Source organism: Lissotriton vulgaris, chromosome 1_1, assembly GCF_964263255.1.
Source record: "Lissotriton vulgaris chromosome 1_1, aLisVul1.2, whole genome shotgun sequence".
NCBI classification, from domain to species: Eukaryota; Metazoa; Chordata; class Amphibia; order Caudata; family Salamandridae; genus Lissotriton; species Lissotriton vulgaris.
In genome coordinates this window covers 842370382-842442470 of record NC_141685.1, presented here as the reverse complement: position 1 = coordinate 842442470, position 72089 = coordinate 842370382, and the positions used below count along the sequence as shown (strand labels likewise).

Here is a 72089-nt window from a genome sequence, read left to right as displayed (position 1 = left end):
GCATTACCTTTTCTTGGGTAACTATAGAAATTCCGACAGCGTAAATAATAAGTCTTTTATTTACCACATTATTTGGCGCCCGAACAGGAACGCTCCCTCTTCCCTACGCGCCGGCGATGTAAGTCGGGTCCTTGTCCCTTCCATACTTTCGACGGACTTCAAGTGCACAACAGCGGGGTGTTCCCGCTAAACTCCCTCGAGGCGAGGAGGAGACAGACTGCGACTGATCATCCACAGGAGGCGGTGAAGAAGATAGCGGAGCGTCCCAACCCAGAACCCGACCAGTGAGAGCACCGAGTCCGAGGTCTTTGGAGCCCCGAATATTCCTGCGCAAGCGTCAAGAGTCAGATGACCAGGTCTTCAAGTTTTGCTTCTTGGTGAGTACCACTGGGAAAGTATAAAGACGGGTTCCATTTTTGGAAAACGGTAAAGACGAGTCTCATTCGTGAGACCGGTATGGTTGCACTATACTCTAGTGTATAAAGTGGTTTTTTTTTGTATATTTCAAGTCTTTTTTCCGTAATTAGTTGAGTTTAAGAATGCCACTGTTTTCCAAATTACGTACAATAGGCACCAAAAAGAATCTATTAGAGAAACCAGTTAAAGTCCCGCCTAGAGATACGCCTGGACATTTCATGTATAACAAACATGGATTGGGTGCCATATTGTTCTTAGACCTTTGGGTAGACTATACCGAGAATTTAGAAATGATGTATTGGTGGCCTGCCGCGGGTACATGGGATATGGAATGTATTATGAGAGCAGAAGAAGAGTTATGGAAAAGAAAGGCGAGGCCCTCACAGACAGAAGCCATTGAGTTATGGCGTAAGGAAGCACATAGGAGGGCCCAGAAAGAACTAGGGAAAGTCGAGAAAAGTAAGAGAATGTCAGAACAGGCTAAAGAAAAGCAATTACAGGAAGAAGGCGAGAAGGTTTTAGCTGAACAGGCAGATAGAGAGAGAAGCGCCCTTGTTACTGGCATTTATCCCGTTTTGTCAGAAGAAATTTTAGAAGAACATCCCAAATCCCCAGTGAAAGTAATTCCCACTGCTCCTGACACTTTTCTCCCTGCCGATCTGTCCGAACCACCCCCCGCTTATGTTAACATGCCTAGAGCACGCTCGTCTACACTTACTCCTGAACTAGTAGCTGGTGGTTCCACCTCTGATTTAGGAGTGTCCGGGAACGGGGCTGAGGATAAAGACGATGTCCCGCCTCTTGAGTGTCCTTACGACCCCGAACCCGGTAGTGGCCCAATGGCAACGATATCAGAGAGATTAAGACAAGCCCTGGGTCAACTCCAAAAGGTCCCTGATATAACGAAGCATTTAGATAGAGTTTACGAATTTATACGAACAGGTGAAGGCCCGGATACTCTGGTCCAGGTCATGAAAAACAGAAAAGTACCCATCAGAGGACTGCTCCTGCGGTTCATCATAAATTGTCTGATCCGGGAACTAGACCCGGGTAATGGAAGCGTAGACTCTGAGTTAATAGACCTTAGTGATCAGGTGCACTAAGGGGCACACGATCTGGGACATCAGATCGACAAAATAACTAAAAGACTGGTTAGGAAAATTGTCACTATTCACTCTGAGAAAATTACACAGGAAGATGACTCAGAGGAAGATGAGGGTCCGACACCAGGTAAAATGAATTTCCTGGGTGTAGCGCGACATTGTCATGGCTCCAAGTGGCGAACCCCGCGAATGTCACAGAAAGTTAAAAGATTAGATCCTTCTTTGGAAGACCTCTTCCAGTCCACAGAAAGAGCCCTAGACGAATGGATTGACAATGAGCCTCCCCTTACCCAACAAGAAAAAGAATTGGCCCGGTCTGCCACCCATTGGATATTACAGCACCGGGTATACGGCCCAGATATAGTAGCGCAAATGTTTCTGGCTCTTCCCCGAGCAGAACAACGGCTAGCAGGTATTTATATGGTCCAACACCTGGCTACCTTATACGAAAATAACTTCCACCGACCAGATAAGCTATACAAATTGTTACAAGAAGTAGTGACAGATAGATGGAGGTCTCGGGGACCGGAATTGATCAATACCATTCTGGACCTGCGCCTCCATTACCTACAATTTACCTTAGCTACATCAGATCATGAAACTTACAGTATAGGCCAATACCCCTTACGAGAAGTCCACCCCATACCACAGCCAGATGGTACACTGCAACGAATACATGTGTACACTCCCCTCACCAAGTTAGAAATATTGGAAATGAAGAAAATGGTGCCCTCTCACGAGAAAGATCCCGGAGGATTTCATAGAGAGTTGAAGGATATCCTCCAAATGGGTAGTTTTACATATCCAGATATAATAATACTCTTAAAGTAATTCTACCTACAGGCATATTTGACAAATTAAAAGAAAAGGACTGGGAGGTGGGTGGCAAAAAGATTACGTGGACTGCCCTAGAAAAAGAAGAGACGGACAGAAAACCAGGTGAAGGTCTAGGTGAATGCGTAAAAGAATTGCCCAGTCTCCTCATACAGGTCTTGCCTCTATTATTGACAACGAAAAAGGAAGATTGGGATGCCATTTCTGCCTGTAAACAAAAGCCAGACGAGGATACGGGTGATTATTACACCAGATTGGAGAAATGTTTCTCTATAAATAGTGGACTCGCACATAGTAGCGAGGCATATCCTCATCTTTTTGTATCCAAATTGGTGGTCAATGCCTTACCCTCCATCAGAAATAGAGTGTTAAAAATTGAGAGTACCTGGCAAGCAAATAGTCCTTCTCAAATGCTACAAATGTTACAGTACCACCACAACAGAATAAGGGAAGAACAGGAACAAGAAAAGAAAAGAGTAAAAGACACAAAAATGAAGGTACTGGTTGCACAGATGGCACCAGTAAACACAGGCCCCAAAGGTAATGTGGGGGCCAATAAAGGTACTTGCAACTACTGCAAGCAGCAGACCCATTTTGTGAGGGAATGCCCAGTCCTGAAACATAACATAGCGACAGGAAAGACGAAAGAACGCCCTCACACTCCCAGACCAGGTAACACTCAGCAGCCTCAGACTATTACGCCTCCACAGGTTCAGACGCCTGCTGCCGCTGCCACACAGCTGTACCAGTACGCACAGTCAGATTACCCCGAGTTTGAACCATAAGCATGAGACAGCCTTGAGAGAGAAAGTGACTTGCCCCTTATCCCAGTTCCAGTGGATCAGAAAGGTCCATATGTACAAGCCCACTTACTGGGACAAGACAGAAAATTCCTTATAGACACGGGGGCAAGTAGGACTACCATAAGTCATAAGGAAGTCCCAGAGGTTCCTCTCTCTGGCTCACATAATATATCTCTGGGCTTTTCACGGAAAACCAATCATAAACAAAGTATCTGAACAAGTATCTTTAGGAGTGGGTCCTCTGACATGTACTACTGATCTAGTCCTTACAGAAGCGTGCCCAGAGAATTTACTAGGAATTAAGACACTTAAAGAACTAGGAGCCGTAATATGCGTTTCACCGGAAGGAATAAAATTGTTTCTACAAGACTTCAAAGGACATTTCACCGTCAAAGAATTCGACCCCAGATTAAATGACATCCCACAACACATGTCGGCAAAAAGCTCGACTGATGTCGGATACATGGACATTACCCCACACCAGGTCACACTCAAGGAGGGAGTAGTCCTACCCCAAATACGACAATATAAGATTCCACCCGAGGCTGAACAAGCCTTTCTAAAAATAATTCAAGAACTCATAGAACATGGAGTAGTGGTAGAGACAGATTCAAATGTTTGCACTTCTCCAGTTCTTCCAGTCCTCAAAAGGACTGACCCGCAGGCACCCCCGGTCTACCGACTGGTGGTTGATCTTCGAGAACTGAACAAATGTGTGATCCCACAATATCCAGTGGTCCCAGATATTTCCTCACTATTGACTGCCATAGACCCCGAAGCTGCATTTTTCACAGTCATCGACTTGAAGAATGCGTTTTTCAGCATTCCTATACATCCCGACAGTCAATATCTTTTCGGGTTCAGTTTAAAAGGACGGAGTTTCAGGTTCACTAGAGCCCCCCAAGGCTATACGGAAAGCCCAAGCATTTACAGCCAAGCACTGAAAAGACAACTTGACAGTATCAATATGCATACCAACACAGCATTGATACAGTATGTAGATGACATTCTCATCACAGCAAGGACAGATCAAGACTGTGAAAAGGCATCTCTCACAGTTCTACATTTCCTGATAGACAAAGGTCACAAGGTGTCTCCCTCAAAATTGCAGTTCTGCACACAGCAAGTGGCTTACTTAGGACATTTGCTGTCCAAGGAGGGTAGGCAACTGACACAAGAACGAATACAGTTGATTTCAACAATTTCACAGCCAAAGTCACAAAAAGAAGAACGTGCATTCATTGGTCTCACCTCATATTGCAGACAATGGATCTCTCAGTATGCCCACATAGTTAAGCCACTCATACAGTTAACTACAGTGGGAGCAGCCACTCATACAACTCTCCCTTGGAAATCAGAACACTCCCAAGCATTTGAAGCGCTAAAACTAGCTCTGTGTCAAGCACCAGTTTTAGCCACCCCAAATTACAGCAAGCATTTTACCCTGTTCGTGACAGAACGTGACGGAACAGCACTATCCGTCCTCACACAAGACCAAGCAGGAAGAAATAGACCCTGTGCTTATTTTTCTAGCACATTGGACCCCGTAGCACAAGCTTTGCCTGCATGTCTGAAATCCGTTGCGGCTAAAGCCCTGGCCATAAGACAAAGTGATTCAATAGTGCTAGGACATCCCCTGATAGTACAAGTGCCACATGCTGTGGAAGTCCTTCTAAACAGAACACAGACACAACACCTGACTGTAGCAAGATTGACAGGATACGAACTAACACTATTCCAGCCACACATAGAGATAAGACGATGCAACATATTGAATCCCGCTACCCTTCTGCCCTCAAGCTCAGATGACACGACACAACATGACTGTGTGGAGATGATCGATGTAGAGACAAAACCTAGACAAGACCTAACCGATGTTGCACTCCCAAATCCTGATGTAACACTTTATGTGGATGGATCGTGCTTGAGAACAAGCGCTGGGGAGTTAGTAGCAGCCTATGCAGTAACAACGGACTGTAATATTATAGAGACACAAAGAATAGACATCCTGTCAGCCCAAGCAGCAGAGCTCATCGCTCTGACACAGGCCTGCATATGGGCAAAACAATTGATATTAACATCTACACCGATTCCCAATATGCATTCGGTGTAGTTCATAATTTTGGAGTGTTGTGGCGAGAAAGAGGTTTCCTTACCTCACATGGGGCCAGAGTACAACATGGCCCCCTGATTCAAGCCCTACTAGATGCCATACACCTACCTACAGCCATAGCTATTCTGAAGTGCAAAGCACATACCAAAGCTACAGACACCATATCCAAAGGAAATGACTTAGCGGACCGGACTGCTAAACAGACAGCCCAGAGCCCAGTGAACACCACAGACTCTCAGGTACCAACACAGACTGTCACTATGACGGTAAGGGACCCCTTGAAAGATGTGCAAGACATACAGACACATGCTACCACAGATGAAATAAAGAAATGGACTGAACAAGGAGGGGTCCAGACTGATCAGGGTTGGATGACTAAAGACCGAACAGTGTGGTTTCTCCCTGACTCCATGGTACAAGTCATAATTGACACGGTCCATAGCCCCGCTCACCTAGGCAAGAAAGGTATGCTAGACAGTTTACGGAACATCTGGTTTAACAAACATCAGAGAGCTGCAGCCAAGCAAAAAGTGAAAACTTGCATGATATGTTGCCAATTTAATCCTGGTAAAGGAGTACCAGTAGAACAGGGTGGATTCCAGCCTCCTGATCATCCTTTCGAAGTCCTCCAAATGGATTATATCCAAATGGACAGATGTAGAGGATACAAATATGTACTAGTGGTAGTGTGTACACTGACACGATGGACTGAAGCATACCCCGTCCCAGACTATGGTGCCCAGACAACCGCTAAGCAATTAGTGAGAGAATTTTTCCCCAGGTATGGGTTGCTAAGGGTCATCTATTCAGACAATGGACAGCCTTTCTCTTCCAAACTTATGGAGGCTGTTTCTCTTCTACTGGGATATTCCTGGAGATTTCATTGTGTCCGACACCCTCAAGCAGCTGGCCTGGTAGAGCGACACAACCAAACCTTGAAAATTAAACTAGCCAAAGTATGTGCAGAAAAGGGGATAGACTGGGTCACTGCCCTCCCGGTTGCTCTCTTTTACATGCGGATGGTGGCACATTCCCGGACGGGACTGTCCCCTTTCGAAATAACGTTCGGGAGACCTCCTAATATTTGGGGTGTCCCTTCTCCTAGGAAACTAACTGAAATTGACTCTAACATGTTGACAGATTACTTGGCTTCCTTGATGTCTGCACTCCACTCTTGTGGTTCACAGGTTGCAGCAGCTTTTCCAGATTACACCACACCTGAGGAACACACCGTCAAGCCTGGTGATTGGATACTTGTGCGGAACTTCGATCGTGCCAGCCCCCTGGAGAAAAGGTGGACATCTCCCAAGTTGGTCCTCCTGACCACGAGGACGGCCGTAAAAGTGGAGGGAAGAAAAGGTTGGCTCCACGCCAGCCATTGCAAAAAAAAATTTGGACCAATACCAACAGACAATGCACCCTGTACAACGGCATTAAATGCCCCGGATGTAAATAGCATTTCACCACTTCCAGAACTCACTCCTCAACAGGAATACAGATCGCGGCTGCGATCTCACCAAAAATAGACTGAAGACATTACACCTGATCATAACGAACCGGTGACTAATTAAGCCCAGGAACAAGCTCTTGGTGAAGCGGCTGCTGGGAGGCGTTTTGATCTCGTGTACAGATAAATTTTGATATTAAATTAATAGACAATATGACGAGAAATGACATGATGCGCAAATTGAAAAGGACTAATTATGTGAAATTATTGCATAGCAGGTTCTCGTTTTTTTATTAATAATGTTACTTGTTTGCTGTTTAGCGGCCTGTCTGGGTTGGATCTTATATACAGTTTTTCCTCCACCTTCTTCCACACTTGTAAGGAATACGACTATGCATTCCCATGTTGATCTTCCCCCACACCTCGACACAGAAGAAAGGAATTTATAAATAATACATTCATTTCCACACTCCATAAACACCAACTCATAGTCAACAAGACAAACTGTTGGGTTTGTGGCTTGATGCCACATTCCGTACATAAGGGAATGCCCTTTTTCTCCCTCCCGTTCGGTTTTTCAGGGTCTGCCTATGCATTAGCCATGATATTTTCTGCCTCAGTCAGAAACATTCCCCCGACAAAATTGAAAAACAAGAGTAATTGGAACGAAACGAAGTAAAGACAAAAATAGTAAAGGCTGTTTCTAAAATGGTGGATCTTATTGTGACCTGGGGGAGGGCCGAAGATCACGAAAATATCAGTTACTCTCAGTTCCATGACATCGCTTCCTTCAGGGAAATGTTTTCCGTCAATCAAAGACAGACAGATCAAGGAGGTTAGGTAGTACCACAAAACGGCCTGTTTTGTATAAGAGGAAAAGGAAAGGGGGAAGTAATGGGGAACAGCGAGTGTGATAGGACATATACACTACCCGCTCCCAATTTTCCGACCATAGTAACTGCCCCAAACACCTATTTCATCTGTGCGCACTTGGTTGCCTCAAAGCTGGTCTGGAAAATGCTACATCGCATTCCTTTTACCACCAACTTACACAGCCCCTGCCAATTACCACCTGATTGACCCTCTGACCCAAGTTAGAAGACAACGAAGGGGGGTCATAGATGCAGAAGATACTGCAGGACAAGAAGCTGGAGATTTCTTTAAAAGTTTCCTCCCTTTCTGGGGACCTATGGCAAATAGTCGCCACATCCGGCAACTAACTCGTGTAGTTCAGGCCGCCATAGATGAAACAACTGGCGCCTTAAATAAAATTACAGCTGAAGTAGCTGCAGACAGACTCATGACACTGCAGCACCGTATAGTTTTAGATGTCCTGTTAGCCGACCGTGGTGGTGTGTGTAAGGTAATAGGGTCCAGTTGTTGTTTATTTATTCCAGACAACGCCCCATCAGTTTATTCTGCTATATCCCGCCTCCATGTACTATCCGATAAATTGGATATGGACACTGGTACATGGTCCCTGACCGGCTGGTTGTGGGACCTCCTGTCCACCTGGGGGTGGAAGGCACTAACAGTCCTGGGCCTCGTTTTGGCCACTATTTTCACCTGTTGCCTCTGTGTCCAGTGTGGCCCCGCCCTTTGTGGACTGTGTGCCACTACCTGTACTCCTCGTCCACGAAACAGAGGAAAGAAAAATTAAATGATCATGTTGCAAGAACAAGTATACGACCTAATGAATATAGAAATTGATTAAGAATTTCTGTAATAGGGTTTCTATGGGACAAGGAGGGAATGTGGAAGTTGACTAAAAACTCCCTTTTTCTTCCGGGTGTCCCATCATGCACCCTATCCACCCTAACACCAACCAGGCGAGCCGATTTTTTTTTTTTACTTCAAGCACGAATCCTGTTATACCCCCCTCTTGCCTGTTTTCGTTTTCGTTGTACTGGCACATGCATAGAATGATGGCCAGCCATCATGTATCTTACGGGTTTTCCGTCCCGTTCGATATTTTCCCTTAGATCAGAACGGAGTCAGTTAGATGGTTGCCTCGCCAAAAACCCCCCTCCCTAACTTTACCAAAGAACGAGCAGCTCTCGCTCATCAATGATCTCTCAGCTTGCGGGGACAGCCACGGGTTGGGACAACAATCAAGGGAAATCCTAAATAAGCACACAAGACAGCCACAAAGTAGAATAGTTAACCACTGCCCATTCTCCTTCTTCCCAGCTGCACACACATACCATTGTGGAACATCACTGCCCTTGTGTGGAAGCAAGGAACGCACAATGCCTCGTCCTCTTTACCTTTCCGACAGAAATGACCCTGTAACAATGCCTCGATTCTCTGTCCCCAGACACTAGTAACTCTGTAACTTGTCACCACAATCACCCTGATGCAATGTGTTTGTCTATGTCTAAATGTGATTCAAGTTATTCTTTAAACGAGAACAAGCATGCCATGTCTTCCGTATGATTACATCATAGATGATTGAATCAAAGTCCGGGGAACTCCTTCTTTTGATTGTACTCGTAAATGTATATAAGTGTTGTTATGTTCCAAGTAAATCAGACTACTCCTGAACCCGCTTGGTGAAGGAGCTCTCCCTTAACTCGAGTTCTGGAATAAAACCCTTTAAACTCGAAGACCACGGACTCTGCTCCTCATTTCATGCATTACCTTTTCTTGGGTAACTATAGAAATTCCGACAGCATAAATAATAAGTCTTTTATTTACCACAGGGTGCAACAGTAGGGAAAGCGTTGGATAGCCTAGGGGTAAAAATTACTATTCCAACTCCAGAGGCAGCAACAGTGGGGAAAGCGTTGGATAGCGTAGGGGTAAAAATTACTATTCCAACTCCAGAGGGTGCAACAGTAGGGAAAGTGTTGGATAGCGTAGAATTTACATATAACATACTTATAAATAATTTTTATATTTAAAATAATGTATAATTAAATTTTTAAATAAATCTACATCATTTACAAACAATTAATATTTATTAAAAGCAATTACAATTGAATAATTAATTAACAATAAATTAACAACAAATACCAATAAATATTAATTAATAAATAATACTCACCAAATAATAAATATTAAAAAATAAAATATTTTTATTACAAATAGTAATTATTTAAAATTAATTCACAATTAAAAATTATTAAACAATAAAATTATTTTTCATACCAAATAATAATTTTTATGAAACATTGATTACCAATTAATTAAAAATATTTTCCAATTAATAAAAAAATTACTAATTAAAAATAGTAATTGCCAATTAAGAACATGAATTACCAATTAAAAAATTAGTTAACAATTAAAAACAACAATTACCAAAACAAAAAAAAATCAATTAAAATAATTAATTGCCAATTAATAACTAATTATAAATAAAATAATTATCCATGACAAAAAAATATATAAATCATTAATTAATTACAATTAAATTACTTCCCACCCAATTCCCCTATAAACCCAAAACCCGCTACAGAAATAAAAACAAAAATGAATTACAATTAATTTATAATTCTTAAAAATTAATCATTAATTTAGTATATTTAAATTACTTCCCACCCTATTCCCCTATAAAACCACAACCCGCTTCAGTACTAAAACATAAAGGGCCCGATTCCGATTTGGTAAAATTACCGTCTGTACGATTCGCATCCGGAGCCGTCTCCGTACGACTCGTACACGCGCCGTACGACCCGACGAGTACGATCCAGACCGGGGTATCAGGACGCGAGTCGTACGGTCCACGTCAGGGAAGGGCGATTCGTACAGAAAAGCGCACAATCATATACACACCGTACGGCGCGTACCCCCCATGATCGCAGGGGTACGGCGCATACCCCTGCGATCATGGGGAGTACGCGCCGTACACCCAGCATACATGGGGTACGCACCGTACACCCTGCGTGCATGGGGCTGGGGGGGGGGCAGGCAGCTCTGGTTCAGTCGAAGACCAAGGTCTTGAGGTCCTTCCTGAAGACAAGCAGGTTCTGGGAGCATCTGATGCTGACTGGGAGCTTGTTCCAGGTCTTGGCTGTGATGTAGGAGAAAGCCCTTTCTGCTGCTCAGCTCCTGCGGATGCGGGGGATCTCTGCAAGGGCGAGATCTGCGGATCGGAGATTCCTTTTGGGTGCGTGGAAGCAGACTCGCTCGTTGAGGTATTTGGGTCCGGTGTTGTGGAGGGATTTGCAGGTGTGGGTGAGAAGCTTGAAGGTTATTCTCTTCTTGACAGGGAGCCAGTGTAGGTCGTGAAGATGTTGAGTCATTTGTTTGTGCCGAGGGGTTCCGAGAATGAGTCTGGCCGTGGCATTCTGGATGGTTTGGAGCTAGTGTAGAAGGGTCTTGTTGATACTGGCGTAGAGGGCGTTTCTGTAGTCCAGTCTGCAGGTTATGAGTGCATGGGTGACGGTTTTTCTGTGCTTGGGGGGATTCATTTGAAGATCTTTTGGAGAATGCAGAGGAAGTTCTAGCTGGTCGAGGGGACGGCGTTGATCTAGCGGGTCATGGTGAAGGAGGAGTCAATGATGATGCTGAGGTTCCGAGCATGGACTGTTGGGGTGGGAGGGCCCCCGAGGGCAGAGGGGCACCATGTGTTGTCCCAGCGGAGGTCAAGGGTCCCAGGATGAGGACCTCGGTTTTCTCTGTGTTGAGCTTCAGGCAGCTGTCCTTCATCCAGGCCGCGGCGTCCCTCATTCCTTGCTGGAAGCTGAGCCTGGTGTCTTCTGGATCTTTTGTGAGGAAGAGGATTAGCTGGGTGTCATCGGCATAAGATACTATGTTAAGCACCATAGTGCAATAGTGTCTGCATTGGAGGAATGATTGTTTTTGTGCAGGAAGGCTGCCCTTCCTGCATATAAACATTCCAGAATGGTGATTTCCAACTCCTGTGTGTGCTGCATTATGCAGCACACATAGAAGTTGCAAATTGTCATTTTTTTATTGCTTATTTATGTGCAGGAAGGCACTTCTTCCCACACATAAACAATAATTCATGGCGATTTGCTGTTTCTATGTGTGCTGCACAATGCAGTGTACATGGAAACAGCAAAAACAAAGAGAAATTAAACATTTCTCCTCATTTCACCATGTTAAGACCAGCTTTTTTTGGTCTTAATTTTGGCGCTGCCCCATATTTACCCCACCCTTGTAAATAGGGGGCAACGTCAAAATCAATGGGTGTGACAGCGGACAGCCCACTGCAAAATCTATTGCCCGCCCCTTTCACGCTAAGTGTAGCATGAAAGGCGGTAGGCTTAAGCGACTTTAAGTGCCTTAATGCCACCTTGTAAATAAAGAGATGGGATTAACGCCACCAGAATGTCTTTAAAAGCGACCTTCTGGTGACGTTAAGTCCTTGTGCATATGCTCCCAAGATCCAATTCCCACAATATCTTGCTATGTGTTTTGACCCTAGTTTGGCCGGACGCTCTTAAAAGTTTGTATATGCAGGTTGCTTTAGGGTGAGTGGAAATTGCAATCAGGGAAGAAGAGGAACTAAGATGTGGGGTATCAGGAGAGAAATGCTGTTAAGAGTGTTTTGAGCCAAGCACCAAAGTTCATAATACTTGGGGAGCATGTGAGGTGGGAGATTATATGTTAACAAAAGATCAGAAAATGGAAAAAGGGAGTCTGAATGACATATATTTGAGATAAGAATGATACCTTTGTTCATCTATGCCTTTCAACATAAGGTCCTTTCCCACTTCTTAACTAGATTGCAGTGGCGGCTGGTGGAACCCGAAACTAGTGGGGCGCAAAAGCATCCCAGGAGCCTCTCCCAAAATGGTGGCGGTAGCCTACCGCATAATCCCGACATTTGAATCACACTCAACAGCTCCCAAGTTGCCACGGTGCTGTAGTGTCCCCAAGCTGGGCCTTGCTTCAGCACCCACAAGCATGCCTCCATGAGCATCCACACAAACCCAACAAAGGGCACCACATTCGAAGCCCCGCAGAAACTAGGCACAATGCGTCTCCTATCGCACACACCCCAGTGAACCGAAGGCTGCTCCTCACATCCACCGCCAGAGACACCGTCAACATCGCGAGCACATCACTCCAAAGAGCTGACAGTCTGCTCTCAAACATAGTCCACATGACCAAAATAGCAACGTACATGACTCAAAATCAGACAGGATCAACGCAAGTAGGAAAAGAGAAAGTTCCCATTCGCTGGCAAACAAAATTAAATCTATACAATATATTCTTTCACAAAGTCACCAATGGCACAGAGCAATGCAGCCGAAAATATTGTCATTCATCACAAATCTGAAATGTACACTTGGGAATGACACTCCATGGCATCGCCAGATTAGCAAGTGGGATAGAAAATGCTGAGACCAAAACGCTCATCAATCCCAAATCAGCACAGAAGTAAAAAACAAAACCAAAACAAAATCAAAACCTACCGTCCCGAGACTCGCGACTCCTGCGCTGAATTCCTGGCTGCAGCGCCCGTCACCAGGAAGGCAGCCTCCCTCCCCTCCACCAATCACAACACTGCAATGGCAGCGTTGTGATTGGTGAGGCCGCTGCCCCACCCGGGTCATACTCCCTATATGCTGCAGCACACACAGAGAACAAGGAGAGTGGGCGGCCCTGCTCGAGGGTAGGGGGGAGTGGCTTGCCCGCCGCCATTCACACTGACTACCTGGGCGGCCTCAGGCTGCCCAAACAGTCAGCATGAACAACAGCGGGCAAGCCACTCCCTCCTGCCCTTGAGCAGGACCACCCACCCCAACCAGAAACTTCTGCTTTCTCACTCTGCAAGAAGGCAGTAACAAATGGTAGTTATTAACGTACGGTGAGAAACGATAACGGGGAAATAGAAAACCGTACAGTTCTTGGGCAGGTCGCTCCAAGGTTAATCATAGAATCACAAGATCAAAGAGAAGAGTGTGACAGGAACATCGGCCTGTTCTATAAAGTTTTCCTTCTGCCAACTTTGACCTGATTAAGAAAAGGAAGATTTATAAAACAGGAAGCCAACACCCTGATTGGAAAAAAAATCCCTTAGGATTACAAACAATTCCTGAGCAGGAAAAAGAGGGAAATAAGCATTGCTACCCTTTCTCTTTAAAGGAAATTTATAAACGATGACCCCATGAATTTTGCTGTCCTGAAGAAGGTGTTACTATATCAATGAAATAACACCGAAACGCATCGACGAATGAATAAATAGAACCCAATAAAAACCCAACGAGATAGCAGATATACCACAATTTTGGATACTGTAATTTCGAACTACTCTAAAATTATATGAGGTTATTGGGTCAGGAAAGTACGGTGGAAGGAATTTTTGTACCTACAGGTTAGGAGGGGTTGTCTATTGTGATTTACTCTGTACTTGGAAGCTGTGGAAGCTTAGTAGTAACAATTTTGTGGTTTTTATATGATTTTGTTTTTTAACATTGTATATTTTATGTAATATTGTGATCAATAGGTTCAAATGTGATAATATCATGTATGTTTTTAAATAATGCTCTTCAGAAAGTGATCTGAATTTTAAACGAAAAAAAATCAAATGAATAAAATACAGAGAGTGTAAACGTCATATTTTAGTGTTGGTTTGATACATATTTAAAAAATTGTGTTGCTCTTAAGATTTGGGTGTATGTAAGATAAGAGTGTGGAGAAAAGCATGTGTAGTCCAGGGATTCCTTTTTGACTTACGGAATCACATATAGTCCTTACTTGTAAACATTAAGTGACCGATTATGATGTCAGTCGGAGTTGCTTCCAATCGACATCATTGCGGAATTGGGTCCTACCGAACTCTGGTCGGTGGTCCCGACCACCTAATTATGATGCGACCGCACATGGTTCAGTCACATACTCACATTTTGGCCGTAGCACAAGCTCCCATAGGGAAATGAGAGGTTGTGTTCATTTTTGCACCACGTGGCAGGCGCCTCAGGGTGCCTGTAACACGGTGCAGGGATCAAAAGAGGGGCACCATAGGTGTCTCCTCTGCCCCCAACCAGAGGCCGCAAGGAGAATGGGGCCCTGCTAGGGGCACCCAAACTCACTATCTGACAGGTTTTCCATGTCAGAAAGCCCCGCATGGAAAGCGTGTCGGAAACCGAGTATCGTAATCCCAACAACAGAAATGCCATCCATTGGGATTACGGGCCAGTCTCCGACTGGCCGCCGTACTCCTTGAGCACGTCTGAATCCAGCTAGAATGACCGTCCACTTTCAATTCCGACTGCCTAGATTGTTATTATTCAAGCAAGCCGGGCCGAAGAGGCTGAAATGCCAGAAACCGGTCCCCGGTAGCTTGTCTCCTTTCTGGTAAAGAATTGGCTTGGTAGTTTAGTCTGCCCTGTTCCCATGATGCACTGGGCCAGGGACAGACTGATTTGCATATAGCCAGGTTCTGAGCTGGGATGGGGCAGTGAGATAAATAACGGTGATGGATCAAGCCCTGATCTTTGGACTGGGTAAGAGTGGTCTGCTCAATTCAGACACTCTGTTCATCACCACCCCCTTTTGTAAATAGATTGTTATTAGGCATCAGAAGTGAAAACGACAATCTCTAGATTTTTTTTTTTTTTGTAGATTAGTTTAAATCATTATAATTTGTTTAAGCCTTACACAAATGTTGAGTAAAAAAGAGATATCTTGTTAAAAAAAAAAGCATTATAAGTTAAAAAGGAATTCATATTTAAGATTTCATTACACTGAAGAAAGCAATAGACTAAAAGCGATGGACCATCAAGTGCTCAGTGTGTGATTACACCCATGGGATTTGACGACAAAGGTTTCTTTAGCAATCTTGAAGGGTAAGCGCACAGTTAGCTGGTGATTGGCAATGTCTTCACTTCAAGGGTCCCTGCCACGCAACTGCCATTATTAATCTGGGGTGACAGAGTTGCTGTTAAAAGATTGTTGACTTGAAGAAGGAACTTAACAGCCCTGCACAAGAGGTGAATTGGTTTACTGTTCAGTAATGTCAGCACTGCAGTAGGGCATGATCTTATGTTGAGCGCCCGAAAAGCGGGGAAAATTAGTTTTTGCCTTAAAAAGATGACAGTCGGGCAGATGCACAGAAAGTGTAATAAACGTTCAACAAATTTACCGCAAAGTCGGCAGAGAGAGTTCGACCATCTTTGTTCCCAGAGCTGCACCTGGGGCCTCATTTATGAAGGCCTTACGCCACCAGTGCGTCACCTTTTACCATTTTAAAAGTGACGCATAAGTGGCGCAAGACCTTCATAAATAAGGCCTGATCTTTTGAGGGGAAGACTCCCATTCACATTACTAAGGAAAAATGCTGGATGGTTTGAGAGATATAGCACGTAAGGTATGGTTGAGGCCCCCAGATGCTATAAGATTGTAAGACTGACCAGCTTTGTTTTTTGCCTGCCAATTCCGCTTTGTCTATTGACCATGATTTTAGTTTGGCGGCTTTATTGGCAATTCTTTTGAATGCTGCGTGGCTAATGTTTAGCTCCCAGGCCTCATATGAATTGAGGCATTACAATGCTTGGCTGAGCACAGTTGGCCAGCTGTTTTTAGTTGTGTGCTGACTTTTCATTTCGGACCAACACAAGGCAGCCAAAGACTCAGATATCGAAGCTCTCAACTTCCAGCACAGTTTGAGTAGGGCAATCATTCTCACCGGCTGCTAGTGCTGGAGTCCAAATGCCAGGCAGACTTGAGCTTGACACGTGTGTCTGTGGTGTGCGGTAGATGCTTTTGAACAGGATGGACTGTAGAGTATTGAGAGTTGTTACATCATTGCCCTTTAAGATTTCTGAGCCGTAGGTCAGTGATGGTAGGAATTAGGCTCTGATGATTTGCACTAAATAGGCCTGAGAGGAACTCCCCATTTTATTATTTATTAAGTTGAGGGTGAAGAACAGTTTGTTTGCTAAGGCGCTTCATTGGGCAAAATGCTTTTTGAAGTTTAATCTAGCATCCAGTCCCACCCCAAGGTATTTGTAGATGCTGGCCTGGTTAATCTTATTCCCGGCAACTCTCCATTTGAATTTCAGATTTTGCTGTCTGTTCTTTTGGCAAGAAGCTGATGACTTTGGTCTTGCTGTAATTTAGCTTTGAGCCTAAGGACTCGGTTATACAGTATCGGGTGGTTATTTGTCGCTGCAAGCCAATGGGAGTCTGGCTACACAAAACGATGCCATATCCGACCTCAGGTCGGAGGCTTTCCAAACGAGATCGTAATAGGCCCCTTTATGTTAAGAGGGAATGGTCAGGAGAAACATAAAGTCAGGTTATACAGTGTAGTACAATGATTGTGGTTGTCTGTTCTAAAAAGACTGTATTATTTCCCCAAGAATCCATTCTTTGCAATCTAAGAGTAACAACAGATTGAGTAAGAAAACAATAAGTACCAAACCCCATGACTTACAGTTTGCATGAAGCTCCTTGATGCTGGTAAATAGATCAGTGTGCTATGTTAGAAGGATTGCAACTTATGAACTGGAAATAAGAAACTGATTGCAGTGTCAAAAGTAGTCTGTACCTAGCTACATAAAATACAAATCTGTGATCTGCATGTGACACCATGTGCTTTGCAGCAGGTACATTAACCATCTACCTACTTTCAGTCGAAACTGTAACTGAAATCAAAATAAAACAATTAAAAAAAATAAAAAATAAAAAATATCTTTATTTAGATATAAACATATATCTTTAAAAGAAGATTACAAAGTTCACATTGTCGAAACTGTAACTGAAGAAAAGATTGAACTGTACAAGAACAGCATTAATCGCTAGAGTTAATTTATCACTATTACAATCTCATCAAAATTGCAGGGCACACAAAGATTTCTGCAGCAGGTGTCTTCACCTTGTAGAATATTTTAAAATGCAGCCTCTTTTAGGCCAAATAAGTAAACTAGAACAGATTTACTGTCACATATGACCATACTGTCAATTGCTTTGCAACGTTTTTTTTTATAAATGTATAGGTTGACTGTGTGATTCTGCTTTTCAAGCTCTGCCCCCGGTAACCCCAAATCCCTTTCCCTTTGCCATACCTTGATCCATGAAAAGTGCAGATGCAGATGATGAACACATAAACATTGTTTTGTGGCGGTAAAACCTCCAGGAACGTTTCACGAGCACCTCTGTACATGAACGACCACACAAAAACCAGACAACCCCCCCCCCCCCCATCCCCCTCGAGAAACAAGGGGTGACCTGAATGCACTGCTCGTGGTACTAACTAGTAAAGAACGCCCTTGTTATGTGTTCAATTCCCCCGTAGACGCGGCCTGGAGTACAGTGGGCGGGGCTTGCTGGTCCAGTGCAGTTTGGGTGAGCGCTGAACAGGCCTGTTGTTGGCACAGCAAAGGCAGTGAGATATAGGATTGTGAAACAGTATAAAAGTGTCCTCGAGACTATGTGGGGAACGCACACCTGAGAACCAAAATGACAAGTCAATCCCAGGGCATCCAGCAGCTTTTGCAAGCTGAGAAACGCGCCAAAGACAAACTAGAAGAGGCCAAAAAACGTAAGTGATATTTTTTTGAAAAAAATTCGAGCATTTGTTCTAGTTTTTCATTCACAGCTCTCCGTTGACTACCTCCACCTAACACGGCAAAGACCTCAGTTTACTGCAGTGGTTTTCTATTTCATTTCTGTGTTCCTAAAGTATCTCTAAGTGCCACGAAGTAGTGGAATGAGGACAAGCTCTACCTATATTCTATATATGAGGACAAAATGCAGACACATTGGAGGTTCTGTGCAGAGAATTGCATGCCATGTCATATATTTTATGCTGTAAGCATTATCCGGGGATTTCACCCAAAGAAACTTAAATGCACGGTTGTTTGTGGAACGGGCGCAAAATTGCTGTGAGGCAACGAGCCACAAGCCCCTTGTGTGACGAGGGTCGTACCGTGGACACGTTTTGGACCGCATGAAGGGTCGCCGCAGCTCAGGAAGGAGGTGGAAAATGTATCCCGACCCGCACGGTGGTCTGTATCCTGGGCTTTAAGTGGGCCGGGTCTCAGACCCGGTTGTAATTTACAACGGGTAGTGAAACGGGTCCCTTTTTGGCCCTGGATGCATGTCCTTAAACTTTTCATGCAAAACACTGATCACTTTCTGAACAATGAGTGTAAAAACGTGAAGGTAATCCATGTCGTTCCTGTTTGCATTACACGTGCTTTGCTAATCTTACATTCCGTATGAGTGTTTGTTTTTTACTCAGGCAGCAAATTACTCTTGTCTGCGGCATAATTTGAAATGAGGCACATCCAGGTGTTTATAAAGGGGCACAATTGTGTTGTGGCAGTGGTCACTGTGCCAGTTGCAGTTGTGATTCTGTATAAATGTGTGAATAGGGTAACACTCTGCGCGAATTTTAGCGTCTGTGTTTAATTATTTAGCCCCTCCCCCTTTTCAGGGACCCCCCACACTTTTTTCTTCCCACTTAAAACCCTGTCTATATCTGCCCCTTTCTTTCTGATACTGTGCATGTACCCACTACCAGAGTACCTGCCTGCTGGCTTTTGAGAAGTGTCAGTACTCTTCAATGTAAAGTTTTGCACCAGTGCTGTGAAGTGTATTTACTTTCCATATCAAAATCCCATCCTCTAATAGAGCATAACCTCGCATTGGCCCTCCCCACCCAACCAGAGGCCTAAACTGAAATGATAGGGCGCCTTTGCAGCCCTCTGCACAGGGACGTTTAGGATTTTGGGGGCCCTGGGCCAAACGTATTTTGGGGGCCCCGCTCAGATCAGCTTTTCATTTATGATCCAGTTTCAGCTCTTTCTTGCCCTCTTTGGCCAGGTCACTGACAGTGTACTGGCACACTGGTCCAAATTCTAAATGTGTTCACATTTAAATATTCATCATGTGTGTTTCCAATGCTGTAACATGGTAGCAGCTCACTAATGTTACTGCAGAAAACCCCTGTGACACCCTCTTATTTCTCATACTGAGATCCTGCTTGGATCTAAAAAAAACTTTTTTATGGATGTTGCATGAAAAATAAACACATTTGTCAGCAAAATGTTGGATTAGAGTCTCACACATCACCCACGTTAAAAATAAATTAAGAGAACACGCTGTTTGGAACAATCTGTTTCAAAATGATTCCATTTTGTCAGGGCAAGACTGTCTGCAGAACAGAGCTGGCTCTGTCAGGGTGGGGCCCTGAAATACTTGGGCCTTGGCAGGGTTTTAAGTGGGCCGGGTTTCATCGGGTCTGAGCACTGCCCGTTTTTTCAAGGGGGCCTCGAAACGGGTCTCTATCGGGCTCTCTTTTGTGCCCTGGCACAGGCGGCCCATGCACATCCAGGTGACGGAAGGCACATCGATGTGCGCGTGCTCACACTGCTCACTTCTCAATAGTGGAGAAGTTACGGCATGACGTCATGCCAGGTGAGCGTTGCAGGGGAAGGGAAATCCTTTAAAGAGGGTAATTTTCTCTCTGGATTTCCCTTCTCTTTTTGATACTCAGGACAGCAACATAGTCGTGGTGTCCCCAGGGCTTTAAGTGGAAGCTTTTTCAATATTATATACCAGCCATAGTTGATGCTTATTTATCGTCTGCAACTAACAACCATTGACAAAGCCAATAGTCCTGACTTGTAGGTATGATGTTACTTTGGTGTATCATATCTGGATGCAATGACAGAAACAGCAAAAGACAAGGTGGGTGGCACACAATGCTAAACACAGATTTGTTTGGCTTGTGTTTTTAAGCTATGCCCTTAATTACATTGGCCACGCCCCAATATGAGACCCCCGCAGTTTTTTCATCCTTTTTCATCCCACTTAAAGACCTGGGCCCTGGGCCAGAGTCCACTTTGACCATGCCTTAAATCGTCTTTACCCCTGCACCTGTATTCGTCCCAAAAGCAAGTCAGAAATCCGTTAGCACAAGTCCAGTAATCACAGTCAAGGGAGCAGAGCATAGCCCTGCACCATGAACACAAGTGGGAGTGAGTGGCAAACAAAGGGAACGTCGTTCCTATGCTTGATTTATTTTATATAAACACTTCCTATACTTTTTCTAAAAAGTAAAAATGCCCACGTAAACTAAATCCTTACATTGGCCTGCCCGAGGCTAAGGGGGAAAGAGGCTTGTCTCACAGCCGAGGATAGAGGATGGACCACTGAAGGAGAAACCAGGATCCCCCTTCTCAGAAAGAGGCCTTCTATCTGCTTTAATCAGTACAATTGATTAGCTCGGTGAAGACAGGCATTTAAATACCCCAACCAAGCTTTCCCCTCCTTCGTTTGGACTGGCTTGGCAGCGCAGCTCTGTGCAAGACTTTTTATTACACATTTTTTTAAAATATGTGTATGTATACTGGGCTTTGGCTCCACCCAGAGGATTATTTCTGTCCTTGAGTGGAAATGGGGACCCAAAAGCAGATGTGGCAAAAATTGTCAAACCATCTCAACTCAATTACTTCCTCGCACTCGGAACCGGCTCGAGGGCAGTGCAACTAATTCCACAGCACCGTATAGTGACTTCGAGTGGGGGCGCCTTGTTGGCAAGTATATCAATAAAGTTAAAAAAGCACCAGCTGCCATGTTCCTTGCTGCTAGCAATTATCAAGCAACTATAATAATGTCAAGATAACTCTGGTGATTAATGCTATTGAGTTTTGTCTAGTGGAAGTTTTGACTCAGTGTAAGGTAGCCCAGAGGGTTAATGTGCCTGCTGCAAAGAACGTGTACCATGCAGTTAACAAAGTGCATATTCTATAAATAGGCCAGTAGACTACTATTTTTGTCAGAGAGACCCTTTTGTTATTTTCAGTTAAAATGCTAACATAGAACAGTGAGCTATTAACTGTCATCAAAGAGCTGTAAGTAAACTGTAAGATATATATTCGAGGGTTATGATTTTCACCCCAGTCTTTCATTATCCTAATGTTAGAAAAAGGGTTTGGATAGAAATCAATTCTGATTATTAAAGAGAACCCCCAACCATGTTACTACATTTTAAATCCTGATTTTGTTATTCTCCAGACCAAGTACTCTTAACCCCTTCACTGCGGCGGCTATTCCGCCGCAGTGCTAAGGAGGCGGGGCGGAAATACGGCGAGCGCATGCTGGTGACCGAACCGCTCCGTCACCAGCATCGGTTGCTCTGTGCTTATGACGGAGCGGTTCCGTCATGGCCCCGCCCGCTCAATTGAACGCTCAGCACAGGCGCGGAATTCGCACCGCGCAGGAGCGTTGGGCGGGCCATGACGGAACCGCTCCATCATCAGCACAGCGCCACCGCAGCTGATGACGGAGCGGTTCTGTCATCAGCAGGGGAGGGGTTAAACTATCCCACCTACCAGTATGGATGACATGTGGCTCCTACACCTTGTAGTTCTCTGCCTTATGTAAATTTTCCTATATACTGATTTACACACATATGATTGATTGTCTCTGTGTAATGTGTGTGGGATGTAAAGTGCTCTGACACCCTTCACTGGTATGAGTGGTGCTATAAAACTATCAAATGCTTCAGAAAGAGAGTAGTTATGGAGACTTGAGGGGCACTGTTGAAGGGTAGTAGTGAGGGAATCTGTGACAGAGGTGGTCATTGCGGGGGCGCCAACAAAAATTGTAGCACAGGGCGCCACCAGCGCAAACACTAGCCCTGCTTGCACTATAACGCTCTTTCAATTATCCATTCTCTTTCTCTCCTGCTTTCTCTCCTTCTCCTATCTCTTTCTGCATACCTACCTCCCTCTTCTCCCTCTCCTGGAGTCCCCCACACACTGACTGCTGCAATTGACCTCAGCGAGCTGAATTAGAGGCTGCAGCCCTGGGCTTTCAAAGCCGACCTCCAATCACCCCAGTCCACCAGGGAAATGCCAATGGAAAAAAAAGGTGAGCTAGGCTCAGTTTCTCTCTCACATATTTTTGTGTAATTTCTTGATTTTACTTCTCAAAAGTACTCTTAATAACCAAACATTAAGGGCCTCATGCACAAAGATTCAAAAATAGAAATTGTAGATTGCGACTAATAATGTTTGCAATTTGCAACTTCTTATTTGGAAAGTAGTAAAATAGATTCCATAAAAGCGGTTGCGATTTGCGCACCAACTTCTACCAAATACATTGGTATTTTGCAAAACGACCTATGTACTGCTAGGCGGGTTCACAAAATACAGAATCTTTGTGGGTTGCAATTCGACCTACCTCATCAATGTAGATGAGGTAGGTTGCATATTGTGACCCGCTACGACTGGCCGAAATCACAGGAATGGTGGCCTGCTTGGGTCATTAGGCCACCATGTCTGTGATTGCTTTTAAATAAAATAATCTCTTTAATTTAATGCATCCTGTTTTCCTTAAAGGAAAACGAGACACGTTTTAAAAAAAATTAAACGTTACACACACCTATGAGTATGCCGTGGGCGATGGCCTCACTCCTAAAAAACGTTTTGTCAACATTCACAATGCTTAAAGGATCCCTGACGCCATTAACATGTTTGTTGAAAATTCAGAATCAATATGACTTCCTAAAACCATTTAATGATTCAAAAAACCTTGACTACATCGTTACGTGGTTTAGTACATTACAGAAGGTGTTTTAGAGGTCACAAGCCCTCAGATTTACCAAATAGCAATAAATATAAACAATGTTGTGAAGTGTATAAAGGTCCAAGCGGGGGGCGATTGTCCGAGGGTAAATCAGTACAGGTGACAATACTTTCCATAGCTCGGGGTTCGTCTTAGAACTCATTATCTGATCTGGTCAGTGACAATCTGATTTACTCATTGAAAACAGCAAAATGGCTTAAATTGATTGTAATCTACTCACATATTCATTCTGAATGTGAATTCCAGATTTCACATTTAATTCAACCACTAAAATGGTTTGTGGTTTGAAAGTGTGTCTTAAACAAAAAAGTTAATTGTGCCACTCATGTTTCATAAGCACTATGTGGCATGGCAGCTGGCCCAAACAATACACACTCTGCTTTCCCAATGGTCAGACTGGCCTGTAGGGCAATCCGGCAGTGCCTGAAGGGCTAGTCTGACAGATCGGTTCATGTGCGGTTTTCTGGCTGTTTGTGGGCTTCTGTTACAGTCTGGTTGCCATATTTTTTACTGTTGATTTCTCTGATATTACCACAAACATTGCCAACAGCAAGCACAAATACATACACTCTCTCAAACCTTGCAAGGCCGCTGTACAGTGTGTATTTACAAGTTTAAAATTTCCATGATTTGCAAATGTGAGCCACTTTATTATGCATCAAATACACTAATGGGGTCCACTCTTAATTGGTGCCCGGGCCTATTTTCTGTCCTAGTCTGACTCTGCCCTTCCCTAGCCGTTTGATGAGAGTGAGCAAAGGCAGCTGCTGCTGAGAAATCTTTGAAACCAAATATCACATTTTGAAACAGGGTGGGTTGTCTCAGTCTTTCACTTTTTAAAGGTTGTTGAAATGTGTACCATTGAATGAGGTAAAAAAAAAATGGGCTCACTATGTTATTAACGCACATTTAAGATAGAATGCTCCAACCCCGCCTCCAAGATCCAGAAATGTGACTAACTTTGCACCTGTGTTTCTAATACTAAATTTGCCAAATTGTTTAGTTCCATCAATGAAAATGGCAGTTTTCAAAGCTCTATACTTATCAGTCATAAAATTTAGAGCCAGTTAATGTTCTCAGCAATAACGGGATATGGAGTGAACAGTACAATTCCCTGTACGTTTCCTATGAAAAATAAATGTTTTCTTATTTTGGATTGCTTGTTAGTGATAAAAAATGAGTGAATGCCATAAATATTGCTTACAGGCAAGGGCTATGCCACTTCTCTTCAGCTGTTTGTTACATTCCCAGAACAACTTCTTCCATTTTGCTCTTCTCCAATGTCTCTAAACTCCTTGAAGTGTACACACACATGCACACCAAGGTAGGGAACCCTGCACAAACTCCACTGGAAGCCCGTATGCCAAGTTGTAGGCACCCAAGCTGAACCCACTGGCGCCTGTCACACATTTGGGCAGTCACTGACAGAGATAAGGACAGAGGCTTCTACCCATGTTCACAGCCCATCTCGAACAGATTGTGCCAAGCACCGTTTCCATGTGCACAAGGCCCTGAATCCATACTAATATAATAAAGAGAGAGCCCAAACCTTTGAGGCGGGTAATCTCAGGAACCACAGCACCAATAACAACACCCAATGCAGCGTTGGAAAGGGCAGTTGGACGGGGGTGGCAGAGCGGTCCTGATTCTACTGGACCTCTCTGCCGCCTACGATACGGTGCCCCATGCCTTGCTTATTGCAAGACTGGGAGCCATTGGCATTTCAGGGCTGTCCCTTGACTGGTTGTCATCGTTTTTGAGTGATAGAACTCAGCAGGTCTGGATGCCCCCTTACTCTTCGGCCCCGAAGAGACTGACAACTGGAGTTCCGCAGGGGTCTACGTTAAGCCCTTTATTGTTTAACGTCTATATGACCCCCTTACTCTATCTGGCGGAACAGCTGGGAGCCAAGATAATGGCCTACGCAGACGACACACAGCTGCTTTTCACCTGGCCTAAGGGTGTGTCTGATCCATCAGCAGTCCAGCATTGTTTGTCGGAAGTATTTCGGTGGCTTGCACAAGTCCAACTTAAGTGCAACGAAGACAAGTCTGAGGTTCTGTTTTTTGGCTCTTTCCCTGACAACTTCAAGGACCAGATTTGGCCCCCGGACCTGCCCTGCCCTAGTGCGATGGGAGGCCCAGCTAAGAACCTGGGGGTATGGTTCGGTCAGGACCTTAAGTTCTCGGACCATATTAAAAAATTGACTGGCATCTGCTTCGGTACCCTGCGAGCCTTGAGAAGATTTTTCCCTCTCCTTCCCAGGGCAGCCAAGGAGACTGTCCTTCGAGCCCTGATCTTGTCTCGGCTCGATTATGCTAATGCCTTATTTAGTGGCTTGCCTGGGTACATGGTTCATCGCCTTCAGGTGATACAAAACGCTGCAGTACGTCTGCTCTTCTCTCTTCCCAGGAGGTCGAGCGTGCAGAGCCATTTACGAAGCCTGCATTGGCTCCCAGTGCCACACCGAATCTTGTTTAAAATTCTCGTGTTGGCGTTTAGAGCAGCTCATGGCCAGGGACCGACGTATTTGCAGAAACGGTTCTCATTCTACACTCCCAACCGTGCCCTACGATCGGCCAACCAATGGCAATTGGCCATTCCCAAATACAAATACGCCCGACTGGGTGGCCAATCAATTTCAGTTAAGGCAGCTTCTACTTGGAATGCCCTCCCCCTGTTCCTCAGAGCCTCTACGACCATTACTGTTTTTAAGAAAGAACTTAAGACTTATCTGTTTAACGTTCCACTCTAACAGACTTGTTCTTGATCTATCACTCTTGCTGTTAAATTACTCACCGCGCCAGGATACCCCGTGGTAATAGAGCACGCTATAAAAGTTTTAATAATAATAATAATAATAATAGTTGCAGCAGAAGGACATAGGCTATGCAGATGCCCACCATATACATTTAAAAGGTAAAAGAACCGTGCCAGCAAAGTAGTCTCTTGTGGGCGTGTCTGTGTTGTGCTGTGGGCGTGTGCTGGGGGCGTGACAAACGCTGGGGGCGTGTGGTACGTTCCGTGCTTCATGCCATGTCTCATATCGTGTGCTGTGGGCATGTGCTGGGGGCGTGGGCGTGCGTGGGATTACGGAAAAAAAAACGAACGTTGTGCCCAATATTTCAATGTTTTTTCTTCCCAGGTTCTGTACATTCCAGCTCTGGGTGTCCACCCTGCTCCCTTTAAATACCCCTGCACCCCATAATCAAAACACACCCTTTCTCCTTAAAATACCCCAACACCCTTAAACACTAACCCATCTAAACCCTATAAATATACCCTGTACCCCAAAACCCAAACCCATCCCTAAACCCTTAAAATACCCCTGTACCCCAAAACCCAAACCTAGCCCTGAACCCTATAAATACCCCTGTACCTCAAAACCCAAGCCTACCCCTGAACCCTAAAAATACCCCTGTACACCAAAACCCAAACCTAGCCCTGAACCCTAAAATACCCCTGTACCCCAAAACCCAAACCTAGCCCTGAACCCTTAAAATACCCCTGTACCCCAAAACCCAAACCTACCCCTGAACCCTAAAAATACCCCTGTACCCCAAAACCCAAACCTAGCCCTCAACCATAAAAATAGCCCTGTACCCCAAAACCCAAACCTACCCCTGAATCCTAAAATACCCCTGTACCCCAAAACCCAAACCTAGCCCTGAACCCTAAAAATACCCCTGTACCCCAAAACCAAAACCTAGCCCTGAACCCTTAAAATACCCCTGTACCCCAAAACCCATACCTATCCCTAAACCCTAAAACTACCACTGTAGCCCATAACCCAAAACGATATCTGAACCCTTAAAATACCCAAACACCCCAAAACATATACCTCAGTACCCCAAAACATATACCCCTATACCCATACTTACCTTATCCAAACATTAAAAAAACATGCTTTTACCATTCATGCATTCACAACGAATTTCGTTGTAAATGTATGCGTGGTAAAAGAATATAAAAATGTAATGCCATGCGTTATAATGGCATTGCGGAGTCATGGTACTTTCGTAATGAAAGTATGCGGAGTGATGGTATGCAGAAAGAAAGTTGCAGAATAATGGGTGTTTACCCTCCCCCGGTAAGTACATTGGTGGCACGGCAGCCCACATCTCCAGCAAAATACTCATATTTTTTCACCACCGATTTGAAAAATGCACAGGTCTCTCTTATTGATGGCGAGCACCGACATACACTTTTAGACACACCTCCTGCCACAAGTTCTAAAATTGTTAACTTTAGAGCTGGGGAGCTACGTTCTAATCTCGGCATCAGCTCAACATCCTATGATTCCAGGCAAATCGCTTTGTCTCCCCGTGCCTCCCACAAATCAATGTGTTCTTCTGTAATGTAAATTGTGCTCATGCCATGTTGTCGAGTTCGTGCTATATAATATTGCAAGGAAAAATAAAGTAGGGAAACTCGAGTTCACACACTACTGAACGCGCACTCTTAAGTGCATCAGCAGTGCACTGTGAATCGGAGCGTTTCACAGGCCTGTCACAGATAAGAAATGCTATCAAAACGAAATCCTACAAAATAATATACTACTGGCCGGCAGCAATTCATACCCGGACAACGTTGGGAGGGGCTGCTAGTATATATATATATATATATATATATATATATATATATATATATATATATATATATATATATAATATATATATATATGTATATACAGCCTAGCGCTGTGAAGTGGCTCTGAGGCACCATTTGATCAGCATTACAGAAAACTGAAGTCATTGTGAATTTGATGGAGAGGAACAGGGATGGCCTTGCTTAATGGGATGATTTTTTCCCCGAGTGTAAAAGTCTGAGACCAGAAGCATGATTAACACCAAGAGAATTCTGGTGTCCATCACACTACTGGTCTCGGCGGTGGAGACCAGTTGTGGGCTGTGTTCTGGTCTATACTTGCGTTATTTTGAGGCACTTACCAAATTCATCTGCCTGTAATTGATGCAAAAATGTCATTTGGGAACTGCTCCCAAATATGTGTTGTGTTATGTTATTTCCACTATTTATACATATTGTACAATTGTAACTTTCATCTTGCTGCTAGTGCGTGGGGGGCTAGTGTTCGTGTTTTTTAAAAATTACTGATTTGCACTATTGATTTTAAAATTGTGAATGTGCGCTACCTATTTAATTGAAACGCTAACGCGGTGTCCGTCTGTCAGAGTGGGCCCGCGTGTAGGTTAGCGTTCTAGTTGTTGCGCTTCCCCCAGCCCACACTTCCTACTTAAACCGGATGCAGCATCTGCGCACCGGTAATTGTGACCTTTCATCTTGCTGCTAGTGTGTGGGTGGCTTGTGTTCGTGTTTTTTAAAAATTACTGATTTTCACTATTGATTTTAAAATTGTGAATGTGCGCTACCTATTTAATTGAAACGCTAACGCGGTGTCCGTCTGTCAGAGCGGGCCCGCCTGTAGGTTAGCGGTCCAGTTGTTGCTCTTACCCCAGCCCACACTTCCTACTTAAACCGGATGCAGCGACCACGTATGGTCCGCGCCGGCGGCGCACCAAAGGCAAGCCCGGGAGCGTCCAGCGGCAGCCATGCTGCCCGTTCCTTGCCAGAGGAGCAAGGAGGTTGGAGGGCTTTAGTAGAAAGGATTTGGTGGCGTTGGACAACGCTAAGTGCACGGGTGGGGATCAGTGGGCAGTCCTTCAGAGCCTTTCTAGGACATGCCCCACTTGCCAGTTCTCCTTTCACACCAAGGAGACAGTTTCTGTCTCTAGAATTGGGAGAGAGAGCAGAATTCGGGCTGCACTTATTAATTTGTGCTCTATGGTTAAACATGCCCTTGATATCCATGAACTCCTTTCAAATGAACACGTAGATGTGTTATTTATAACTGAAACCTGGCTTAATGAATCTTGAGCCCGGTGGTTGAGCTTGCTATCCCTTTGGGATATAAAATTACAAGAGCTGACCGCGAAACCGGGAGAGGGTGCGGGATTGTAGTGGTGTTCAGGGCCTCTTGGGTCTTTTCCAGCGAGGTTTCAGTGGGGTTAGTGGAGGGGGAGGTGCTCGACTTCTCCATTGCCATATTGCCCCACTACACACTGGGCGGCACATTGGTCTACAGGTCCCCTGGCCTCCCTGGAGCATTCCTGAAAGCCCTGGATGAAGTCATTGTTACACGGGCCCTTTGTTTTCCAAACTTCCTCCTTCTGGGTGATTTAACATTCATTTAGACTTTCTGGAGGCTACTGGTTCCAGGGAACTAATGGACCTGTTTAATCTGGCACATCTAACCCAGTGGATAAAGTCTCCCTCGCATAAGGGGGGACATATAATCGACTTGGTATGTTCCAACTTTGCCGTGCCTGCTTCTGACCCCCTTCAAGTCACCTGGTCAGATCATTATTTGGTCAAGGTTTTTTGGACCTTAGGGAAATTCCAGTCATTGATAGTCTTGGCCCAGAATAAACCAGGTCTGAAGATTGGCATTCTGGCCCTCTCCAAGGCTCTCTCAAGGAGCGGTTCATAGCTTTTCCACCTGGATCAGCCAAGGAGCTGGCTTGGTGTTAAAATCCCTTTCCATCAGGTGACCAAGACTCATTCCATCTAAACCATGGTACCCAGGCACTCTTAGAGACCTCAAACTGGGCTGTAAAACACTGGAACGGTGTTGGCGTCTGGAGTATTGTCCCTTGGACAAAAATGCTCTTTGCAAAGCCCAGAGGGACTACTATGCAGCCATTAGGAGGCGAAAAGCAGTTTCTATGTGGAGCGGATTGCTAAATCTAACAACAATGGCAAGGAGATCTTCCCCATTGTAAGAAGCTTTTTGGCACCCAGCGCTAAACAAACGGCCCTCCTTGTATCATCACAATGGTGTGAGGAGTTGTCCTCTTTCTTTGTGGAAAAAATACAGAATATCCAAGACAGTCTTGGGTCAGACTCCCTGGTACAGAGGGATTCGTTTCCTCCACCCCTTCTAGCCCCCACTCTATCTTCTCCTCCATTTATGAACTTTGTGCCCATTGCCGGATTGGATACCCTGGCCATCCTCAAATCTCTTAAGTTGGGGTCCCCAACTGACCATTGTCCGGCCAGAGTGCTGGCTAGACTCGCGGAGGTGTTTATCCAGAGGTCAATAAGATTTTCAATCTATCCTTACTGACCGCTGCTGTGACTTTGAGTTGGAAACAGGCTAAGCTCCTACCACTCTTAAAAAAACATTCCTTACACCCATCCAAACTTGCTAGCTATTGTCCAATATCTCTGTTACCAGCACTGACAAAGGTCTCGGAGAAGGTGGTCTTACGACAGCTTGAGGCCTATGTGGAAACATCTGGTCTTCTCCATCTGGCGCAATCGTGTTTTCGGGCAACACGTAGTACCAAGACCGCACTGGTGGAAATGGCTGAGGCGATTAGGGAGTGCCTGGACGCGGGCGGTAGAGCTGCCTTTATTTTACTTGACCTCTCTGCCGCCTTCGATACGGTGCTGCACCAATTACACCTTGCCCGACTCTCAAACATTGGCATTGTTGGTTCCGCCTGGGACTGGTTGAAATCCTTTTTGGAAGAGCGTACCCAGAAGGTGGGGATGCCTCCTTTTTCATTGACTGCCAAGCAAATTTCCACTGGAGTCCCTCAGGGTTCTACTTTGAGCCCGCTGCTTTTTAATATTTATCTGACTCCTCTGATTTTTCTGGCTGAGGAACTGGGTGTAAAAATAATCGTATATGCTGATGACACCCAGCTCCTATTAACCTGGAAGGACTCCGACCTGTCGACAGAAATTGCCCAGAACTGTCTTACGTCTATGTTTAAGTGGCTGGCTCATGCCCAACTGAAATGCAATGAGGACAAGTTAGAGGTTCGTCTATATGGTTAGTTTCCGCCTGCCTTCAGAGAAATTTTATGGCCTCCAGACTTCCCTCGACCTAATTCAGAGGGTGAACCAGCAAAGAACTTGGGAGTCTGGTTCGGTGAAGACCCTTCGGTGCAAATTAAGAAACTCAACGGAGTTTGCTTTGGCACCCTTAAGTCACTAAGAAGGTTCTTCCCCTTGCTTCCGAGGCCGGCCAAAGAAATGGTCATTTGTGCTCTCATTCTTTCCCGCATCGACTATGTCAATGCTGTGTAAATGGGCATCACTGGATATCTGCAGAAAAAACTTCAGACCATACAGAATGCCGCAGCTAGACTTCTGTTTAACATCTCTGGAAGGACTAGCGTAAAACAGCATCTAAGCAATCTACATTGGCTTCCTATAGCCCAGAGAGTGCAATTTAAAGCTCTTACTCTGGCACATAGAGCCCTGCATGATCTTGACCAATGTATATCAGGAAGCGTTTTTCTTTCTATGTCCCTAATACATTGTTGCGCTCAACCACCCAACGACGGATGGCGATCTCACGTTTCTGTAGAACGCAGCTGGGGGGGCCAGTCTCTTTCCGTCAAAGCAGCTATGGCATGGAACTCCCTGCTTCTCGAATTATGGAACACTCAGGACCTCAGACGTTTTGAAAAGCAACTTAAAACCTTCCTCTTTAAGCAGCCATTTTAAATTCTTCACTCCGCCAGGTCACTGTTATTTTGCGCGCCAGGACACTCTTGAGTATTTGAGCGCAGTATAAATCCATTATAAAATAACATATTGCACACCGGCAAATACCTTGTCCCTTCTCTGTTTTTGAACGAGGTAGTACGCTGCTCCATTTAGCCAATGAGTGATCTTCTGTGGAGGTGTCCATGGACCGACCTGGTAGAATATGGGACCAGTGATGAGCTTTTGGATGTTGAGTCTTTCCTTTGGTTGTCTTCAGCAGGATGTCTTCAGCTGTATCAGAATTTACTTACTAAGCTGTGATTATGCATTTTTGCACTTGTGGCATTTTCCGCATAATTGTGGATTTGCTGCATTTGCCACAATAGCCATCATGTCCAGGGGAAATTTGCTGATTTTAACAAAACAAAATGAGTTTCTATCTCAAACAGATTGAAGGTTACTAAAAGCGTGGCAACACGTATTGCTGCTTCATTGAAGGCCCTTCTTAAAGGTTCACTGGTCACCTTCCTGTTGGTTATTGCTATATTTCGCAGATAAACTGATAATAATAAGGTGAAACCTAAACCCTGCCAGAGGCTACAGAACCGTTTGAAAATACATTGAGCGCGGATCTCATACGTTTTTTGTATGCAAGGGCTTGCCTTGCACACTATTTTCATGCAGCCAACTGCTCCGGCATAATACCCACTGGAACTCTAAAATCTTTCACTCTGGTGGGGTTTTAGAATATTGAGAAGGAACAATGCAGGCCACACAATAGCATTACCAGGATATCCAAAATGTCAACCGGTAAGTATATATTTTTTATAGTTTACTCCACATTTACATACCATGATGATATACAAATCTTCAAGGTACGTAGATGTGGAGTTAAGAATAGTAAATCCATACCTCCCTCTGTGCACTTATCTTCTCGACTTTTTGGTCCTCAAATATTTGGTCACAATGTTGAGTGACCTTGATGTTCCCTCCCAAATATTCCATTCTACAATCTTGTCTCATGGAAGAAAAGTAGAAATATTACCTTTCCCTACTCTACTCCCCAAAGGGCTGCAGGCAACATGGCTGGAATGTGTCTATTTATTTTGGCACACTAGGACACATGTCTAATCAACTAGCTTACACCCCAGTTTGCTTGGCTTACGTTAGACAGATAGTGCTGTGATCTGCACAAATCTATCAGTTGTTTGCATAGAGTAGTAAGAAGAAGTGTAGGGGAAAAGTAGCTCACGGGGAAAGTATGTAAAGAGGATATGTTTTGGGGGAAATGTGACATTTTGCTTACCCTGTTAAACTTGAGGTAAGCATGGCAGAAATCCCCATACCTTGGGTTAGGAAGATAGCGGGAACGTTGTTCCCCCTGGCATCTTCCGCCATATCCAGGATACGAGTGAGTGAGCCAAGGGTACCTAGGAGTTTGTCTTGAGATTGTTTAAGACATTTCTCAATACCTTTCCTAGGATCCTTCCCAAATTTAAATAGAAAGGTTAATAGATCGGGGTCTAAATTTGGTGTGTTACACACTTTGAGTCCCGTGGAGGATCTTGGGCACTCATTTCTCCTGAGGTTATTTCCTTACCCAATGGCTTAAGTATTTTGAGATGTGGTCTAATGGCTACCACTCAGAACTGCGGCGGTGTTTAACTGTGGTGGGGTTAAACATTTTGTTTTTCACCACTTTTAAGTGTTTGATGTAATTCGTGACACGTGTCAAATGAATGGGTGCTCCAAGGATCAAAATCTGCCTTGTCCTTACAGTGTCTTGAACTTGTGATCTGTAGGTCAGGGCACATGTCAGCAGCAAGAACGTCACTAGGGGATCAAGCTTGCACCACCAATATGCATATTTACAATATACTTTTGAATATCATGTATGTGAAGTGTACAAGAGGCCCACATCGTATGCGGGGTAAGCAATGCACCCCTGTGAATTGGACAGAGAGATCCTCTTTGGCTGATGCAGATCATGAGCCAGAGAAGCAGCAGAACTCTCATTTTTTGCATTATGGAATTTGTAGATGTGATTTTATAATGGAAAAAGGGACTACAAATCAAGAATGGAAAGAACATACCCTAGACTTGATAAATGAGCTACTTACGCATGGACCTGTGAAACCTGAGAGCTGTGAAACCGTTGGATTTGCAGTTTGAGTACCAATTATAGAAGCATGGGCTGTTTTTGTCCTCTGAGAAAGTAGTGTTAATTTTATCATTGAATTACCAGGACTCCACACGCCAGAACATACAAATCCTGGTATGGATGAGCTATTCACACATAAACCCAAGAAACGTAAGCATTCTAGCCAGAGAATACATGGCTAACAGCGAATGTGTTCAGAAATCAAATGGGGCGTGGTGAGATATAGTCATTCTTTTTCCCTTCTATGCTTTCGATTTTTTTCCCCATGTCATGTGTTGTCCCTCTAGCCAGACATACATATTTTAGTCCAAAATATTTGTATTCTGGGTCTTGTAGATTGGAATTTAAAATTGTATGCACAAACATAAAAGTTTAAGCATTGAAATTGTTTTGCATAAAATCCAGGACTTGCCTAAAATGCCATGCATGACATGGGACAACTTAGCAGCTATGCTTGGGGACAGTCCTTCTTTCCAGGCCAGATTTTCTGCTGGAAATACCGTCCTAGTTCTTCGTAGGTTCCATTGTTCCCTGAAGAAATATGTCAAATTTTCTGCAGATTTCTGAAATCTTGGAAATCGCATGAAGATTTTCCATCACTGCCTGAATCTCCAGGAATGGAGAAATGATGAGAAAAGATCACAAAGATGAGAGGGATGGGATAGGGCATGTTAAAAAGTGGGCAACAGTAGCTTTTAACATAGATTCTTTTCATAGAAGTCACACATCACAATTCCTCATAGTCCCATATAAAAGAAAGAAACATGCGCTATTTGGTGTTCAAACTGGCGAAGGAAGGCCCAAGGAACGGTGTGTGAGGATTCAGATACCCTCGTATTATGACTAGGTATGTGCCAAAAGGCGATGGTTCGTTTTGATAAATTTTGTGAAAATTGCATGAAATCACACAAAAGTTTGCAAAACAAATTTTGTGTGGTGTCTTGCGAGAAAGTGGAATGCAAGGACAAACCTTTCATTCAAGTGTAATGTGGGCTATTCACAAGGGGACTGCTTAGTTGAGAAAATGACTCCTGTGAGACATTTCCTGCTCCCACAAACCATCTTTTTCGAGAACCAGAGTCCATCAGAACACATTTTTGCAAAATTTCACATATTAAGCTTGTGGCATTTTCCTAATTTCATGTAAATCAAAATCTACGAATTTCATACATTTTGTGAGCGGGACAAAAAATATGCACAAGCCTGAACAGAGGGTACAGGGTGTTTATTGGGAGACTCGTGCGGGTTGGGGCGGGTGAGGGGAGTCCCATATTGTACCTGAAGATATTGATGTGTGCGAGGGAAACAAAGATCCTACATAATTCAGTATGTTTGCTTTGCAAACGTCCAGGCATTTTGATAATACACATAGCGAGTGTATGTTAGTGGGCTTTTCTCGTTTTAGTTTGCCATTGGTATAAGAAATATCAATATGATTTTCAGAGTATATGGTATTTCAGGGAAAGTGTTTGCGCTCTGATTACAATGCCATTACGCTAGGTAACAGTAACATCTGTTTTTACAATGCTTAGAGGCTGAAAACATGAGTTGTAGAGCGCTACAGAAAATAATAATGTTAATATTATGAATGTACAAACATTGATGGAGATGTGAAAATAAGCAAGGACTTGTGCTTTTTAACTTCGCCTAGTGCAGGCTGGTCTTTTAGCGCCTGGTTGCCTTTGCTGATTTGCTTCGCATGTGTTATTTGCGGCCTTGTTATGAAGGTCAACTGAAAGTCACCGTTGGCACGTGTTTACAAAACAGCCTTTGAAAAGCAGTCACACTTCCTTACCCCGTGTATCTCTCGCGAGCTCCAGCCGTGAGCTGGTTCGCCCCAGATCACAGCGGGCCCGCGCGCTCTGCGTCTGTTTCCAGGAGCCGAGACCAGCCCGTCCTGTTCTGGAACAGCCTAGAGAGCAGTAAACAAAGCTCACTGCGGTGTGTCCAGAGTCACTTTCTCTTGCCCCCGTGTCCAGGGGCATGGTAAACGGGAAATATTTTTCGAACAAACTGGAATTTTATATCAGTCATATGGTTAATAAAAATACTCGTTTGTGACTGGCGGGGAAGCATCACGTCACAGGAAGCAGGTTTATTCTTCACATGCTTGAACATATATTTTTTTCCTTTTCCATTTGTATAATTGGCCATTATGTCGGGATGTTGCTATCAATAGTGCAGAAGGTGTTAAGAAATAGTGCTAAATGCAATAGAACGTGCTCACTCAGGGGCATATTATCAAGGGCCTTATCGCCACTTTAGCTGGACTTTTTCCCCGCTAAAGCGGCGATAATTCAGAGCTGCCAAGTTCAATTTGTGTTTCTGCCATTTGGTTTAAAGTCCTTCCCCCAGTGCATTCACAAAGTGGTGTCTCTCTAGTGGCAATTCTGTAACCAGGGGGCTGACTATTTACTCTTAAAGCAATGATTGGCTGATCCAAGGTTCATCAGTGAAGTTGCCACAGGGGTTTCAGATTAGTGTCAGTGACTTCAGCTTTACATTTTCTTGTTGAATAGGAAGAAATACCAGTTGGCACACTAATAGAATCTGATTTTCATTAGAGGTTCATTTCAGATGGAGTTGATTGCAGTCTTTTTCCATGTAAGCAGGTCCCAGGTTTAGGTAGCAATACATTGATCAGAATGCAAGGGCACATGTATTTATGTCTTTTTATGTTCCATGGTGTAGTTGTATGTGATGGCATTGAAAAACGAATTGATAGAATTCCGATTATGAGAAACGATTTCACCTAAACCTGCTAAGGATATTGTCGAGAAGGGCATTTACTAAGCCTGGGCGTAGTTCGCGTAGCCGCACTCTGCGGAGCTACGCGAAGACGCACTTGCACTCCACGAACTACGCATAGCTCCGCGAGCATGCGTAGTAGCTTGCTTGACCCGTTCGCGAGCCATTTTTTGTCTTCCGGGAGCGCCGTGGAACTCTGGAACCTGCTCGACACCACATCTCCAGACGTCGCCTTCCTCACGGAAACATGGATGAACGCCTCCTCAGCGCCCGACATCGCCGTCGCCATCTCGGACGGATACAAGATCACCCGGAGAGACCGCGTCAACGAGACAGGAGGAGGCATCGCCATCGTCCACAAGAACACCATCCGCATCACGACCAACTCAGACAATACCCTCACAGCCGCTTAACATCTTCACTTCCAGATACACACCGACCCCAAGACCACACTCAGAGGCACCCTCATCTACAGACCCCCAGGACCTCGCACACAATTCAGTGAAGACATCGCAGACTTCATCAGCCCGCACGCCCTCGCCTCCGCTGACTACATCCTCCTAGGGGACCTCAACTTCCACCTGGAGAACAACAACGACAACACCACCACCCTGCTGGACAACCTCGCCAACCTCGGACTCATGCAACTGGTGAACACCCCCACCCATTACGCCGGACACACGCTTGACCCAGTCTTCTCCTCCAGCAAGTACATCTCCTTCAGCCACTCCACCGGACTCCACTGGACAGACCACAGCTGCGTCCACTTCAGCTTCAGAAAGACCACGACTCACCACCACCCGCAGTCCGGGTTCCCCGCAGGAACTGGAACAAGATCACCACCGACCAGCTCACCACTTCACTGAGCCAGAACCCTCCCGCCAGCTCAACGGACCCCAACCAAGCAGCCAACAACCTCACACAGTGGATCACCAATTGCCCTCGCCCAACCAGCCTCGACCACTCGCAGTCCGGCTTCCGCGCCAACCACAGCACCGAGACCGCCCTCATCGCAGCCACTGACGACATCCGAGCCCTGCTCGACAACTTGGAAACAGCGGCCCTCATCCTCCTGGACCTCTCCGCAGCATTCGATACAGTCTGCCACCGCACCCTAGTGCAGCGCCTCAGCAACATCGGAATCCAAGAGAAGGCACTGGAGTGGATCATCTCGTTCCTCACCGGAAGAACCCAGAGAGTCCGCCTCCCCCCGTACAGATCCAAGGCCACCAAAGTCATATGCGGCGTGCCACAAGGATCATCACTCAGCCCCACCCTTCCTCTTCTACGTCTAAATGAGCCCCCTCGCAGCCATCGTACGCCAACACAACCTCAACATCATCTCCTACGCCGACGACACCCAGCTGATCATCTCCCTCACCAACGACCCAGGAACCGCCAGAACCAACCTACACGAAGGGATGAAAGACGTAGTCGAGTGGATGAGGAACAGCCGCCTGAAACTGAACTCAGACAAGACGGAAGTCCTCATCCTTGGATCATCACCCTCCGCCTGGGACGACTCCTGGTGGCCCCCTGCCAACGGACCACGCACGCAACCTGGGCTTCATCCTGGACTCCTCCCTCTCGATGACCAGACAAGTCAACGCCGTCTCATCATCATGCTTTAACATCCTACGCATGCTCCAAAAGATCTTCCGATGGCTCGCCACCGAAACCAGGAAGACGGTCACACAGGCACTCGTCACCAGCCGACTGGACTACGGAAACACCCTCTATACCGGAACCACAGCCAAACTCCAGAAAAGACTCTAACACATCCAGAACGCCTCCGCACGACTCATCTTGGACATCCCCTGACACAGCCACATCTCCGGACACCTGAGAGACCTTCACTGGCTCCCCGTCAGCAAGAGAATCAGGTTCCAACTCCTCACCCACGCACACAAGGCCCTCCACGACCTGGGCCCCAGGTACCTCAACAACCGCCTGACCTTCTACACTCCCACCCGCCAGCTACGATCGACCAGCCACCCCCTCGCCGCCGTGCCACGCATCCGAAGATCCTCCATGGGAGGAAGATCCTTCTCCTACCTGGCAGCCAAGACTTGGAACTCCCTCCCCATCCACCTCCGCCTGACCCAAGACCACCTCTGCTTCAGGAAGCAACTCAAGACATGGCTGTTCGAGCAGTAGCGGACCCCCCTCCCCCAAGCGCCTTGAGACCCTCTGGGTGAGTAGGTTAGCATTTACCATTTGTTTGAAACCAGTTCACCAAATCTCAGTTTTTATAATTGCACTTACAGACTTTTTCATTTTGAAATAGTGCAATTAGACGGCAATACCCCTGAAAAATCGGTTCTCTCAGTTGTTTTCCCTAAAACGTTTGCATGAAGCCTTTTTTTCTTCACCCCTTTCCCTCCCACGCCCTGACACTGAGATTTTTTACTTTTTTTTTTTAGTTGTGGTCTGGGGGTGATGGGGGTCTACTGCACAGATGCTTCTTCCTCTTCCCATATTTCTTTGCCCTTCTTCTCTCCTCATCCTCCTCAATACCTTCTCCCCCCTCCTCCCCCCATCTTTAATTTTTAGGGGACTCCAACCAACCACTAACCAGTTTTAAATTGTATTTATTTTCAACTCCCCATAGTCTTTCTTTTTTCCTTTTTTTAGATTTATGCCAACATCGGCCCCCTGATTTCTCCAAATAACCCTACATACCGCAGCAGGGGCATGGTCCTTCTATGATCCTTGCAATAACCCTTGCGTCGCTGGTGCTCTCCAAGCTCCCAGCAGTTCGAAAAATTGATTCAATCGAACATAATACATAGAATCAAGCTTCTCAGCAAGGTTGTGTTGCTCATAGCTCTTGCAGGTGTTAAAAGAGCACAATGCCAGCTCTTCATCTTGAATTACAAAGTTGTAAATGAGGATATCTTGGCTGCAAGCAAATGGCTATATATATATATATATATATATATATATATATATATATATATATATATATATATATATATATATATATATATATATATATATATATATATAATTTATAATCCCATTTGAGAATGATGCTGATTGGCTGCAATAAAACCCGCATTGAGTTGTTATATGGAAGATACAAATCATCGAGTGGACAGGGCTTAAAGACGACACAACTTAGAGAGAATCCAATTAAAGTTGGAAACTGGAACCTATACAGTTAGGTTTGGAGTTCAGCACTTGAGAAGTGTGCATGCTGTGGTCAAGAAAAAGTTAATGACCTGGTGGAAGGAGATGGGGCCGATTTTGATGTCGGTCAGAAATCCTCTGACCTGTGGTCAGAGGCTTTCCGACTGATATCTTCGGTTTCACTTTTGACCACCGCGGTCAGAAGTAAAACTGGTCGGTTTCTGGCTGGGTTCCGATGGGCTCAGGGAGCCATTGGACCAGTCAGAGGCCCCAATGTAATCCCTGAGGACAGCACTTCAGCATCAGGATTACGTTGACGGTTTCCGATACGCTTTCTATGCTGGGCTTTCTGACATGGAAAGCCTGTCGGAAAGCAACTTTGGGGGCCCTTAGCAGGACCCCTATTCTTCCACGGCCTCCAGTTGGGGGCCTGTTAATCTCTGCACTGTGTGGCAGGCAACTTGAGGTGCATGCCACGCAGTGCAGAGACTAACAGAAAATCCAATTTCTTCATTACAGCCAGTTGATGGATGCAGCACACGCTGCCATAGAGAAATGGGAGTATCAACCGCACCATTGTGGTCACATTGTAATGCCGGTGTTGGGACCGCCAACCCGAGGTCGGTCAGTCCTGAGACCATGGCGATGTCCAACCGACATCGTAATCAGGCCAAAAGTGTCAAGCTTTGAGGAAAAGTTTTAGACAAGGCCGGATGAACGTGTTCAATTTCTGCCAATGCCCTCAGCCCTAGCTGTCGAAGCTCTTTTATCCTTGTGAACGGCGATGGTTTCCTCTGGCAAGAAGTGGATTACTTCCGGATGAAACATGGCTCAAAAAGAGGCACTTAGAATCTGAAAATTGCATATTCAGGCAGAGAGAAGATGCATTGCATTTCATCTTGTTCTGCCCATTGTACCACTGGTGCAGGTGCACAGCTTGCACATGCTTAAGGCCGCCCCTACTCTGGGTAATATGTCATTGCACTCATCTGTGCCCTTGCAAAAATGGAAATAAAACAAATGCAAATGTAGTCTTGGCAACACCTAGAAACAAGTGTTTTGTAAGTATGAAAACTAGCAATCCGTGATATATTTCCATCTGTTTGGACCTCTTATCTAAAGTGCAGCTCAAGTCTCTTTAGCACAACTAGTAAAGGACCAATGTCTGCCCCTGAGGTGACTTACTTGGACACTAGGAAACTGTTCAATGAAATAATCAATGTATCTAAAGCAATGGAAGTATGACGGCGGAATATTGGGGCCTAAATATCGTCTGACAAATATATAGTGCCTTAAATACCATTTACAACAATATGGCCCATATGTTAATGATGCAACATCTACTCCAATGGAGTGATATTTTTGAAAACAATATTTAGGTAAAAATATTCCCCTGGCAATGATTCCAGCCCATTGTATCCATAACTGGATTGTATTGTATTGTATTGGATTTATATAGCGCTTATCACCCAGGGGTCTCTAAGCGCTTGCCTTGGGAACCCGTCCTGGCTTTTCCCTGTGAGATAGCCCCTACAGGGCATCCCCAAGGTGAAAGCCAGGCATCCCGCCGCAGGGGGCCGTTGTGGAGATTAAGCAAGCTTAATGCCCAGAGTTGCAGAGTGTGAACACATGATTAGGTCAGGCACCGAAGCGAGAATTATCGAGCCCGTGGACATTTGAGCTCAAGACCCTGCCGCGTTGGGAATTGAACCCTGGTCCCGGGTCTGACCTCTGCTTCAGGGTCTGCCTGCTCTAACCAGTGAGCCACACTTCTCCACTAATTTTAGAAGTAGGAGGTGATTTGGAAGCGTACTGTTATGATTTACAGATACAACTTTTAAGAAGAAGGATAGCAGCAATTCAGTCTTGGACAATCAAAGAAAGACACCAGATAGTTGGGCTATTTACTGAAATAAGCAGGGAATGGCAACAATCCTAATACCTCTGTCAACTACTGTTGAATGTTTTATTGCCCCTCAGCTTGTAAAATGGTGTCATTGTTTCTACATTCATTTTCATCAGGCATAAAATGCAATCCCTTATATTTCCCTAGTGCAGATAATTCCTCTGTCCTAAATTTCCTCATCATCTCGGCATTAGCCCCTTCCCTTCTACTTCCAGGTTTCTTTACATTTATTTGAATATTTAAAATCCATTTAAGGCATATGGTTTGTCTATTTGTCAGCAACATTTATGTAGCGTGCCCTTCTGCTTTATCTGTATGCTTTCATATACTGCATGTTGCACTTCCTCCCACTTGTTTAGACTGAGGGATAGATTTGTTATGTGTGTAATAACACTGTTTTACCTATGTGTACATTAAGTGTTCTCAATAAAGTAATGTGATCACTGAACCAGCAAATATTGGCAAAGCAAATAAATCTGGCCTTCACTTGGGTAATGGTTAAATTATTTTTTTATTTACCTTTGTTAATATGCTCCAATATTTTTTTACCAATCTGGCAAAAGGTTTCAAGTATACATGGGCGCTTGTCAATGAATGCTGATCTTTTGTCCCAGGTGCAGGCCAAAGCCTGTTTAAATGCTAGTAATCATTGCTCTTTTAGAGGTCAATTTGAGGCGGTCCTCTCCTGTGGTGGCCACATTGGCAGCCTTACTTCAGGACAGTGTTTGTGGATGAAAACAGTGATGCAAGTCTGCATAGTAACACTTGCCTTCATTAGTAGCGGCCTCTGGGCTCATCAGGGCTTCCCACTTCAGTGGCTATGCAGTTTCACTTTCTCCTATGTCAGCAGTGGAAGCACTAGTTTTTAAGGACTCCGTGGATTATCAGGTAAAACGTGGTACTTGATCTCTCAGAGAGACTGGGGGGCAGTGGCGGTCCTCGAGGGAGTGCTGCGGGGCTGTTGGGCGAGCGGGGGAGGGGCAGGGTGGGTGCGCTCTGCAACTCTAAATCGGCGATGCAGCGTGCATTATTTGTTTTATTTATTTATTTCTTTACTCAACTCCGTTCGGCGGCATTCCGGAGTTTACTACCCCCCATCCTGCCCCTACCCCGCCCCATCACCCGCAGCACTCCCTCAAGGAGCCGCCACTGCTGGGGAGACTTCTTTGCTACATGAGTCACTCTTGGCTTTGCCCTCTGGGGCCAGCTTCTTTCTTCTCTACAACTGTGAACATGCTGGGCTTCTCCTCCCGGACAGTCTTTCCTTCTGCAGGGTCATACACCCCTTCTCTCTCTCACAGGCAGGTTGACTTGTAGAAAATTTAGACTGACCCTCAACCCCTCCAGCAGAAAAGGCAGGTTTCAACTGATGTCACCTACCTCTCACCTCAGTGAGACTAGCTATCAGGCAGACACCAGTCCCGGTGGCACAGCAGCCCTTCGAGGACTTTGCGGCACACTCCCTTGCTTGGCCAAAAAGGGCTTAGGATTGGAATAAAGAGGGTGGTTTGGATCCCACTTTGATATAAATTTTCCATTCAGGGGATGTAAATTCACCATCTAAGGCTTCAGAACTGTTGTGAATCAGTTCTTTTTCAAATGTAATTTCCAGGCTGCTCCTCAAACAGCCTTTGTGCCAAGTGATGGTTACCACAGCAGAAAGAAATGGGGTAGCGCCAAGCAGGAGTATCCAAAACTGTCATCGGCCTTCCTGAATCAGTAATCAGATAAAAACAAAAACAATCCTGAATTAGAGAAACTGCAGTTCCACACCTCACCTTTTTCATCTATCAGGGGCAGTGCTCAGGAAGAACTGATAAGTAGTCCGTTGCTAACAGGGCCCTCAATGAATTTCTAAGGAGAACCTCTGTCTCGGTCCCATTCATTTCAGTTGTTGTGTGCCCTGTAACCACAGGAATGCAGGCCATACACTTCCACTGTCTGGAGAAGCTCTCTTCATCCTCCTTTTTTGCCAAACCAGGGCCATCACAAATGGATCCCAGTGGCCCCAGCATTCAGACTAACACTACATACTGAGTCCTGCGGCTACACATGCGGTTCACACTCAGCGCATATACATGCACTCAACATGCAGCACAAGGTTCTGGGTTTCACATAATGGCAGATCTTCACACAATGAGAGTCAGACTATTTATTCAAAGAATAATGTGCAAAAATATATGTCACAACTCAAATGAAGGGTCTTATTTGTGAGGCCCCTGCGTCTCTTTTGCGCCACCAAGCGTCACTTTTTTGATGTTCCAGTGGCTCAATGTGCTGCGGCATATTTACAAGGCAAAGTAAAGCCATGCTATGTGTTTTTTATGGCCTTTTAACTATGTGATCCTTTCACAAAGAACACTGCATGAAAGGGACGTTCCATGGAACCTGAAGCATTCCCAGATTTATGAGGCATTGCCAACCTGGGAATGCTTCAGGATCTGATGCCACCCCATGGATGTTGTAGGGAGGCGCAAAAAGGAGAAATGTTTTGATTTCTCCTCGCAGCACACATAGAAAGAGGAAATCGCCTGAATTGATTGATTTTATGCAGGAAGGTGTTCCTTCTTGCACAAAATCAATCAGCCTCGCAACGTAGGCACCCTTGCACCATGGTGCAAGGGGGCCTGTGCTGTCACTTGACAGTCCATTGTGAGCCAGCGCAGGGGAAAGAGCAGGAAGGCACCATATCTTGTAGAGAAGGCGCATTCCTGCCCTTTTCTTTTGACGAGGGGCAGCACAGCAAGATTCCTTGCAGCACTGCCCTACGCCAAAACCTCATAAATGAGGCATGAAGTGTTTCCTAGATTTTTTTGTAAATAAAAATACCAAATTGCATTAAATGAAAATGAGCTAATATCGTTTCCATGTTTCTGTTTGAAGAATTACTTTACAACTGAAAACATAGATCTGTACGAATGAATGAATTATATTTGTAGAGTGCACTGGTACCCCAACAGGGGTGTCTTGGTGCTGAACCTACATATAGAAACATTTCATAACTGTTGAAACAACCAGGTTTTGAGAGACGAACTAAATACATAAAAGTTTGTGTTCAATCACAACTTTAAGGGCAAAGAAGTCCATAACTTGGCTGTGTGAAGGAAAGTGAGCACCCACCCTTATAGCAGCATCTGAATTTTGAAACTTGTAAAAGTCTGGCCCTAGCAGAGCAAAGATTGTGTGTTGGCGAATACACACAAATCTTACTTGCAATATATACAGAACCGACGCATGTCAAGGCCTTAAAAGCCAGTGAAAGAGCCTTAAATGCACATTTCTGCCTAATCAGTAACCAGTGAGGGTCAGGATTTCACAGAAGTCCTGCGGAATTGGTTAAAAATAACACAGGCAGCGGCATTTTGAATGATCCGAAGTCTATTCGGGAGAAAAGAAGGCAATCCCAAGTACGCGTTAGCATCGTCAAGGCAGTGGTGTAGCATAGGACCCCTGTGCGGTTGCAGGGGCCCGAGCTCCAGGGGGTCCCCTCAGCACAGGGCCCTGGCATTGGCGCTCCTGGTTGACTCCGGAGAGGGACCCCAACATGTACTTTGCAGGCCCCCCCCCTCAAGTTTCAGTACTCCACTGAGTCAAGGCCTGAGGTGATAAGTACTGTGGGACATATTAACAATAGACGTCAATAAATATCACAAAGCGCGCTTTTTTATTTATCGCCGTCTATTGCTGGAATTTATCGCCCGGTTACCTTGTTATTAACAACGCGTATTACCGAGGTGATAAAAATACCAGCGATAGCGGGGATATTGCTGTTTTCCATGGAACAACGCTGGTTTTCCAGTGATGTTATATGAAAAACAGCGATATGGTTGATGTTAGGACCCTGTGGTCTTAGCACCACAATGCCGTAGTCAGGAATTTAACAGTCATTGAATTCCTGCGTTAAGGTCAAGTTAGCCCGAAAAAGATCAGCGCTACACCAGACGTGGCCTCGTTGTAAATATCGCGAAGCCCAGTTAGCGATATTTTACACTGAAGTTTTACAAGGCACGCCTACCTTGCATTTCCTTAGCGATGCGAGGCGGAAATAAACCGGGCACTAAGGCAAGGAAACACGCGCTAGCGTGTCCTTTTTAATGAAGCGATAAAATTATTGCCGCTTTTCGCCCGAAAACGGACGCTAAAGCGGCGATAATGTTATCGCCAGCCCTTGATAATATGCCCTCAAGTTAGTAGTTTTCCTGTCCGAAATGGGCAGATAAGGAAGAATTTGTTTGATGGCTCGCAGCATCATGAAACATTTTGAGGCTTGTGTGGTAATGTGGGTGGCAAAAGACAGGTCAACTTTCTTGCACTGGTGACTGGAGAATGTAAGGTTCCAAAAACCTCTGGACGCCAAATGGAACCCCCTTTAGAATTATCAGTGCCATAAAACAGAATTTCTGTCTTTTCCCCCCTTGAGCTTAAAAACACCAGAGTTCATCCATTTCCAGATGTCCAACACGCAGGCGGAAAACTGTTTCTGTGTTTCCTCCAGGTTTTCAGTGATGGATCACTTGATCGTGCACTGCTTTCTTGGTAGACAGGGAATCATGAGTTGAACATGGGTTTGCCTCAGAGATATTCAGGGATATATGTTCCTTCACAAAAAATATCATACATTTGATTTATTTAGAGTATTATAGTTTTACATTGTACCACTATTACCCCCCTCGTGTGTTTGCATGATGACATAATAAGAATAATATATATTATACCTTGCCTCTTTTCTCTGTTTAGGAAAAGGGAAGAGGCTGAGGCAAGCCAAAGAAGAAGCCATAGCAGAGATCGACCAGTACAAACTGCAGCGGGAGAATGAATTCAGGCGAATTCAGTCATCTGTAAGTGGTGCAGAGTTTCTCAAAGTGATGGTGCATCCACAGTGCCCTTCAACTTTCACTCCCCTATAAATGTAACCTGGATGCTGGGACACTGCAGCATGTTATGCTAGCAGGAATGTCAGCTTAAATAAAACATAGCAGTATTCGAAAAGCCTAGAAAATATTATGTTACTGAGATCCCTAAATTAGTTTAATAATGTTTGAATAAAAATAGAAATGTTACATGCTCTAACATTCTTGCATGATGTGAAATAGTGTATGAGTAGAGACAAGGGGCCAGATGTAGGTGGCCAAATACCGGTCGGTAACGGCCGATTTCGGCTGTCACTGGCCGGTATTAGGTTCTTGAGATGTAGGGGGCCCTAATTTTAACGATTCGGTAAATTTACCGATTCCGTAAAATACTGAATCGGTAAATTTACTGAATCTGTAAATCTGGATGTAGGTGGCACTGAAAACAGTGCCACAGGCCCTTTAGAATTAGTTATTTACCATCAAATACTATTTGATGGTAAATAACGAATTCCTGTGTACATGCACATCTGTGCATGTACACCTGTGCCATGTGGCACACATACATGCCCTAAGGGCATGTATGTGTGTCACATGCCACACAAGCCTGAATCAGGGGTGCAACAGGGTGTCAAAGTTACACCCTGTCCCCCTTTTCAATTCCGTAATTTTACCGAATCGATATTTACCGATTCGGTAATTGCCATTGGTTCCTATGGCCGATTCGTTAAATTATTCGGTAAAAATACCTACATAACATTTACCGATTTGTAAATACCGAATCGGTAAAATTCGGTATTTACGAATCGGTAAATGCCATTTACCTACATCTGGCCTAAGACCATTTATTCACACATATTATGACTCAGTTTTCGGTTTCTTCCAATATTGAGATCTTCACCAGGATCTGCACATAGCTATACCAGAGAAGACAAATTCTGCTGCATGAAGTTACATTCATGGCACCAGAGGTAGAGCACTTTCATGATCTGAGTGGTGGAGAACTATCCCAGTATTATGTTTGCTAAAAGTTATGATATTCTGATAAGTTACTAGTTTAACAATTGGTAAGCACCAGAACTAATTTATGGGAAGAGACCAAGGAAATGTAGGAAACAAAGGGGCATATTTACAATAGAAGTGGTGGAGCACGACTTTGGCCTCCTTGGCTTAAGACCACGCTCCGCCACTTCTGAAACACAGGGCTGCACCATATTTACAACAATATGGTGCAACACTGTGTTTCCACTTGCGCTAGCACTACATTTAGCTGCCTAGCTGCCTAGCGCCAACTCAGGCACCCTTGCGTCTGCGTAGCAGGGGAAGATTGTTTACATGTAGGAAGGTGTCCCTTCCTGCACAGAAACAATCGTTAAATGGTGTTATGTAACTTCTATGTGTGCTGCTTAATGCAGTACACATAGAAGGTGCAAAACGATTTTTTTAATGATTATTTATGTGCAGGAACGAACCCCTTCCTGCACATAAACAATCAATGCCATTTTGCGGTTTCCATGTGTGCTGTGCAACATAGCACACAAGGAAACAGCAAAATCGAGGCCCTAGGGTTAGACCAGGTTTTCCCATGTCTTAATTTTTGGCGCTGCCCCATATTTAAGCCACTCTTGTGAATATGAGGCAGTGTAGAAATCAATGCGTGGAATGCCCTTGCAACACCCATTGACCTCCCCTTTCATGCTAAGTATAGCGTGGAAGGGTGCCTTATTTACAAGGCAGCTTTAAGGCACGTTAAGTGTCTTATCGCTGCCTTGTAAATAAGGCGAAGCCCCTATCGCCACCACAACATCGTGAAAAGTGACATTGTGGTGGCGATAGGGGCTTGTAATATGCCCCAACGTTGTGAATTTTCGTGTTGCCATGGAATCATAGGAGGTGTTATGGACTTGACAGATGCTGTTCATATCCACTGCTTTCTTAGCCACAGGCTTTGGAATGTCTATGGCAGTAACAGCTGGCTGATGGCTGATGAGCCCTTATCTGGTTGAAACCAGTGCTTAATTTGAGTTGGTGGTTTACAGTGCTCAGCGCCAGCACTTTATTGTCAACACCGGCACAGTTTGTGTAATTTAATGATTAACATAACAACAGTTGTTTATTAATTTAATATACATTAACAGCAACTAATACCTCATACCCAAGCCATTCTTATAGCTTTGGAGGCTAGAATAGTCTGAATTACAAAGACTGAAATATTGTTTCCCCTATAAGAGCAATTCAATTGCATATGTATTCAACGGTCACCCTTCAATCATCCTAGAAGTCAAATCCAATACCACAACAATATAGCAGGATTTAATGTTGTCTCTTTTAAAAATGACAAAGTACAGTGCACTACTTGTGCCCAGGGCCTGTAATCAAATGTTGGTAGTGGGCCTGCAGCACTGCTTGTGCAATACACATGAGAATCCCTTCAAATATGTCTCAAGCCTGCCACTGCAGAACCTGTGCATGCAGTTTGAAACTGCCATGTCGACCTGACAAGTTAACCTACTTTTCCCATGGGCAGGGTGTAGTGTACTTAAAAAAGTAGGACATGTACTTTTCAGTTTTATATGTCCTGGTAGTGAAATACTCTTAAATTTGTTTTTTATTGCAGCAAGGCTATCTCTCCCATAGGTTAGCAATAGGGCTGCCTTGTAACAGTTTACAAGTGTAACTTGCTATTGGGGAAAGATAGGAAGAATACGTTTGGTGTCTCTGGACTCACAATTCAAAAATACATCTTATACTGATGTTGGTTTACAAAGTGCAAGTCTGAAAATGCCACTTTTAGAGACTTGACATGCTCTTAATTTAACCATTCTGTGCCTCTGCCTGTTTCTGGAATACACGTCTGGGTTGGGTGACAGCTGTACATTTCCTCTAGACAGCCACATACAAAGGGAGCTGAGGTGTGACACTCGCATCCTGATGGCCCATTACAAGGCTGATGGGCCTTCCTGAGCTAGAGCGAGAGGTAGGAGCTGACACTTGCACCAGAATAGGGTTCTGCCTGTCCCCACACAAAGGGTTGCATGACCCCCTGTAGCGAGTCTGGAGCCAGGGCAGGAAATGGCAGGGTCCTGGACTCTACAAAGTACTTTCTTTTAATTCTCCTGGCTTCAAAGGCTAACATGGGTATAAGTACTGGACCTCTGCCACCATATACTCAGAACACTTCTGGAACTGAGGACATTCTAACAGGAAGAGCTATTGGGCTGCCAGGAGGGACTGCCACTTTGCTGCTTGCTTTGCTGTGTTGGCCGGTAAACATCGTTTACAACGATGTTTTTACAACGCGGTACCTTTACCACGCGGCCAATACAACGCAAGTCGTTACCACGACTTGCGCTGGAGGGCGCTAAAGGATTAAAAATAGTTAATTTACTATCCCAACACCTTCCCTATGGTCCACGGGGACTGGTGTTAGAATAGTAAATTATACTATTCGAAATCCACGCCCCCAACGCAAGTCGTGGTAACGACTTGCGTTGTCATGGCCCCGTGGTAAAGGTATGCGTTCTGACGGTACGCGTTGTACCGTCATACATCCATTTTGGCCTGCTGCTTCTTCCCTGGGAGTGAGAGGACTGGAATTGACTCTCTATATCCCACACCTCTGAAGGTTCTCTAATGGCTTGTTGGGCTTGTCTCCTGTTTCTGAAGACTCAGGGATATCAAAGACTTCACCTGCATCTTGCTACCAGCTTCTGGGCTCTGTTGTGAGTCCTGCTCTGCCAAGTGGTGCCTAATCCAGTCCTGGGCCTTTGGAACCAGTGCATTTATCTGCAATCTCGACACATTGCCGCTGCCTACACCGAAGCCGTGGACACCACTCGCCAACTGCGTGAAGCAACAACCTCGACTTACAATGCAGCCTCGAATTACTGATGCAGCACCTTTAAATCACAAATGCTGAGGGAGTCTCGAACACTGCATCACCGACATCTGCGATGCACCGTCCCCAATACAGTCCTGTCCCTTCGCGGCTTAACACCAACGCAATGCCTACAGTCCAGCAGATCGACATCAACACCTTGACCTGATGCACGCTCTTGACATTGACTCATCAACAACATTACCTGACTTCAGAACCGACACATCGCCTTCAACAGTGAACCATCTCCTCCATTTTTCAACGCATCATCCCGAGCTTCGACCCATCCAAGGTACTGTCAGTAGGTCGGCGTGACTCCTTTATCCGGTCCGTGCTCCTTCGCGTTCAGACTGAACGTTTGGATTTGCCCCAGTCAAGTGCGACCAGAAAGCCCCATTTGGAGGTATTAACTTCTAAGCACTGAATTTTCATTTAGTTTTTAAAATTCATAATTTGACTTCTGCATGTTGGTTTGTTGTTGTGTTAGTCATGTGTTACTCAGATAAATATTGGCTATTGTTTGATACTGGTGTGGAGGACTTTTGCAGTGTTTTCACTATGTTACCCTGTGTGTGTTCACAAATACTTTACACATTCATTGCCTCTTTACTTTAGCCTGACTGCTCTATTCCAAGCTACCAAAGGGTGAGCACAGGTAAACGTTTAGTGTGTAACACACATACCCTGAATAGGATTATGGTACCTGCTTAGACAGGATGCCTAACCCTGCAAATCAGAAACTCAATTTCTAACCCTATTGAACATTCACTTTTAACCTCTACATCAATTGTTTGGTAGTCTTGACTTTTACTTTCAAAATTGTACAGATTTCCTGACAGTTCTGGTATTCACCTCTGCATTTATGGTTCACAAGGAGTCGGTTATGCCCTATCTTTCGGCTATCATTGCATTACACCCACTGCTTAAGTGGCTCTCTATTTGGATATGTCCTGATAGACAATATAACAGGGAGATAATCAGGGACTGCATGAAGCTCCATGGTTGGAGATCAATTAAATGGTAATCCTACATGAGGGACACTTTTGCTAAACTGGGAAGAGAAGCTCTGTTTGATTCACCTATGAACATTATGAAGGCTGATATTCTCTGGACGCAAAAGAGTTTTCCACTATGACGGGAAGGAATTAGAGAGGGTCAGGAACTTGAAAAATCCTCAGTGCATGCCCATGCGCAGTTGTTTAGAGAGAATACCATTAAACCCTATATTTTTAATGTACTTAATGGGCACCAACGATTTCACCTCAACAAAGTTCAGTTCAACCAAATTCATCTGCTGCTGGCTCTACCGCAGCCTAATAAAGGGAATAGACAGACTGGTGTCTGCACGTGCGATAATTTTTTGGCCATGGATTTCGTCCATTTTATTTCTTTTTTGTGGTTTTTGTTGAAATCCCTGAATTTTTTACTTGTTAAGCCTGCCCTTAGATTTCTCCAGGTACTTCCAGATGTTCGATTATCTTTTGCTGTTGCCTGTTTTCTGGTAGACTCTTTGAAGTTGAGAAAATGGTATGAATAGGGGAGAGGAGATGAATCTCTAGGCCTAGGGTTCAACTCTTGATGGTCCAATACAGCATAGCGGACCCGTTGTAAGAGGTTTTTGTCCTATTGTTTTAACTCGCTTATCAATCCATTGCATATACATTATGAGTTGTATATCATTAGATCGAATTTTTAATATGCCTTGTGCTTTAATGGTGCATTGTCTACTGCTATGGTATTGAATTTGAGGGGCATGGATCATGGGGTGTGGGAGAACTTAGAAATGTGATATGATGATTAAAGTATGGTGTAAAATAGTTTATAACTTTAAGGACTGTATATTATCGACTGAATTACTGTTTTTTCTATGTACTTTTATGGTCTTACTTTTGAAGTATTAATAAAGCTTTTTGAATTAATTTGAACACAGATTTCACTCAGAATGCTAAGCTTTCTAACACTTTTTATAACTATAAAGCCAATATTCTAGAATTTGTGAGGATTACGAACTACATAGTTGGCCTTGAATTAATAAAAAATTGAGGGGCATATTACCAAGGCGGGCGATATGTGATTATCGCCTCTTTAGCGGCCGTTTTCGGCCGCTAAGCGGCGATAATTCTATCGCCCTATTAGCAAGCTGTCGCTAACAACAGTTAGCGACAGCTTGTAGGCGATAGCGAACGGTTTGGGGCCTGATTTGCATGTCGGCGTACCCAGCCTGTTAGCGACTGAAAGCTGTCACTAACGTCACTATCGCCTATGAGCAAGGCAGGCGTAGCGATGGAAATATTCGCGCTAAGGGTGAATATCTTCAAAAACTAACGCCTGCTCAGACCAGTTCTTAGCCATTATATCCAATGGGAGGTGGATATAATGGCTAAGACCCTGTTAGCGATAATGCGTGAATATCGCTGTATTCTCAGCGATATTCATGGATTTCGCCGCTAACCCTCGGAAATATTATCGCTAATAGCACGTTATCTCAGCGATAATATCCGGTGATGCGCGACGATAAAAAAATTGCAGCTAAGCCTACTTAGCGATAAATATCGCTAGTTGTTGGTAATATGCCCCTGAGTTCTTACAGTCAATGTCTCTCAGTGTGTTTCCCATTATCACAACATTTTATAATAGCCCCCTCATCCTTCTGCTGAACAATATCCCTGTTGAAGACAAGATTTAATGACAGGGAATTGTTTTTGATTCCCACATGCCCAGGTGTCCTTTAGTCAAACCTTTTATCGCAGATTCAAACCATAACATCAAGCATTTAAGGCACCTCTGCCTTAATTTGACTGGGGAACCCAGAGCTGCAATTGCCAGAGCAAAAGCAGCTTTAGATATCAATAACTACATTGCAGTAGATGCGACTGAGAAGCAGCTGTACAAGCCCTGGCTCTTGCAGAATACAACAACACGAGAGGGATACACAAGATGCACTGCAAAGTGAGCGCATTTCACCAGCCTTCAAAAGGCTAGTCCGGCTCACAGTCAAGACTAGATTTTAGTTGAAGACTTTAAGGATCACATGCAAGACACTGTACTGAAATTGTATTTGAGATTACAACCGCTCCGTCCAGTGCCTCATTAATTTCTGAAACACGGCGATCGCAGAAGTCCTGAGCACACAGCAGATCTTTATTTACCTGGCCTTTAAATTGTGTAGCATTCTAGCCGAATCTTTAAGTGTGCAGGACTTGTTGGCAGTTCAACCAGTGTCCAAAAATAAACAGTCCTGATTCCTTTGATTCTTGACTCTTGATCATAAACTTTTGGATGCCCCAAATGGTTGTAGTGCTAAGTAACCGAATGATAATTATGAGAGGATATCACTAAAGTTTCTCACCTTAAATTTACCGTATGGTTCAGTAAAGTATGTAGGGAGACTAAAGATACCTCAGTCTTCACTTAATCCGTGATTAATTTTCCAGAAAGCCACATAATCATGGTTCCAGTGAAATACATGATGTGTCTTTTTTATTTAAACATTCATGTACATTAAAACAGTCATATAAACATTCATGACCTTTAAAATATTCATGGCTTTCCTAAAAAATTTAAATATTTAGTGAATCTCCTAGTAATGTGCTCACTTTATGCCCTAACCAAAAAAACAAAAACAAAAAACATTGGCATGCGAAGTCTAGTGCCACCTATTTTTAGGTCTCGCCTACGCAGTGCGCATGCGCTGCATAGGAGATCTTTAGCCTTCGTACAGCTCTTTTTCCAAGCACATACTCGTGCTTGTGGCGGCATACAGCTTGCGGCAGTGTGCAGCAGCATGCCACAAGCACGAGTGTGTGCTTTGAAAAAGAGCAGACTGCACGAGCAGACACGCACGCGTGCAGCCAATGGTTGTTGGTTTCTTATGCGCGGCTCGCTAAACTTTTGTAAGCAGACTGGCATGCCTCTTTTGATCTTGAGCAATGGCGTCCATGCGCCTTTCTTAAAGTGTGGCTCGTTCTTCTTGCTTGCCTCTCTTCCTTCTTGCTGTCCTCTCTTCCCCGTCTCTCACCTCCCTCCTTTTGCCTTCCTTCTTCCTTTCGTCTCGATCTCCTTCGCCACTTCCGTCCTCCCACCTTGTTCTCCCCCTCATCTGTAGCTAAAGTGCTACAGTGGTCACCGGAAGTGCAATGGTTCGAATCAGGACATCCAGACACTAACAAAGGCATTCTGATAAAGGGTGTTACGTATTGAAAGAAAAAAAAACGCTGGCAATTTCTTTATCTTCGACCTTACAAACTATATAGGCAAGCTCATAATTCGTGATTGCTATATCCCCCAAGAACAAATCCACCCCTAAGCCCCACTTACTTCCGGGACACACTTTTAACCACGCAGTCCTGTTGTTATCTCCTGACCTCAGGGTGACATGTTGGCCTTGGAGTCAATGGCTCAAACACTGATGTGAGTTCTCACATGGTCACATTTATTATAAAATATCAAAAAAACGTAATCCATTATCAAAGCATTAAGAAGGAATTCAGATATCAGTAAAAACACCTTGATATGCTGACAATGTAAAGAGACCTAAACCAATCACAAAGCTCACAGTACTATATACATTATGATCAAGCTCACAAGGACAGGGCAATCCCTGGCCCCTGCCCAATCCTACGTATGTCCTGGACCTGTCTCCCTCCTCCTAAGACACCCTGCCCCCCTACCATCCATCAGGTTGAGGGTCTTAGCCCTCATAGCAGCCCGTTCTCTACACCACTACCCAGCGTCTCAAATGCACCCTGATGAGGATTCACACAGAATAAAATGTATACTGTTGATTTCAAAATAATAGTGTCTGTGCACTGATTGTGTATATCTTCTGCATTATTCCCCCGCAACGACGACCAGAGCTTTACCATCCTTCGGCCTCCACACCAACCAGGAAAGATGCTGAAAATGGACACATGGTGTCAATGAGAAGACTAGTGATGTGCACAGAGTACCCGGCTTTGATAAAAGCTGTCTAGACCTCTGCTCAGCTTGGGAGGGGTATGCCTCAAGTGGCCAGCCCCTGCGCATAACTTAGTGAGTTCCACCATTAGGTACCTACAGGGCTTTAAGTGGGATGAAAAAACTTGGGGGTCTCTCAAAGGGGCGTGGTCAGTGTAATTAAGGGCGTGGCTTAAAACTTGTAAGCAAAAAATCTGTGCTTAGCATAATGTGCCGCCCAACTTGTATTTTGCTGTTTCTGTCATTGCATCCAGATATATGACACAACAAGTAACATCATACCTACAATAAGTCAGGACTATTGGCATTGTCAATGGTCATTAGTTGCATAAGATAAATGAGCAGCAACTACGGCTTGAATATAATATTGAAAAAGCTTCCACTTAAAGCCCTGGGGACACCTCAACAATGTTGCTGTTCCTGAGTTTCAAAAAGAGAAGGGAAATCCAGAGTCTCTTTAAAGGATTTCCCTTTCCCTACAACGCTCACCTGGCATGACCTCATGCCGTAACTTCTTCAGTAGTGAGAAATGAGCATTGTAAGCACGCGCACGTTGATGTGCCTGCTGTCACCGCAGTCCGGAAAAAACGGACCACCTGTGCCAGGGCACAAAACAGAACCCGATAGAGACCCGTTTCGAGGCCTCCTTTAAACAAGCATTGGCACAGAAAATAGGTCTCGCCTTTGGGACCTTATAAGTATTTAGTTATGCAGCACAGTAGCCTTACTGCAACAACATTAACTGTTGCATGGCTAAACACTTATACGGTCCCAAAGGCGAGACCTATTGGCTATGCCAATGCTTGTTTGTCTTCGTTGCCTTTAGGCGGTATGAATAGTGGGGCATATTACCAAGAGCCTTATCGCCGCTATAGCGGGAATTTTTCCCGCTAAAGCGGCGATAATTTTATCGCCCTATTACCTAGCTGTCGCTAACACCAGTTAGCGACAGCTAATAGGCAATAGCGGGCATTTAGGGGCCCACTATGCATATCAGCGATAATTATCGCTAATGACATGCATAGTGGGCGTGCCAAAATGTTAGCGACTGGAAACAGTCGCTAACATCGCTATCACCTATTATCAACTTTTGGAAATAATCGCGCTAAGCGCGATTATCTCCAAAAGCTAACGCCTGCCCAGAGCAGTTCTTAGCCATGTAAATGTAAATGTAATGTAAATGTATTTATATAGCGCAAATCACCGATCCGGTATCTAAGCGCTTGCTTAGGGAACCCGTCCTGGTATTCCCCTGTGAGATAACCCCGGAAGGGTATCCACAAGGTGAAAGCCAGACATCCCACCGCGAGGGGCCGTTGTGGAGATTAAGCAAGCTATTGCCCAGAGTCGAAGAGTGTGAACCCGTGAATCGAGTAGGCACCGGAGCGAGAATTGTCGAGTCCGTGGACATTTTAGGACTCAAGACCCGCCGAGCCGGGAATTGAACCCTGGTCCCAGGCTGACCTCTGCTTCCAGGTCTGCCTCCTCTAACCAGTGAGCCACACTTCTCCATGTTATCCAATGGAAGGTGGATAACATGGCTAAGAGCATTGTCACGATAATGCATGACTATCGCTGTTTTACAGCGATATTCATGCATTTCCCACGATTTTTACCGCTTTTGAGATAAACCTTGATAATATCAAGGTATCTCAGCGGTAAAAATCGTCGGAGCGCGGCAATATTTTTATGCCCGCTAGCCAAGCTTAGCGATAATTATCGCTATAGCTTGGTAATATGCCCCTGTATTTATATTGGAAACGAGAGCATTTAGCTGACAGTAAACACAAACTTGATCTCAAGTGTTTTTTTTTTCTCTTTCCATGGCCTTTTCGCAGATCCTGGGCTCTCAGGGGAACCTTCAAGTCAAAGTTGACGAACAGACAGCCACAAAGATCCAGAGCCTCAACAGCAGCTACGCACAACGGCACGAGAGTGTGATTGCCGACCTTTTGGGCCTGATCCAGGACATCAAACCGGAAATCCATATAAACTACAGGGGAAGTGTATAAGCTCCGCCCAGTCACATTGCAAGACCGGAAGCTGTTCTTTGTGCTGTCCTGCCATTAGTACTTTTATCTAGCGCATATGATTTTTTTGTTTTTCTAATAAACATACAATAACCTTGATGCCAAGTCCTACTTTAACGTGTAATTAAAGTTTCTGCATTACAAGCAAAAGAACTGATACAGAAAACATATAATTGTATAATCGTTCCAATTATTCCTCCTGTAACATTAATGCCGTCCCTTTCATTGATAAATGTATTCGTCATAAATGTATTAATGAATGTAAAAATGAAAAATGGACATCGTGCTTTTTTTCTTCAGTGTAGAAATCAGGACCCTGCTAATAATGGAAGCTCACAAGGCAGGGAAAACACTATTGTATAAGGGATTTCTTATACAATAGCATTATGTTTTTCTTGCTAGACTACCTACGTGTAAAAATTTTCTACTTTGAGATAAGTTTTTGAGTCAATGTACAAAGGGGCATATTTACGACTAAGTGACAGGGTGCAGCGTTAGCCTTCCTTGCTCAACGCCACACTTTGCCACTTCAGAAATGCAGGGCTGCACCATATTTACAACAATATGGTGCAGCCCTGCGTTTCCCCCTGCGCTGGCGTTAAACGTGGCAGCCTAGCGCCAATGCAGGCACCCTTGCACCATAGTGCAAGGGTGTCTGCATTGAGGGGAAGATTGTTTATGTGCAGGAAGGTCTCCCTTCCTGCACATAAACAATCTTTTAATTTACGTTTTGTAACTTTTTACAATAAGCAGCACACATAGAAGTTGTAAAATGTCATTTTACTTTTGGATTGTTTTTGTGCAGGAAGGGTCACCTTCCTGCACATAAACAATCAATGCCAATTTGCTGTTTCTATGTGTGCTGCACAACGCAGCACACATGGAAACAGAAAAAACGAGGACAAATAAAGCATTTCTCCTTGTTTCGCCTGTTTAAGACCAGGTTTTCCCTCGTCTTAATTTTGGCACTGCCTCCTATTTACACCTCCCTTGTAAATATGAGGCAGCATCAAAATCAATGGGTGTTGTGGTGGAATGCCCACCGCAACACCCATGGCCCTCCCCTTTCACACTAAGTACAGCGTGAAAGGATGCCTTATTTACAAGGCAGCGTTAAGCCACGTTAAGTGGCTTAATGCTGTTTTGTAAATAAGGCAAAGCCCCTATCACCACCAAAACATCACTAAATATGATGTTGTGGTGGTGATAGGGGCCTAAAAATATGCTCCAGAGTTTCTTATTCATTACAGTTTATTTAAATCGGTCTGTAGGGTTTTAAGCAACAGAGCAGCTTTGTAATTGTACTAAATAAGCAATACCAGAGGTGATAAAAAAAGGACACAACTCTTGCTTGTAATTCTAGATCTCCTTTCTGTATTAAAATGATAGTCATTACATTATCTGAGAGCTTAGACGGGGCCTGGAGCATATTTAGAGAAAATATTTAAAAATACAAATATTTTTAAAAAATTCAAATAAACATGTTTTGAATTTGTTAAATAAAGCTACTCAACTGGAAGCTGCACATGGAAATAAGACTGCCCGTTTATTGTGACCAGCCCCTTCTCACCCCACTCCCATAGGTCTATTTAAATCTCTGTGGTTTCTTTCATGTATGCTTGAACTGGTGGCTTCAATGAAGATATTCATAATGGAAAACTACTATCCAGTCCTTAACTTGTAAAAGAATAGATTTCGGGCCCATGGTTCGGCTCAAAAGCCCGTAGCCTACTGAATCTTGAATGTTGGATGTTTGGTCTTGACTTCACCTCATGCCTCTTTTATCCACAACATACAATCCCTACCTCTTTGCATCAATCTTGCAGGTTATTTTTCTTTCCTGCTTTTTAGGTCAAGTCTGGGCAGAGCATGACGTGCTCTGCAAGTCATGCTGTTTTAGAGTATGTACTTGAAGCCCCACCCACTCTCCGCCCATATTTGTCATTGGCTTGTGTAATTGTCCTTCATAAATCTGAGCCGTTATTAGGCTTGTTAATCCCTCCCATGAGCACTGGCCCTTTTACTTCGGTTGTTTACACGGTACGTCTACTTTAGTCTGTAAGCACTATTTTCTTTAATGAGTTTCTCTTACTGCAGGGGGGTCTCTCATACGCAATTGTGACTACCAAACAGGGAGCTCTTTCGGGGCTACGGCAGACAGAAGGGGGCAACTCAGCGATGCCTTCAAGCATTTTGAATGCAATAGGCCCTGCATTGTAAATGGCAATGCCATTTATTTATGTTTTAAAAAACAAAACATAAATAAAAGACATTGCCATTTACAATGCCAATAGCTCAACCTCGCATAAATGCAAGGCCTGTTGCATTGAAGATGCTTGTTCCATTTTTCACAGTTTTTCTGTTTTTCTTTTCCTCCTTCTTTTACCCTGTTTATGTCTTTCTCTCTCCAGAGTCTGATGATGAAAAATAAATCCATATCTCCAAAAATGAGTGACGGTAGTCTCCACATGCAAACGTTAGATCAAATGAATCACTTCTACCATCACACTTAATATACTTTTCTTTGCCCTAACAGGCAGTAACTTAGCAGTACTCCCATAAGGGAGCAGATAAGTCGGACATGTGTTAATTTAATAGGAGTCCGTGGTATAGATCAAAATAGTCATTGGATGTCTATGGGTTAAATTTACCCTACACCCTATCTAGTGTTGACTTGTTTCAGGCGGTTTTTTCAGGCCACCTAGGTGGTTCCCAGGCTATAGTCAGATAGCCACCTTAAATAATGTTGAGATTCTGCATGATGAAAATCTTGTTCGCCCAATCTTGTGAAGTTTCACGCCTCTGACTGGCCGTCAAGGCATTTTGTAGTGGTCTTGTATGATTTTTGGCATATTAAGCAAAGGATGTCAAGCTTCCATTTCAATATCAGAGTATGTGCCATTTGAAAAAAGGGGTCTAATACGAAGCAGCAAAAAAAATCTTTCCATCGGAGGGAAGCATTTTTCCAACCCATAAATCCATGATAGCGATCAGTAAATTCTTGTTGCTTGTATCTGGGAAGACTTCTCCCATGCATCAAGAACCGCAGTTAGTGTAACCAGTATGCTGCGTTTTTTTTAAAATGCAGATTTATATAGTGTGAACTCAACCCGAAGATATTGAAGCGCTGTTACGTTACACAAGGACACATTCAGGCACAGGGAGATTAAGTGATTTTCCCAGAATCACGGGATGTGAACGCGACACCGAGGCTTGAACCCTGGTTTCCAGCACCAAAGTTGGTAATCTAGCCAGCGGACCACATCCTGTCCCCAAAGAGCGTTTGGGGAAACTCAAACTGCTCCTCTGTAGGGGTTCACCTTGATCAGCCAGTCATTGATGGAAGGGCAGCCAAAGGTATTTTGCAATCTGAAGTGAGCATCCACCACTCCATGAATTTATAGAAGGCTTGCAGGTAGACTTTTGTTTAAATGGTAGGAATTTAAGTAATAAAACCAAGGGCCATGCCTGAAACATTTTTACTTTTTTTGTCAAGATCATACTAGATTCTGGAAATGGAAATCTTTGAGGTGCATGTGCAGAGCTGTTAGTCTTGTACAAAGGAGCGTTGTATCTGTTGCAAAGCCTGGATCTGTCTTATGCCATTGTTTTAAATGGGCCAGTACTGACAGGTACTGAGTACCTGCCCTCCTTTACTTTGAGAGGGGGAGTACCTGTACATCTCATCAGAGGTACAATACTTTTATTTGAAGAGTACCAGCACTTCTCAAAAGCAAGTAGGTATTCTGGTATAGGGTACCTGCACTTCTATATTTCTATTTCTAGCACTGTTTTATGGCTCAGGCCAGGCCTACATTTGTGCACAAGGAAATACTCAATTTATTAGTGACCTGGAACTCTCTCTACTGCTTCCTTGGTGGAAACCTCTAGTAACTGAAATAGTTGTAATTGATTGTACTTCTACTGAACTGGATGCTCCTGGCTAGTAGACCTACAAAATGGCTTGAAAATGCAGAATCCACCTGTTCTGGATTAGATCTAGCATTCGATCATCTACAGCAATTTCCACCCACGCCTGGAAAAGTTTGGCTGCTCTCAGAACCACCAACATAGTACTGAATGGTAGGAGACGGGAGGTTGGCATTGGGCTTTAGCAGTGGGGAAGCGGCAGGTACAAGTGCTCCACACGGGAAGCCAAATCATTCCTTCTTTCAGAAGAACATCTGGACATTGGGGGTTTGTATCCCATCTCAGGGTGCATTTTGTTCATTTCTTCCTATTAACCCTGGTTCAGCAGCTTGCCCATGGATGCCATGTCTACTCTGTATCAATGCCAATATTCTTCATGACACAGATATGTCACGTGAAGCAGCTTACTGAGTTAGGGAGCTGATGAAATGTATCTCTGGATGGTATATGGGCCGGCAATGATTCAAACTATGCATTATTTAAAACCCATTCTCAGAGTCAATTGAAAAAATCTGCCTTAGTGATAACACAAAAGGCATACTGCTATATTGCGACTTGTTTTCTAATATGGTGAGGTTCATACAGTCCCTAGAGGATTATGAGGAATGTGCTGTGAAAGTGATGAAAGAGCATGGATGTGGAATCTCACACTCATGTGTGGTGTTTAGGCCCTATGATGAGTGTGTGTGGTTTTTGTACATTGCATTGAGTGGGTTGAGTGCTGGTTCTGTTATTGATGCAGCAATGTTCTGGATGGGATTTGACACTTGCTACTCGGTTGTGTGAATGTGTATATTTTGTTTAGAGTTACTTTTAGTGGCATTTGTGAAGGCAAAAAATATTGTCCATGTCCCTTTAGCAGAAAGGGATGATGAGCATGTGGTGCCCTGAACTGTGGGTGTGTGTGTGTGTGGGTAGCGGTAATGCCCTGTGCCCCTGCGGGAAAGACGTGAGAATTGCTATTCTGTTGTGGAAGCACATTGTCCCAATTTGGCTGCAAGCTATGAGCGCACGTGTGGAGACTTTGTGCACTTTAACTCCCTTGGGTGTTGTGCTCATTTTCCGCTCTCGGGTTGTGAGGCATGATTACATGTTTGGAGGTTGTCTGTGCTCTACGTTGGTGTTGTGACGATATGTGTGGAGGCTGTGTGTGCTGCGCTTGGGTGTTGTATCAACATATGTGGCAGTGTGTGCTGCTCATAGGTGTTGAGCCCACTGTGCTGTGGATGGAGGTTGTTCCCACTCTGGCTGACAGGGACCAGGATATGCATGCCGTGTTTGTATACTCCAATGTACATAGTGCCAACTGTCCACGGTTGTATGCCACCCCCTCTCTGGTTGTGTGGATGAAGTTCAAAGGTGGAGGCACTTTGTACTCCACTAGGAAAGCCCAGTCTTTATGTGTTTGACATTCAGGTAGGTGAGCCTGCCACAATGTTCTGTTTCACTGGAGCTGGCACCACAAGCGGCCTGTCCTTAAGGTGGGAGGGGCAGCCCCCTGTATCTATTGGACATAAAGATTGTCTATCAGGCTGAGCAAAAGTCACCCTGATAGACACTGTTTATTTTCAGGTCAGGTGGTCAGAAGCTAAACATGCAATAAATGTGCATGCTCACGGCAGCCTGAGCAGAACTTTACGGGGCTGAGGATGCTACAGCTACTGTGGGCGTAATCTTCTCAGCCCAGCACAGGTCCTCCAGGCCCTCCTCCTCATGATGAGGGAAAGCATCAGTGATAGCCTCGTGCCTGGGCACCTCAGTTTTAAGCTCTGAGGTGCCCAGGGCCGAGTGTCTAACACTGACACCTCGTCATAGAATGGGTGAGGTCAGCAGTCTCTCTGATCTCATCCTACTCTGTGACAAGGTAGCGATCCAGCGAGTTACCAGCAACGGATCATCTAACACCACATATTCACCTGGGCCCATAATTTCATTCACAACACACTGGTAATATCCGCTGGGGTCATGTTTTTGTAATTCTCAATATTAGTTATCTATACTCCCCAACCAATTTTTCACTGATCCAAAGTTCTTTCCTCTGGTCAATGGACCATTTAGTTGGAACTAGTTGATGGTGAAATGACATAAGATTTTAATATACTTACACATTAGAAATGATCACAGAGTGGGGATGTCTTTTAAAATGTTATCTTAAAGTACATTCATGTGAACCACTTACACAGCACAGAACAAACTCCGTCTCTCACAGGAAGGAAGATTCAAATAATCAATCATATATTTTCATTTATACTTTGCAATGATGCTGCGTGAAAAAGGAGAGGACAGAGAGAAAAGCACACAAGCGCATACACAAATGTAGAAATATTTACAGAGAATGGTGTGAAAACCAACTCCCAGGCCTAGGAATTGGGAAGGGTCTCCCCGGAAAGATTTGGCGAACAAAAGCTTCAGGACAGACAACCTCTCTATCACCCACGCTTTCGTAGCACCCCTCTCTGACACTCTCTTCCTCCTTGAGATTCTTCCGCAATCTTCTTCTAAGTTATTTGCTTAAGATAATTGGTTCAGTAATTCGATTTTCTTCAGCATCTGTCTGGGACTTCTCTAGGCTCTCCAACAGTATCCCGGCCTCTTGGATCTCTAGTCTCCAGTCTCACTTAACTAACTAAAACGACCTCAATAATACGTTCCTGAATGCCAGTACCACCCATTAATGTTTCAAATTTATGAAACTCCTAATTCTGATTGGCCAGGCAAGGGGAGGTGATCATCACACCATGCTTTATTTTCTCATTATTTCCTTAAGTTCTTTGTTTAAAATCAGACCCCTTAAGTTTTATACATCAGTCTTTATTCCCACCCGTATTCACAATGTAATTGTCACATTTTTAGAAGAAAAAAACAGTAGTTCTCAGGGACTGTCGTTCCGGTTCCCATGAATGTAGCAGTTTTCAGACTTGGACGATGTTCAAGTTGACATGTCATCTTCCAGCAAGGTTGCATCGCGCATGCAGAGCAAAACGAGAAGGAATAGACTGTGGCTCATGACTGCAGACCCATAATAAGCACTATTGAAAGAGTCAAAAAGACAAAGATTAAAATAAAAAATAAATGGTTTCACTGTATACCACTTATCTCTACGCTAATCCCATTTACTTAATATTACTCTTCAGGCATTAGCATTAGTAGAATAGCTGGAATTCGTTTTTAGCAAGCAGGTGGCAAGCGTGTGAGTTTCAAGCGGCCATCTTGTTAGCTATTGCTTAAGTGCAGAAAGTTTCCCTCCAAGCATTAGATACGTCATACTACGTAGGTGCAGTAGACGCATGCGCACTAAAGAATTTCAGTTAGTGGCCATTTTAGTATCACTCACGAGTTACTGGTTAGCAAAACACATGGGCAAGCTTCAGTCTATTACTATAGTGTTGTGTGAATGCATGTTATCTCCACAAACCAGTTTTAATGCAAGGTTAGTGGTAACATGAGAAGATTGAATCCGAGAAAGTCTCCTTTTTCACGAGCCCTTGCTCCATCAGTAGGGACTGCTGACTCCCCTCACTGGCTGACCTCACGTCAACCAATGAGGGGAGGCAGCAGTGTCAACTCTCCTGGCCCCTTTGAGGCTTCTCTCCCCAAGAGCTGCTACAGGGAAGTGTTTTTTTGTATGTATTTGTGAGTAAGTGGTCTGAAGGGGTGTGTGTGAGTGAGTAAGCATCTGAATGCATGGTTGTAAGTGAGAGTGCATGTGTGTGTTCTCCCCTGCCCCCCTCTCAATTGTACTTACCGTCCACCACTGCCTGGCCCGAGTGTTGAGAACACATAAACATGTGATATTGCTTTTTGTTCTGACACAATGGGCTTAGAGCTGGCTCAGATGATTTGTTAAATAAGAGGAAGGCTCATTACCCCCACTCTTCTGTCATCACCTTATGGCCCAAATATAGGCCTTTTACAGAAAGGGAAACCCAAATACTGTATCGTAAAGGCCTGGTGCTAAGCTTGTTTGCCTGAACAGGACAGTAAAGATTGAGTTGAATAGTCTTTGATTCTTCACTTTTGATGGAAAGGCAATTCAGCAATTAATTTCTTCTAATATTCTCCACACAAAACCTTTGTTCTGTCTCACAACACCTGATGCCACAGCACTCATAAAAGTGCCCAAGGCATTGGAATAATGGGGCCCTGACTTTGGAATGTCCTTGAATTGCTTAACCAAATATCTTGAAAGTGAGCTCATCAAAAAAACGTTTCTATGTATTTGGGGTATCGAGATTGAAGACTGCAAGTTCATATTTCACCTCATCCTGCTGGGCAGACTGTCCACTTTATATTGTATTTGCTGCACATTGATATCCCTACAAAATAGTGCTACACCGGTTTTTAAAGATGGCAGCCAAACCAGTAAATAAACTTTCTGGGGCAGATTTACAAGAAAGTGATGCATCTGTAGAGATGCATCACTTTCCCTGCACCACCCTGAGAAACCCTTGCGCCGCCATGGATGTGCTGTATTTACAATACAGCACACCATTTTATTTTATTTATTTAGTTTCTTGTATAGCGCAGGAATTCGACCCCCGCAGGGGTATCTCCACGCTTACATTCTTACCATAAGCTGAACTAAACAAGGATACACAGGCAGAAATACTGGAAAGACTACCAGGTCAGAAAAAAATGAGTCTTTAGGCATTTCCTAAATGCAGTCAAACTAGAATTTAGCCTAAGGGTGAGGGGAAAGGAGTTCCAGAGAATAGGGCTTTTATAAGATAGAGCTCGGCCTCCCTGTCTCTCCTTTTTGATCCTAGGTACTTGGAGCAGAGCTGGACTGGCACAAGGATTGACAGATGTGTCCGAAATTTGGGCACATCTGTTGGTGCAAAAGTCACACATTGTTGGAGTTGTGTCGCCAACACAACGCAACTCTAGTAATGCATGGGGAGGCCTGTCCTCATTGTGCTGTGTCACTCCTTAAGCCTGCTCCAAGCAGGTGTAAGGTTTTGACGCAGTGGTGTCCTAGAAGTGGCGCAGTGGCGCAGTGAAATCTTGTAGATTTAATTGAATCACTTCCACAAGGCTTTTTTGCGTGGGAATGCCCACCCAGTATACATTATCCCTGACGCAGGTATAATGTGATGCAGGGCTTTACAACGTGACACATCTCCCTAGATGCGTCATGTTGTAAATGGGCATATTTTTACACTTCCTCTGCGTCCCAAAAAGTGATTCAATGGTGGCGCAAACATGACACAAGGGGCTTGTAAATCTGCCCCATAATCTTGAGACACAAATAGGGGATCTCATATTTCAGTGTTGTGGGGGGGTCTTTATGGAATATTGTTTTAGTCTCTCTTGTTCAAAACACACATTGCTTCTTTTCAAGGCATTGCTGATTGGTTATTTTAGTGGATTTAACTTTGTATGAAGTTGAAACACAGATTCCTCTATGAACTACGGCACCTTGGTCAACACAGAGGGAATACTCTCAAACATCATATATGAATTTTTGCTAATTAGAAATAATGACTAGGTTAGACATGGGTGCGTTGATGCACAGTCTAAGTATCGATTCCTAATTGTCGACCTACACAAATATCGAGTTGGAAATATCGAAGGTACAGAATTTTGATGTCAAGAATATCGTTGGACAGAATATCGACCCTAAGGTAAGTAATATCGAATTGATTTATATCGATGTAAGTAATATTGAAGTTAGTAATATCAATAGCATATATATCGATGTAACTAATTTTGATGTTACTAATATCGATATTTGTATTATTTCTATGTATTTTATTATGTGTGTGTAATATGTTTTTATTAAGTATTTTTTTTTTAATTATATGTGTACTATTTTTATATATTAATAATGTTATTTTTAAGTAAATTTTATGTTTTAGTACCGGAACGTGTTGTGGGTTTATAGGGGAATAGGGTGGGAAGTAATTTAAATATACTAAATGAATTACTAATTTTTAGGAATTATAAATTAATTTTAATAAAAAAAATGTTTATTTCTGTAGCGGGTTGTGGGTTTATGGGGGAATTGGGTGGGAAGTAATTTAATTGTAATTAATTATTGATGTATAATTTTTTTGTTATGGTTAATTATTTTATTTATAGTTCATTATTAATTGGCAATTAATTCTTTAATTGATCATTTATTTTTTAATTGGTAATTATTGTTTTTAATTGTTAACTCATTTTTTAAATTGGTAATTCATGTTTGTAATTGGGAAATCGTTTTTTCAATTGGTAATTCATTTTTAAATTGGTAAATAATTTTGTTAATTGGCAATTAATATTTTTCATTGGTAATTATTTCTTATTAATTGGAAAATATTTGTAATTAATTGGTAATCAATGTTTTATCAAAAGTATTATTTGGTATAAAAATAATGTTATTGTTTAATAATTTTTAATTATGAATTAATTTTAAATTGTATTTTTTTTAAAAGAAAAATATTTTATTGTTTAATATTTATTATTTGGTGAGTAATATTTATTAATTAATTGTTAATGTATTGTTAATTAATTATTCAAATGTAATTGCTTTTAATAATTATTAATTGTTTGTAAATTATGTAGATGTATTTAAAAATGTAATTATACATTATTTTAAATATAAAAATTATTTATAAGTATGTTATATTTAAATTCTACACTATCCAATGCTTTCCCTACTGTTGCACCCTCTGGAGTTGGAATAGTAATTTTTACCCCTGCGCTATCCCATGCTTTCCCTACTGTTGCACCCTCTGGAGTTGGAATAGTAATTTTTACCCCTACGCTATCCAAGTCTTTCCTTACTGTTACACACTCTGGAGTTGGAATAGTAATTTTTATCCCTACGCTATCCAATGCTTTCCCTACTGTTGCACTCTCTCTGGAGTGGAAATAGTAATTTTTACCCCTACGCTATCCAACGCTTTCCCTACTGTTGCACTCTCTGGAGTGGGAATTTTAATTTTTACTCCTACGCTATCCAACGCTTTCCCTACTGTTTCACTCTCTGGAGTTGGAATAGTAATTTTTACCCACCCGCTAACCAACGCTTTCCCTACTGTTGCACTCACTGGTGTGGGAATAGTAATTCTTACCCCTACGCTATCCAATGCTTTCCCTACTGTTGCACTCACTGGAGTGGGAATAGTAATTTTTACCCCTACGCTATCCAACGCTTTCCCTACTGTTGCACTCAGTGGAGTGGGAATAGTAATTTTTACCCACCCGTTATCCAACGCTTTCCCTACTGTTGCACTCTCTGGAGTGGAAATAGGAATATTTACCCCTACGCTAGCCAACGCTTTCCCTACTGTTGCACTCTCTGGAGTGGGAATAGTAATTTTTACCCCTACGCTATCCAACGTTTTCCCTACTGTTTCACTCTATGGAGTTGGAATAGTAATTTTTGCCCACCCGCTATCAAACGCTTTCCCTACTGTTGCGCTCACTGGAGTGGGAATAGTAATTTTTAGCCCTACGCTATCCAACGCTTTGGCTACTGTTGCACTCACTGGAGTGGGAATAATAATTTTTACCCACCCGCTATCCAACGCATTCCCTACTGTTGCACTCTCTGGAGTGGGAATAATAATTTTTACCCCTACGCTATCCAACGCTTTCCCTACTGTTGCACTCTCTGGAGTGGGAATAGTAATTTTTACCCTTACACTATCCAACGCTTTCCCTACTGTTGCACTCTCTGGAGTGAGAATAGTAATTTTTAGCCCTACGCTATCCAACATTTTTCCTACTGTTGCACTCTCTGGAGTGGGAATAGTAATTTTTACCCCTACGCTATTTAACGCTTTCCCTACTTTTTAATTTTCTGGAGTGGGAATAGTAATTTTACGTTCTACGCTATCCAATGTTTTCATTACTGTGGTCTTTTTTGGGACTTTAAATAGTAGTTTTATTTATTTATGTATTTAATATTTTTTGTCTTATTTTAGATAATGTTGTATTTAATGAACTTTAAAAATATTGAAAGCATATTTAAAATTTTTAATTTATTAAATATAATTATTTCTTTTTATTTATGTTATTATTTTATGTGTGTAGATGTATTTGTAATTTATAGTATTCTTTTATAATTTATAAGTAATTAAAATAATTAATACAAATTATTATTATGTAAGTATATATTATATATTTTATGTTTACTTTTGATTAAAGTTGTATTATTAAATATGTAATATTTATTCATTTTAAATATTAGTAAATATGTTTAAAAATGTTTATTTTAGTTATAAGTATTATTCACTTTATTTTACTTTTTGTTTTACAGAAAAAAAAACTATATTTTTGATTCCGATATTTTTAACATCGATATTTAGGTTTCGGAGTTTATGTACTTACCATGTTGTAGATAGGGTGTCGATATACTTGCCTTCGATATTCCAGCGTCGATTTTTTGTAGGTCGATATTCTGTCAGAGATTCGGTTCCTTTAGCACGACTAGACCACAATAAGCTTGCATTAACAGCTATTCATATTTGCATAATAATAGTGAGCATTTATTTGATGTGAATCAGTATTTCCCTCTCTCTCTCTCTCTCTCTCTCTCTCTCTCTCTCTCTCTCTCTCTCTCTCTCTCTCTCTCTCTCTCTCTCTCTCTCTCTCTGTTTGAGGGTTTTTCCATGAAAGAAAAATCATGTAAAAGGAAAAAACCTCAACTGAGGTATCTGTAGAAAACTTAAATTGTAATGTTTGCATTCTCTTGAAGCTGCATTGCTCAAGATGTTCCTTTCTGTGTAACTTTCCAAGGTTCCCTGTCGATGTTCTGTTTATGCTCTAAACAACAAAAGTCCTACCAGGTATCACTAAAGGTCAGAGTGGATTGGACAAGTCAAAGACAGTGATGACTATTATCTAATTGCCAAAGTTGCACATATGTATCACTCAAAGGAGAACGTATTTCATACAAATGCTTTTATGTAAATAGATAAAAGGAAATACAATACAATCATGCATATGAATACACAAAGGGCCTCATTTATGAGGCCTTGCGTCAGTTTTGCGCTGCTGATGCGTCACTTTTTGTGACGCATCGGCGGCGTAAAACATGCGCCTTGTTGCGCCATATTTAAAAAGTGACGCATCTAGGTAGATGCGTCACTTTTTAAACCCCTGCGCCACATTATACCTGCGTCAGGTATAATGTATGCAGAGGGGGCGTTCCCCCGCAAAAAGCCTCGTAATAGTGACGCAGTGAAATCTATGAGATTTCACTGCGTCACTTTTAGGACGCTGTTGCGTCAAAATCTTGCGCCTGCCTCACAGCAGGCGTAAGACTGACGCAAGCCCTTTCACATGGGGCTTTCCCCATGTGAAAGGACGCATTGCTGGAGTTGCGTCACTTTTGTGACACACTCCAGCAATGCGTCACTTTTGCGCTTACAGATACGTCAGAAATACTGACGTATCTGTAACTCCTTGCGACATGATGCGTCATACATTAAATATGACGCATCATTGGTATCGCAAGGAGTGCGCAGTGAAAAGTGACGCATCGCTGTTTTCACGCAGCGATGCGTCACTTTTCATAAATAAGGCCCAAGAGGTCTACATAAAACAATAATATTCTGTGAATGAAATAATCACATGGTGCAAGTGAAAAAACAGTAAATAAAAAAAAACTTGCGAAAGTGATTAGTAAAAAGGCAGTATACATAAATAGCCAACAGAGCGTCATTTGGAGTCATTAAACGGAGCAAACAAATATGTAAAATTAGTAGCATTCAAAGTAGCTCCTATATGGCCAGTGTAATTTCAAGGAAGTATTTTCGTTACATAATGTCAATGCCGTTTTAACCCATAAGAAAGAGGTTCAGTGTCATCATCAAGACAAAAGAAACTTCAGAGCACGCTGTAGATGCTACAAATTGCAAAAATATATACAAACACAATTAAGTATAAGAAATTAATCCTGTATAAAAATAATTAAAAGGTGTCTCCTGTGTTATATTAAAAAAAATACCTTTGTGGATGAAGAACTGTTAGAAATGGGGTATCCAATTCTACGGGGGTAGCATGGTGCAGAGCGGGCAGGCCAAACTCCTGAGGACATGTGTGAAGCATCCACGCGGTACACACAGACGACACACAAGGCACACCACAAAAGAGACACAACACCAGTTTTGGGTGAAAAAGAATAACTTTTGTATTGTCTCAAATTGGCAACGGAGATCACAGTAATCACAATGCTGCTCCAACTGGTGCCAGGGCAGTATATACAAGGGGGATTATTTACAGGGTAACTGAAAAAGGTAAGTCCATCAGTTGCCAGGCTGTAGGGGGAAAAAAACATAAAGCAACATCATATGGCATCAAACATCAGTAGACATAAATCCTGAGGCATTAGACAGAAATGATATTGAGGCCCAGGAGCATCAAGCCTACCTAGAGCAATCTACTAGGCCTTGCAAAAGCAGAAGTAGCCTTAACCGTGGGCATCACCCTTAGGAAAAACATATTAGGTACATCAGTGTAGGCACAATCTGCCGCTGGAACTTCGGCTTGAACCTTCCGAAATCCAGTTTAGGAAAAAACTTAAAACTTATCTGTTTCAGTAGGTAGCTTGGTTGGGAGGAGGGGGGACAGTCACTCCACTTGCCATAGCGCGGGGACACGCCAGTGGCGTAACCAGGCGCTTAATAAATTTCCAATAATAATAATAATAACAAACAGGCCCTGGCGGGGGGCTCAAACCATGAATCTCAACCACCCTGGGCCTACACATGGGAGCCTAGGCCTCCTATGGACAGAATTATCGCAGCATATGGCT

General features: G+C 43.6%; 1 protein-coding gene across 1 annotated transcript; it reads left to right on the top strand.

Moving 5' to 3' along the window:
• The first annotated feature begins 17944 nt into the window (after nt 1-17944).
• ATP6V1G3 (ATPase H+ transporting V1 subunit G3) lies at nt 17945-57511 on the top strand. Its single transcript, XM_086957654.1, has 3 exons — nt 17945-18175; nt 46437-46537; nt 57221-57511. Exons 1-3 carry the CDS (start codon nt 18094-18096, stop codon nt 57392-57394), a joined length of 357 nt encoding a protein of 118 aa, XP_086813780.1. The 5' UTR covers nt 17945-18093; the 3' UTR covers nt 57395-57511.
• Nucleotides 57512-72089: the final 14578 nt, after the last annotated feature.

Coding starts and splice junctions, on each gene's coding strand:
- ATP6V1G3 (XM_086957654.1), top strand. CDS start 18,094: ATGACAAGTCAATCCCAGGGCATCCAGCAGCTTTTGCAAGCTGAGAAA. Junction 18,176..46,436: donor ACTAGAAGAGGCCAAAAAAC/GTAAGTGATATT, acceptor TTCTCTGTTTAG/GAAAAGGGAAGAGGCTGAGG. Junction 46,538..57,220: donor TCAGGCGAATTCAGTCATCT/GTAAGTGGTGCA, acceptor GCCTTTTCGCAG/ATCCTGGGCTCTCAGGGGAA.